This window comes from Bos javanicus, chromosome 1 (genome assembly GCF_032452875.1).
Source record: "Bos javanicus breed banteng chromosome 1, ARS-OSU_banteng_1.0, whole genome shotgun sequence".
Lineage (NCBI taxonomy): Eukaryota > Metazoa > Chordata > Mammalia > Artiodactyla > Bovidae > Bos > Bos javanicus.
The window spans coordinates 54,284,667-54,356,755 of record NC_083868.1 but is presented as its reverse complement, the minus strand read 5'-3'; the positions used below and the strand labels follow the sequence as shown (position 1 = coordinate 54,356,755).

The 72,089-nt window shown below is 39.5% G+C and overlaps 2 pseudogenes; both read right to left on the bottom strand.

The window, feature by feature from the left end:
- Positions 1-15,960: 15,960 nt before the first annotated feature.
- Positions 15,961-19,763, bottom strand: LOC133254666 (intraflagellar transport protein 20 homolog; annotated as a pseudogene).
- Positions 19,764-55,565: 35,802 nt separating this feature from the next.
- Positions 55,566-55,666, bottom strand: LOC133255111 (U6 spliceosomal RNA; annotated as a pseudogene).
- Between the last annotated feature and the right edge of the window lie 16,423 nt (positions 55,667-72,089).

Genomic DNA, 72,089 nt, shown 5'->3' with positions numbered 1-72,089 from the left:
AGAACTAACACTTTTAGAAACCAGAATTCAAATCAAGTTGGCCTATTTTCATTCCAATCCCAAAGAAAGGCAATGCCAAAGAGTGTTCAAACTACCGCACAATTGCACTCATCTCACACGCTACTAAAGTAATGCTCAAAATTCTTCAAGCCAGGCTTCAGCAATACATGAACCGCGAACTTCCAGATGTTCAAGCTGGTTTTAGAAAAGGCAGAAGAAACAGAGATCAAATTGCCAACATCCGCTGGATCATGGAAAAAGCAAGAGAGTTCCAGAAAAACATCTATTTCTGCTTTATTGACTATGCCAAAGCCTTTGACTGTGTGGATCACAATAAACTGGAAAATTCTGAAAGAAATGGGAATACCAGACCACCTGACCTGCCTCTTGAGAAACCTATATGCAGATTAGGAAGCAATAGTTAGAACTGGACATGGAACAACAGACTGGATCCAAATAGGAAAAGGAGTATGTCAAGGCTGTATATTGTCACCCTGCTTATTTAACTTATATGAAGAATACATCATGAGAAACACTGGGCTGGAAGAAGCGCAAGCTGGAAACAAGATTGCTGGGAGAATTATCAATAACCTCAGATATGCAGATGAGACCACCCTTATGGCAGAAAGTGAAGAGGAACTAAAGAGCTTCTTGATGAAAGAGGAGAGTGAAACAGTTGGCTTAAAGCTCAACATTCAGAAAACAAAGATCATGGCATCTGGTCCCATCACTTCATGGCAAACAGATGGGGAAACAGTGGCTGACTTTATTTTTCTGGGCTCCAAAATCACTGCAGATGGTGATTGCAGCCATGAAAATAAAAAGCTCTTACTTCTTGGAAGAAAAGTTATGACCAATATAGACAGCATATTAAAAAGCAGAGACATTACTTTGCCAACAAAGATCCATCTAGTCAACACTATGGTTTTTCCAGTAGTCATGTATGGATGTGAGAGTTGGACTGTAAAGAAAGCTGAGCACCGAAGAATTGATGCTTTTGAACTGTGGTGTTGGAGAAGAGTCTTGAGAGTCCCTTGGACAACAAGGAGGTCCAACCAGTCCATCCTAAAGGAGATCGATACAGGATGAGATGAGGACGATACAGGATGAGATGGTTGGATGGCATCAGTGACACAATGGACATGGGTTTGGGGAGACTCTGGGGGTTGGTGCTGGGCAGGGAGGCCTAGTGTGCTGCAATTCATGGGGTCACAAAGAGTCGGACACGACTGAGTGACTGAACTAAACTGAACTGACTCCAAAATCATAGCTGCTATATATGACTCAATAGTTCCACCGAGGGTGAACTTCTCAAGGGCAGAGGCTACATTTCTATCAGTTCAATTAGTTCAGTTCAGTTGCTCAGTAGTGTCCGACATTTTATGACCCCATGAATCGCAGCATGCCAGGCCTCCCTGTCCATCACCAACTACCGGAGTTCACCCAAACTCATGTCCATTGAGTCGGTGATGCCAACCAGCCATCTCATCCTCTGTCGTCCCTTTCTCCTCCTGCCCCCAATCCCTCCCAGCATCAGACACTTTTCCAATGAGTCAACTCTTCGCATGAGGTGTCCAAAGTACTGGAGTTTCAGCTTCAACATCAGTCCTTCCAAAGAACACCCAGGACTGATCTCCTTTAGAATGGACTGGTTGGATCTCCATGCAGTCCAAGGGACTCTCAAGAGTCTTCTCCAACACCACAATTGAAAAGCATCAATTCTTTGGTGCTCAGTTTTCTTCACCGTCCAACTTTCACATCCATATATGACCACTGAAAAAACCATAGCCTTGACTAGATGGACCTTTGTTGGGAAAGTAATGTCTCTGCTTTTGAATATGCTATCTAGGTTGGTCATAACTTTCCTTCCAAGGAGTAAGGGTCTTTTAATTTCATGGCTGCAATCACCATCTGCAGTGATTTTGGAGCCCGAAAAAACAAAGTCTGACACTGTTTCCACTGTTTCCCCATCTATTTGCCATGAAGTGATGGGACTGGATGCCATGATCTTCATTTTCTGAATGTTGAGCTTTAAGCCAACTTTTTCACTCTCCTCTTTCACTTTCATCAAGAAGCTCTTTAGTTCCTCTTCACTTTCTGCCATAAGGGTGGTGTCATCTGCATATCTGAGGTTACTGATATTTCTCCCGGCAATCTTGATTCCAGCTTGTGCTTCTTCCAGCTCAGCGTTTCTCATGATGTACTCAACATATAAGTTAAATAAGCAGGGTGACAATATACATCCTTGATGTACTCCTTTTCCCATTTGGAACTGGTCTGTTGTTCCATGTCCAGTTCTAACTGTTGCTTCCTGACCTGCAAATAGGTTTCTCAAGAGGCAGGTCAGGTGCTCTGGTATTCCCATCTCTTTCACAATTTTCCACAGTTTATTGTGATCCATGCAGTCAAAGGCTTTGGCATAGTCAATAAAGCAGAAATAGATGTTTTTCTGGAACTCTCTTCCTTTTTTGATGATCCAGCAGGTGTTGGCAATTTGATCTCTGGTTCCTCTGCCTTTTCTAAAACCAGCTGGAACATCCAGAAGCTAACACATAGTTGGCACTTAAATAAATTTGCTTGCAATACTGAGCTTTTATAGGAAAAAGAGTAAACCATTAAAGGCATTATAACATTCATTTTTAGAAGGAGAGAGAGGCTTGCTTTCACATCTTTGACAAACAATCTGGACAACTTGGGTTACCAAGGCAATAAAGGAGCGTGTTGGTGAAAGAGAATTAGGACTAAATATTAACATCATTAGGGTTATGTTTGGAAAGAATGTATTACATAAAGCAACCCTAAAGATAAACAGTGAGGAAAGATCAAAATAAAATTAATGATGATAAATTTTTGTCATGAACTGCTTCTTTTAAATGTGGATCTCTTTTTTATTGAAATATAGTTGATGTACAATATTTTATGTTACAGGTGTACAGTATGGTGATTCACAGTTTTTGAGGGTTATACTCCATTTATAGTAATTTATAAATATTGGCTGTATTCCTTATGTTGTACAATATACCATGGTAGTTTATTTTATACTTAGTAGTTTGTACCTCTTACCCCTCTACCCCTATATTGCCTCTTTCCACTTTCCTCTCCTGATAACCACTAACTTATTCTCTGTATTTATGAGTCTGCTTTTTTTTTGTTATATTCACTAGTTTGTGTTTTTTTTTAGGTTCCACACATGAGTGAGATCATACAGTATTTGTCTTTGTCTGTCTGACTTATTTCATTTTCGTAATTCTCTCCACGTCCATCCATGTTGCTTCAAATGGCAAAATCCCGTGAGTCTTTTTTATGATAAATTCCTTGAAATTGCTTGAAATGGAATTGCTAAGGGAAGAGATACTAATTGAAAATGTATTGCCAAATTGCCCTCCATAAAGAAGTGTATGCATATACTCACCTCATAATGTATAAAAACACCTATTTCTTTATACTTTCACCAAAGAAGTATAAAATAAAATTTTAAGCATTGCCAATCTAATAACTGAAAATGCCATATCTGTACAGAATGTTTTATTTTAAGATAAAATTTATTTTTTATTATAGTTTTAGAACTATAGAAAAATTGTGAAGATAGTTTTCATATACCCCCTGCCCAATTTTCCTTATTATTAATTAATATCTTACACTGGCACAGTACATTTATTACAATTAATGAAGTGGTGTTGATACATTATTATTAACTCAATTCCATACTTTATTCAGACATCTTTAGGTTTTTCTGAAGCCTTTTTCCTGTTCCTGGATTCCATCCAGGATACCACTTCACATTTAATTTTCATATCTCCTTAGACTTATCTTGACTATGACAGTTTTTCAGATTTCCCTTGTTTTTGATCATCTTGACTATTTTGAGGAATACTGGTTAGGTATTTTGTTTAAAAGTCCTTCTATTTGAATTTGTCTATTTTTCTCATGATTAGATTGGTGTTGAAAACCCATTGGGGAGGAAGAACACAGAGGTAAATTGCTGTTCTCATCACATCATATCAAGAGTGCATACTATCAACACACATACACCCACACATAAAGAGTACATACTGTCAGCACCATATTCCTGTTGACGTTGACCTTGGTCACCTGATTAAACTAGTGTTTGTAAGGTCTCTGCACTGTTAAGTTTAGGTTTCCCCTGTCTCCTTTCCAAATCGTACTGTTTGAGAGAAGTTACCATGTACAGTTACTATGTACAGCCCGTCCTTAAGGGATGGGGAATCCTGCTCCATCTCCTTAAGGAATGAGTATCAGAATACATTATTTGGAATTTTCTGCATGGAAAATTATCTGTTCAGTTTTAATTTTTTGATTACTGTTGAGACTGAGCATTTTTTCATAAACTAAAGAGTCATTTTTATTTCCTTTCTCCTTAAACTATTTGTTCAAATTTGTTGTCTGTTTTTCCCATGAGGTTATTTGGGCTTTTTGTTTTGTTTGCCATGCCAGACCATTTTGGTTTTGTGTATTTTAGTTTATCCATTTTTTTTTTCTGAATGATTTCTGGATTTCTTTTTACTTAGAAGAATGATTTTCCTCACTCTTAGATATTACATGTGTGCACATATAAATAGACCAATTTTTGAGATTTATTCTGATTACATTTAGAGATTTGTTTCAAATATTTAAGTTTTCATATCTACTTAGAATTATATATGATTTAAGGTGTGAGCTATGGAATCACCTTTTTCACTCTGAATTGAAATGCTACTTTTATATTTGTTGTTGAAAAGCAATAAATAAATGTATCTGTATATTTGAGTCTATATCTGGGCTTTGTATTTTGTTCTGTTGATTTGTAAGAATATTCGTAGGTTAGCATTTTTAAAAATAATAATTTATTTTTATTTTTGGTTGCATTGGGTCTTCATTGCTGTGCTTGGGCTTTCTCTAGTTGTGGTGAGCAGGGCCTGCTCTTCATTATGGCATCGTGGTGTATGGGCTTCTCATTGCAATGGCTTTTCTTACTGCAGAACACAGGCTGTAGGTGCGCCTGTCTCAGTAGCTGCAGTGTGCAGGCCCTAGGATGCACAGGCTTTGGTAGTTGTGGCACACGGGCTTAATTGCGCCACGGCATGTGGAATCTTCCTGGACCAGGGATTGAACCCAACTATACTTTATTTAGGTGGATTTCACATATGACTCTTTTTGAAGAGAATCTCTGCTACCTACCAGTTTGAAAAAACTAATCTAAACAAAATAAAATGCATGTATAAATATTTGGCTTTATTTTAATTAAATATAAAGTATAGAAGTGAAGCACCTAATTTTCTTCAAGATATGTTATTTAAATTTCATACAAATAAATATGTTATGGATCTTTTTAATGTAAAGCAAGAGTGAAATTAAAAAAATAAAATTTCTTTTCAATGTAGGTGATCAACCTATAAATTCTGTCTCAAAACTAATAAACTTCACATCCTCAGCTGAAGAAATAGTGACATGCAGATGAATCATCAGATATTGTCTTTCTTGCTTAACAAACAGGGAAACAAATTGATAACATTGGTGTGGGTGAATTTCTCAGGGAATAATACCTGTTTTAACTACTGTAGCTATCATAAGGCACAGTGGCTAGAATTTGGCTATTTGATGGCTATCCTGAGTCTTTTTAAGAATTTTTATTTATTTATTTGGCTGTGCTGGGTCTTAGTTGTAGCATGTGGAATCTTTAGTTGAGGCATGTGGAATCTAATTCCCTAACCAGGGATCAAACCTGGTCCCCCAGCACTGGGAGAGCCAAATCTTAGCCACTAGACCACTGGGTAAGTCCTGGAATTCTGAGCCTTTAAGTCATCTTGAATGTATGTATATTTCAGGGAAGATGGATAGTAACTTTGGGGTGAAATGTAGAATGAAAAGCGTAATGTTGAGATTTAAGAGGAAACAAATTTTAATATGTCAACTTATTAAATAGAAACTTTCCTGAGGAATGTGAGGACTATGTTGCTTGTGAATGTGATCTGAAAATTCAGACATAATTGATCCTACTGTAGAATTAGCAGTGAGTTAATCATTGTTAATGCCTCATTATTATCCTGGAAAGAATTTAATTTGGATTGTCATCATTTAAGGTGAATTTTATACAATATATATCAAGTAGTGAACGCTAAATCATGTTACCATGGAATATAATGGGGCTGTTAAAAATAATGATGTAATTTTACTTATATGAAAGCTATCTGACACATATTAAGTAAAAGAGAAACTTCTAAAATAGCTCCAAGATTTACTTCACTCTGTTTTCTAATTGAATCTTAATGTATATTGTAGGCTTTATCAGTTAGCTTTTGCACTTAAATAAACCATCCCCCAAAACAGACATTGAAAACTGTCAATGGGTAGTCTTTTGGAGCTGGACTGTTTAGCTTCAGGACACCTCACTTATGCTCTGGAGAGTATAGGCTACTTGGTTTAGGGAGACTCCTACTTATAAATGTGGAAGTCAGTTCCATGGCAGCTGGGCAGTGACCACAGAAGTTTCACCATCTCACAGACTGGCAGAAGCTCCTTCCCATAATAGAGGGTTCCCTGTAGGAAGTCTCAATACATAAGCTCTTTTTAACCCTTTGCCTAAGTCACATTTTCCATTTTCCAGCTGGCCAAAGCTAGTCACATAGTGAAGCATTATATGAGAGAGGGAGGGGTCTTCCCAAGGGAGGAATGTAGAGAGCTGTAAGCTAATCAGGGTCATTATCACTAATCCTACCACAGGAACTCATGTGCATTAATACAAAATTGAAAATACCCCAGTTTTTACTTTCATTGGTTAAAGTTTGAGAAAAAAAAATTTTTTTGAGAAACTGCATTGTTGTGAACTACAGTTCTTCTTTTGTATGATTAGACTCTTTGAATCTCTGCAAAGGAAACTTAGAGCCACTGTGGTCCCAAGTCAAAGTCCATTTGAGCAGAAGTCCAGTCTGGAAGTGAGAGTAGGTACAACAAATGTGATTCTTTAACCTTCATTTTAATTTTTTGAACAGAAAATTCATTCACATAGTTCAACATTCGAGATACCAGAGAGTGAAAAGCCTCAGTCTTCTATTCACTGGGTTCTTTTACCAGAGAGAATCAATGTTTGAGTCTCTTAAATGACCTTCTAGAGATGTCTTATTATATGTATGGGAACATTTGTATATCAGATCAGATCAGATCAGTCGCTCAGTTGTGTCCGACTCTTTGCGACCCCATGAATCGCAGCATATATTCCCTTTCAAATATGATTTAGAACCCTTAGTCTAGCTCCTAGTCAGACTCTCAGGAAACCAGGAGAAAGAAGGCAAAGTGCCATGTGTTCTGTCTTTTGTAAAGTGTTACAAGTGAATTAACAAGTAATTGACAATGAGTGTGGCTTTAGAGCTAACTCTCTTGCGACTACATGGACTGTAGCCTGCCAAACTCCTCTGCTAATGGGATCTCCAAGGCAAGAATACTGGAATCTGTTGCAGTTTCCTTCTCCAGGGAATCTTCCTGACTTAGGAATTGAACCCTCATCTCCTGTGTTGCCATGCGGATTCTTTACCACTGAGCCACCGGGGAAGTCCGTTATTAATCTATAATACTAAGCATTCACTAGTTAGGGAAAGAGATTAGCAACTTGGTGCAAATACACTTGACATTCTGCTATTTATCATCTACTGTATGAAGGCTTCCTGGTGGCTCAGAGGTTAAAGCGTCTGCCTGCAATGCAGGAGACCTGGGTTCGATCCCTGGGTTGGGAAGATCCCCTGGAGAAGGAAATGGCAACCCACTCCAGTATTCTTGCCTGGAGAATCCCATGGACAGAGGAGCCTGGTGGGCTACAGTCCACGGGGTTGCAAAGAGTTGGACACGACTGAGCGACTTCACTTTCACTTTCACTATGAAGGTATATTAGTGAATATATGACCAAAGTTAGAAATTATCTAGCATTAAAGTGACCTTAAATTTAAAGAAAGAGGAGGTTTTCTAAAAAGCCCGCACTTTCATGTTAGCAAAATGTACCATGCAGTAATTGTTCCATAGAGTTAAAGTTTATTCCTCTTTTTTAAAAGTGATCTTGTCCTTCAAGTTAGATGGTGGTGTATGAGGTAATGAAATGCTCAGTTGTCTGTTTGTTGTGTATAAATGTGTGATACTGAGACAGCTCAAGGATCTTTTCCACCTTTGCTATTGGATTATGATTCCCCATGCCTGATAGATAGCAGATATTAAATAATTATGTCTTTAATGTGTGAAGGAGTAGCTTATACATAAAAAAATCAAGTGATATTTAAGCAGACTAGTTTTCACAATCTTCACTTTTTCCCCACTAGATATGAGTAACAGCAAAAGAGGGAGGTATCATGAAGATGTTTAACTATGAAATGTAGTCATTCATAGAATTTCCACAGGTTGCTAATCTCAGAAAGACAAAGCATTTATCTGTAGTCTTCTTCAGCTTCCCTTAATTTTAAAGGCATAGTAAAAAGTCAGAACTCCTGGAGTGTGAAGTCAGGTGTCCCTTAGGAAGCATCACAACAAAAAAACCTAGTGGAAATGACAGAATCCCAGCTGGGCTACTTCAGATCCTAAAAGATGATGCTGTTAAAGTGCTACAGTCAGTATGTCAGTAAATTTGGAAAACTCAGCAGTGGCCACAGGATTGGAAAAGGTCAGTTTTCATTCCACTCCCAAAGAAGGGCAATGCCAAATAATGTTCAAACCACCATACAATTGCCCTCATTTCACGTGCTGGCAAGGTAATGCTCAAAATCTTTCAAGCTAGGCTTCAGCAGTGTATGAAACAAGAACTTCCAGATGTACAAGGTGGGTTTAAAAAAGACAGAGGAACCAGAGATCAAATTGCCAACAGTCACTGGACCAAGGAGAAAGCAGGGAATTCCAGAAAAACTTCTACTTCTGCTCCATTGATAACGTTAAAGCCTTCGTGTGGATCACTACAAACTATGGAAAATTCTTAAAGAGTTAGAAATACCAGACCACCTTTCCAGTCTTCTGAGAAACCTGAATGCATGTGAAGAAACAACAGTTAGAATTGGACATGGAACAACAGAGTGGCTCCAAACTGGGAAAGGAGTGTGATAAGGCTATACATTGTCACCCTGGTTATTTAACTTCTATGCAGAGTACATCATGGGAAATGCTGGGCTGGATGAATCACAAGCTGCAATCAAGATTGCCGGAAGAAATATCAAGAACCTCAGATATGCAGATGATACCACTCTAATGGCAGAAAGTAAAGAGGAACTAAAGAGCCTCTTGATGAGGGTGAAAGAGAAGAGTGAAAAAGCTGGCTTGAAACTCAACATTCAAAAAACGAAGAGTGTGGCATCTGGTTCCGTCTCTTCATGGCAAATAGAAGGGGAGAAAATGGAAACAATGACAGATTTTCTATTTTCTTGGGCTCCAAAATCACTGTGAATGGTGACTGCAGCCATGAAATTAAAAGATGCTTGCTCCTTGGAAGGAAAGCTATGATAAACCTAGACACTATATTAGAAAGCAGAGCCATCACCTTGCCGACAAAGGTCTGCATAGTGAAAGCTGTGGTTTTCCCAGTGTTCGGATGTGAGAGTTGGACCATAAAGAAGGCTGAGTGGGTAAGAATTGATGCTTTCAATTTGTGGTGCTGAAGAAGACTCTTGAGAGTCCCTTGGAAGCAAGGAGATCAAACCAGTCAAACCTGAAGAAAATAAACCCTGAATATAATTGGAAGGACTGATGCTGAAGCTGAAGCTTCAATACTTTGGCCACTTGATGTGAAGAGCCAGTCACTGGAAAAGACCCTGATGCTGGTAAAGATTGAAGGCAAAAGGAGAAGAGGGTGGCAGAGGATGAGTTGGTTAGATAGCATCACCAACTTAATGGACTTGAATTTGAGCGAGCTCCAGGAGATAGTGGAGGATAGAGGAGCCTGACTTGCTGTAGTCCATTAGGTTGCAAGGAGTCAGACAGGACTTAGTGACTAAACAACAGGAATAAAAGACTATTGATGTTGAAGTTAAACAGTGCAGTGATCAGATTCTGGTTTCACCACTTAACCGCTGTGAAGAAATGGCGTGCTCCTTACCCTTCCTCATCAGCAAAAGGACCCCTATGTTTCCTTTTTTTTTTTTTTAATTGGAGGATAATTACTATACAATATTGTATTGGCTTCTGCCACACGGCAGTGTGAATCAGTCACAAGTAGAACACTGATGTTTCTTACCAGGCTGGGTTTTGCTTTGTGAGAGAATGTCTGTAAAAAAATAGCTTGCAGAAAACAGATCCTAAATAGTAAATATTAGCTATTATTGTTATTTTTAGTAGACAGGTGAGAAGGTGTGTAAAAGGAAGGAGAGCAGGCACCAGTATCAGGCAGGAACCTTAGAAAATGATAAAGAATTTATAGCAGGAACTGAGATAGCTCTTTGTTACCTCCAGTAGCAGTTTTCTCCACAATGTCCTGACTGTCAAATAAGTAATTTTAAGCTTTTTCCCTTATTTTACTCTCCAGCTTGAAATCTCTTTATCTCCCTCTGCTAGTATCTTAATAGGAAGTTCAGTCTGTTCATAATCTTTTTTTTTTTTTTTTCAAATTTCCCAGGGTGAAGCCTCCACTGCTGCTGCCTGGCACTACAGATGGTCTTTTCTTTGGCCACTTCTCGGCTGGAGTCCCACCTTGTCCTGTCATCCCCACTCCTGTTTCCCAGTCCTCCCCCGCATCGAATAGCAGTGTCCTCCCACATTAAGAGTTGAGAGCTGCTTTTCATGTTTTCTGAAATTCTTTTCTGTAATTTAACTTTGCATTAGCAATATCACTTGTCTTTTCAATAAGAGTGTTTCCTCAAGGTAGTGATTGTTCTATTTCTTGGTGTCCAACTGAGATGCTAATATCTGTAATTTATGTTTCTTAGAGAATTCTGAAAAAGAAGTCTGCAGGTCCAATTACCCCTTTACTGATAATTTTGATAATGCATCTAAGGAATTAGGACTTTTTAAATCTAAAAACCACATGCGTCTGAGGTTCCCTCACCTATTACTGCCTTAAGTACTGTTTTCTCCAAGTGAATATTCCGCTGTCATATTCTATCAGTATTTCAGGAGCGCCCCCTACTGGGCAAATGGCTTCTGGATGACATCTGTTAACCTGAAATTTAGGGAGAGTCTAATTTCTCTGTACCAAAGTTTCAGTCTACAAGCAAAGACAGGATGCTTAAAGCAATGATGCAACCCCAGTGTAAATTAGTAGTGTTTTTTTTCCTTCCTAATCCCTCTGTCCCTTGGCTCTTGATGACTTTTAAAATGGAACAGTATTAAAATAATGTCTTTGAAGCACATGGATTCCTGTCCTTGTTTAATTGTCTTGGCTTCAAAAGTTTACTCAAGTAAATCCAGGGTTCCATTCTTACATTGCACTTTTAGCCCCCTAGGATTATGTAGGCAATTAAGCTATCCTTCCAAGAGTTCTAAATACTCATTAACATTATTAATCATTTTTAACATACCAAGTTCTGATATCCTCTGGGAAATGCTGTGTACTGCATTAGAGTGTTTTATGTCAGCTCTTCTACAAGGATAGGGCCATATACTTCAGCTGCTGCTGCTGCTGCTAAGTCGCTTCAGTCGTGTCTGACTGTGCGACCCCATAGATGGCAGCCCACCAGGCTCCCCCGTCCCTGGGATTCTCCAGGCAAGAACACTGGAGTGGGTTGCCATTTCCTTCTCCAATGCATGAAAGTGAAAAGTCAAAGTGAAGTCGCTCAGTCGTGTCCGACTCCCAGCAACCCCATGGACTTCAGCCTATCAGGCTCCTCTGTCCATGGGATTTTCCAGGCAACAGTGCTGGAGTGGGGTGCCATTGCCTTCTCCAATATACTTCAGCTCTGTTGTCAAATATGCCAAGGCTAAAACTTTGCTGTTGGTGGGATAATGACTTTAGGTTTTAGGTACACTTTCATGGCTTCATAAACTACTTAAGACCCACTCTGGATATGGTTCTCTTTTAAATGAAATTACTTTAAGCATAATTGAGCATAAAAATGTTCAGTGACTAGAATCAAATTAAATTGGAAAATTAGATTAAGTCATATACCACTGCTAATAGCAACAGATACTCACATGGTCCTTCACACCACAGCCCTCCTCCCCCTCATTTACTGATAAGAAGCTGAAGCTCAGAAAAGTTAAGTATAATAATTTATCCTAGAAAACAAAAGAAAAAAAAAACAAAAAGAAAAAAAAAACAAAACAAAAAAAAGATAAAAACAAAACAAAAACAAAAAAATAAAAAATAATAAAATAAAAATAATAATTTATCCTAGGTCACCCAACCATAAATGGTAGAACCACAATTCAAATCCCAGGAGGCTGTGAAACCAGTTATTTCTGTTAAAAAGTGTTCTAGAAGACAGCATATCTGTTTGTGTGATAAGTTACTGATATTAAGATACCTCTATAGTTTCAAATGTATTATACAAAGTTAGTAGGGAGGCTGTTGGTCACCTTATCTTTTAAGCAGAGACCGTGAGCAGTTATTCCTCTAATGAAATTAATTTAATTAAAAATCTCTTGTTCATGGGCTTGGTTATAAAATCTCTGCAAATAAACACATTTGGATGTGCTAGCTGACCATGCTAGGTGTTAAGTTTCTATTACATACACTTAACTAGAGGTGAGGTTGAACAGTTGTACAACTCTTCCACACTCAGTGTCACATTAGCACAGGTCTTCCTACTGCTTACTCTAATGCTGTAATTCAGATCTTAGGGCATGCAGAGTTTTATAGATAACTTGCTTTTTAAAACACCCAATTTCCATATTTCTTTATTTCGTTATTTTAGGAGATTATGAGAAGGCGATGGCACCCCATTCCAGTACTCTTGCCTGGAAAATCCCATGGATGGAGGAGCCTGCTAGGCTGCAGTTCATGGAGTCGTGAAGAGTCGGACACGACTGAGCGACTTCACTTTCACTTTTCACTTTCATGCATTGGAGAAGGAAATGGCAACCCACTCCAGTGTTCTTGCCTGGAGAATCCCAGGGATGGGGCGGGAGAGGCAGGGGGGCGCCTCCTGGGCTGCCGTCTCTGGGGTCTCACAGAGTCGGACACGACTGAAGCAACTTAGCAGCACAGGAACTATAGTAACATTTTGTCATTCATGTCTTGTGTAAGAGTGAGTGAAGTCGCTCAGTCGTGTCCGACTCTTTGCGACCTCATGGACTATAGCCTAACCAGGTTCCTCCATCCATGGGATTTTCCAGGTGGAAATACTGGAGTGGGTTGCCATTTCCTTCTCCAGGGGATCTTCCCGGCCCAGGGATTGAACCCAGGTCTCCCGCATTGTAGGCAGACGCTTTACTGTCTAAGCCACCAGGGAAGAGTGGTCTTGTGTAAAGAGAATAGTTAAAAAATTGTATTACCCTATTGTTTTGTAATATCACGCAGCCAGTAAAGACGATTGAACTGTACACACTACCTGCCACCAGCACTACCATCTCCACCTCCACGGCTACTGTTATTAGTAGCAAACATTTGCTTGGCATCTGGCTTGACTTAGGCAGTGTTCTGGCCTTCCTGGTGGCTCAGACGTTAAAGCGTCTGCCTGCAATGTGGGACACCTGGTGGGTTCAGTCCCTAGGTCAGAAAGACCCCCTGGAGAAGGAAATGGCAACCCACTCTGGTACTCTTGCCTGGAAAATTCCATGGACAGAGGAGCCTGGTAGGCTACAGTCCATGGGGTTGCAAAGAGTTGGACATGACTGAGAGACTTCACTTTTCACTTTAGGCAATGTTCTAAGCTCATCGTGTACGTGAACTCATTTAATCTATCTCTGAAAGGATATGCAGGAAACTGATCATTGTGGTTCCTCTGGAAAGGGAGTCAGAGCAACTAGAGTCTGACCTAGAGATTTAGTTTCCACTAAATCCCTTTTTATTGGTTTGAAATTAACATACACATTGAATTGAACATTTATTTTAATATAATGATAACTTCATTAGTATTAAAATAATATGAAAGTAAAAATTGAACATAAGTAGAAAAACAGCAAGTAGCTCATATTCACTATGGCTGCAAATTGTTGTTTTTAAGAAATATTTTATTGTTGTTGTTGTTCAGTTGCTCACTTGGGTCCAACTCTTTGTGACCGCATGGACTGCACACCAGGCTTCCCTGTCCTTTACTATCTCCTGGAGCTTGCTCAAACTCATGTCCACTGAATCAGTGATGCCATCCAACCATCTCATCCTCTGTCACTCCCTTCTCCTCCTGCCTTCAGTCTTTCCCAGCATCAGGGTCTTTTCCAGTGAGTCAGCTCTTTACATCAGGTGGCCAAAATATTGAAGCTTCAGCATCAGTCCTTCCAGTGAATACTCAGGGTTGATTTCCTTTAGAATGACTGGTTTGATCTCCTTGCTGTCCAAGGGACTTTCAAGAGTCTACTTCAGCACCACAGTTCGAAGGCATCATTTCTTCAGTGCTCAGCCTTTTTTATTGTCCAGCTCTCACATCCATACATGACTGCTGGAAAAACCATAGCTTTGACTATACGGACCTTTGTAGGCAAAGTAATAATCTCTGCTTTTTAATACACTGTCTAGGTTTGTCATAGCTTTCCTTCCAAGGAGCAAGCATCTTTTAATTTCAAGGCTGCAGTCACCATCCACAGTGATTTTGGAGCCCAAGAAAATAAAGTCTGTCCCTCTTTCCACTTTTTCCCCATCTAGATTTAGCTCTCCTCTTTCTTCCTATTTCCACTGTGCATAAGCACCTTCCACATCCTCCAGTGTTTTTAATAACACTGTATCATAATATCAGATCAATAGTTAATATTCCCATTATTATGAATATAAAAATGCCATTCACAGCACAACCACATAGAAAATTATAATTACTTTTCTTTATGCCATTTTCTGTTTTTTCCTGAAGTCAATTTTTCTTGTTTGTTTCTTTTTTAACTGGTGGCATTTCTGTACCCTTGGAAAACTAGTATGGAGTAAGAGTTACACAAAAGTCTCTGGAGTCCGATTGCCTGGGATTCAGCTGCAGTGCTCCTCCTTTCTAGCTGTGTTGACCTACCTAGTTAATTGGCTTTGCCTTCTTTTTCTTATCTGTAAAATAGGGGCAATACATACATCCATTGCATAAGGTTCAGACACAGTGTGCTTGGAAGAGTGTCTGCCCATAGAAAGCATTCCATAAATGTTATCTGTTATTAATTGCTAATTCAACCTCGACACTCTGGATTTGTATGTTTCTGAATATACAGGCTCACAGCAGTGAGTCTGTCAATTTCTTCTTTGGGGAAATGTCTCCCAGATTCTCCCAACCTGCCCCACAAATGAGTATTCACCCAATCTAGGACAGTGCAAATTCTTATTCAGGATTCCCTCTGATAAAATAAAATTCACATTGTATTGCAAGACAAGACAGATTTAACATAAAATTTTTCTTTTTTGGGGTGTCCTCCCTTCCAGACCTCCTTAGGAGATAACTTTCCTAAACTTCCTTTTTTATCTCATTAAGGATCCCACCTTCTGGGGAGATAAACCTTTCTTCTTAATCTTGTAAGGGGCCATGAGTGACCCACAAGCCACTCCTCACTTTCTACCTGTAGACCTGGATTGTATAAACTGTGCTTATGTACAGTGCTCTGTCTCAGAAATTTAGGTAACTGTGCTTTGACTTCTAATGAGCGGAAGAGTTCTCAGAGGTTTCTGAGAGGTTGCTCCCAGGTTATAACCCTCAGTTTGAATAGAATAAGATTTTCCATTTCTTTCTTAAATCAGCTGATTAAGTTTCTTGTCACCATCTTTTACCTTGATCTTTCTTTTTTATTTTGGAAATAATTTATTTCTTTTCCTCCCAAAACTATGAAAATTTACAAAAAAAAAAAAAAATCAAAGTTTACATGCTGCTCAGTTCAGACTGAGAGTGCAAGAGGTGAGAGCCTGGACCACAGTGGCCACTGAGTGTTCACCTGCAGGTAAACACTGACATCTGAAAAGAAGCTCCCCAGCTCTGTGCTCCTGCCTTCAGAGATGCTGCGGGTCTTCATGCCATCTCACACCACACTCCTGGGTCATTAGGTCACCAGGATGATACAGAGGTTTTTTGGGTTTGGGCATTATGGATTCTTTTCTTTTTCTTTCCTTTTTTTTTGCCCTCCTGCTAGAAAACGAAATTTTCAGTTCATTTCTAAGAAATAAATTGGTCAATAAATTCATTTTGTTCTGCTTCTCCTTTCCACAAAGCTTCATATTCAATGCGATACCCTTCAGGCTGCATTCTTTTCTGCTGTTAGTGCCTGGAGTTGTTGCTATTGGTCTTCTCTCTATCTTGCTATAGATCTCAGCAAGTTCTGAGCACCAGTGGCCTTCATCTTCTCATTTTCTGCTTCTTTTGCAAGTTGGTCAACAAGCTCAACTAAACCACCAGTTATTTTCTAAAATTGGCCCACTTTGTCCACAAAGTCCTTGCACTCTTCCTTGAGCTCTCTGGCCTGCTGGGTAACCTCTGGGTCCAATACCTGCTGCTTGTTCAGCTCATCCAAGTGCAGCCCTGCTTCACCCAGGATGTCCTTGGCTCGCTCTCCAGTCAGGCAGCCAGCGCCCCCCTGGCAGCCTCAGCCACTGCTGTGACTACAGGACCCGGCTACCTCCCTGATTTTTGGCTTTGGTCCCTTGTGTTCTGGACTCCATTTTTCCCTCTTTGTTAGCCTGACTGTTTTTTTAATGAAGCATATCTTACGGCTTCTTGAGAAGGAGTTTTGGGGGAGTAATTTTTTTTAAAGGAAATTGTATGTTAGAAAATGTCCATTTTCTATCCTAATGCTAAGTAATAGTTTTATTGGATATATAATTCTAAAAGAAAAGTAATTTCTCTTCAGATTTGTGAAGGCATTTTTTCATTGTCTTCTTGTCTCCAGGATTGCTCTTGAGAGGTCTAAAGCTATTCTAATTCCTATCCTTAAATATGACTCTACTCCTCCTTTTCTAGAATATAGGGTCTTCACTTTGACTCCAGTTTTCAAAAATTTTACAGTGTAATTTTTAAATTTTTTTCTGAAATATAGTTGCCTTACTACAGTGATGTATAATTAAGTTTTAAAAGAAATGTGTGGATTCTTCTTTTCCATAAAATATAACTCACTTTCTGTATCATTCTGCTCTGTGCTTTTTTTTCACTAAATGTATCCTCAAATCTCAGACTATCAGCTTTCCAGTCCATACTGGAAAGCCTGTCTTATAAAGGATGGCAATATACTCTTAGAGCAAGCTCCGGCCTCAGTGATGGTGGGGTTATATCAGTTAATTCAGTCGCTCAGTCGTGTCCAACTCTTTGCGACCCCATGGACTGCAGCATGCCAGGCTTCCCTGTCCATCACCAACTCCCAAAGCTTGCTCAAACTCATGTCCATCGAGTTGGTGATGCCATCTAACCATCTCATCCTCTGTCATCCCCTTTTCCTCCTGCCTTCAATCTTTCCAGACATCAGGGTCTTTTCTTCAAATTAGGTGGCCAAAGTCTTGGAGCTTCAACCTCAGCATCAGTCCTTCCAGTGAATATTTAGGACTGATCTCCTTTAGGATGGACTGGTTGGATCTCCCGGACTCTTAAGACTCTTTTCCAACACCACAGTTCCAAAGCATCAATTCTTCAGTGCTCAGCTTTCTTTATGGTCCAACTCTCACATCCATACATGACTACTGGAAAAATCATAGCTTTGACTAAGGGTTATATGCTATGCTAAGTCACTTCAGTCGTGTCCGACTCTATGTGACCCCATAGACAGCAGCCCACCAGGCTCCCCCGTCCCTGGGATTCTCCAGGCAAGAACACTGGAGTGGGTTGCCATTTCCTTCTCCAGTGCATGAAAGTGAAAAGTGAAAGCGAAGTCGCTCAGTCGTGTCCGACTCTTAGCGACCCCATGGACTTCAGCCTACCAGGCTCCTCCATCCATGGGATTCTCCAGGCAAGAGTACTGGAGTGGGGTGCCATTGCCTTCTCCGAGGGGTTATATGGGTACCTTTAAATAATTTTTAAATGTTTAATATATTTAGTGGAAAAAAGAATGAACAAATTGTACACAATAAATATGTGCAGTTATTTGTCTATCAATAATACCTCTATAAAGCTTTAAAAATAATGTAGGAATTTTGGGCTTACTTCAGATCAGACTTGATTTTATTGCCACTGCTTTTGCCTTGAATATGACTAAGAGCCTGCATAAGGATATAAATGCCTGTGGTGGTTTAGTTGCTAAGTAGTGTCCAACTCTTGCCACCCCATAGACTGTAGCCTGCCAGGTTCCTCTGTCCGTGGGATTCTTCAGGCAAGAATACTGGAGTAATGGAATCTGAGTCTCCTACATTGCAGGCAGACTTTTTACCGACTGAGCTATGAAGGAAGCCCCATAAAAATGCCTGTTCTGCCTTTTTTTTTTTTTTTTGACTTTTTCTTTTTTGCCATTGCTTTCCTTTTGTATCCCTTGAAGGAATCTTTTAAAATTGTTCATTTAATTACAGTTGCTTAAAGCCACACATAAACTGCAGAAAATTTCAGTAGGCTGAGAGTACTACTGCTGATCTCACAAGCTGTCTGTCATACTGAGCATAGGTAACAATGCCAACCTGAATATTGAGGTGCTAGTGGTAAATAGTGGTAAAGAATCTGCCTGCCAGTACAGGAGACATAAGAGACTCGGGTTCAATTCCTGAGTCGGGAAGATCCCCTAGAGAAGAGAATGGCAACCCACTGCAGTATTCTTGCCTGGAGAATCCCATGGATAGAGGAGCCTGGCAGGCTATGTTCCATAAGGTCGCAAAGAGCTGGACATGACTGAAGCAATTTAGCATGGACACATGGATAGCTCCTGTTAAAAATAAAAATTCTAAAATTTTATCCCTATACCCGATTGGATTGTTTTGCACACATCCAGAGGCAAACATCTTACTTTGAAGAAAGATCCTCTAGAATACCCTATTCTTCTGGCATATAATTATGGCAGGTTCCCCCCAAAATTATAATATTCCTGGTATATGCATGCTTTTTATCTTTCTATCTCAAACTGTTTTCACATATTTTCTCTCTCAGATCTTCACACCTGGTATTTTTAACAGGTTATGAAGCCTTTGTTTTTTGAGAGTAATTAACACATGTATTGAATCTTAACGTGTATAAGGCTAGTACTGTGGATAGTGCTGAGTTGCTTCACTCATGTCTGACTCTTTGCAACGCTATGGACTGTAGCCCACCAGGCTCCTCTGTCCATGGGATTCTCTCCATGAGCTCTTCCAGGGAACCTTCCCAACCCAGGGACTGAACCCGAGTTTCTTATGACTCCTCCCTTGAGAGGTGGATTCTTTACCACTAGCTCCACTTGGGAAGCCCTCTGCTAGTACCATAATGTTTCTTAAATTTTAATGTACATTGAAATAACCTGGATTTTTTTTTTTTTTAGTACTGATTCTGATTGAATATGTCTGGGATGAAGGCTATGGTTCTGCATTTCTAATAAGCTCCCAGGTGATGGCAATGATGTTGGTCTATGCAGCACACAGAGTTCTACAGTCAGAATGTAAAGAGGTGCATAATCTGATCTCCACTTTTAAAGGATTTATGATGTAGCCAGGGATGAGTATGGACATGAATAGAACACCCAAGATTTATGTAATTGTGATACAGCTCTTCTTTTTTAGTGTCTTTTTTGTCCTATTCTCCTCAAGTCACCTAATTTTACCTAACTTCTTGGATGGTAGCAGCATGTTCCATGTGTTCAAAACTCACCGGCATTCTCTTAATGTACCCTCTTTCAGATTTTCCCTTTGAGAATTAACATTAGTCTATTATTTAAAAATATGTTAGCATATATTAATGTCTAATCCCTCTCAGATATTATATGGAAATTTGTACCAGGTTGTCTGATGACATAAGCCAGAAGTTTATATGGTAGAAGATAGTATGAGAACTATGCACATGCTGGAAAATAGACTGTGAGATAGTCCTTGGAGCTGGGAAAAATCTGCCATGTAGTTCTGTGATTCAATATTCAGGATCTGTGGGCTTCCCTGGTGGCTCAGCTGGTTAAGAATCCGCCTGCAATGCAGGAGACCTGGGTTCAATCCCTGGGTTGGGAAGATCTCCTGGAGAAGGGAATGGCTACCCACTCCAGTATTCTAGCCTGGAGAATTCCATGGACTGTATAGTCCAAGAGTCGGACATGACTGAGTGCCTTTCATTTCAGTTATATACATAGCATGGTCCCAGAAAGTAAACATTCTCTGAATGAGTGGTACGGTGGGACTGATAGGGAACAAAAATGCAATAAAGGAGCTCTGTTAACCTCGAAATGGACTCATGAAAGGATTAATCATCAATGATAAATGTTCATGATCCCCAAAGAGCTGAATGTGTTGTGCTATTCTGAGCAAATTTCATCGATCACTGTTGAGCCATAACAGCTATCCATCTATTATGCTGACTGGTGAAGCTCTGCACCCGCCGAGGTCAGCTTTATGACTTGCTCAGCTCCAGATTGCCACAGTGGCTGTTGCACCATCACTATCTCCAAGCATCCTTCTCTTCATCGTAATTGTCAACATGAAAACAAATGCACTCGCTGCTTCTTCATGCAAAATGAAAAAGAGAAATACGGTGGCACGGTTCTTTCTCTCCAGGTTTGTCTGCCAAATTTAACTGAGCAATTGAATATAGGTTTTCAAGTCTAATCAATTACTGAATACTGATTGAGTACCAACTTTTTGAAAGCACTTTGTTGGGTCCCTGGGAAACATGAAGATTAGGCTTCCCACCTTCACATAGCTTACATTATAGTTGTTTTGATAATATATATAACTTTTTGAAAAATCTGTTGTGAGCAGTTGACCAAGTTATTTTTTCACCTTTGTGTTTCCCTACCTAGGAAAAAGCGTAAGTTAGTCTCACAGTCATGTCCAGCTCTTTGGGATCCCATGGACTGTAGCCTGCCCAACTCCTCTGTCCATGGTATTCTCCAGGCAATAACACTCGAGTGAGTAGCCATTTCCTTCTCCAGGGGATCTCCCCAAACCAGGGATCAAACCCAGGTCACCTGGATTATAATCAGATTCTTTACCAACTGAGCCACTAGGGAAGTCCAGGAAAAGTGACTGGTAAACAGAGATTGCAAAAATGTTACTGAAGAATGGTAATTAAATGATGAAATTAAGCAACAGTTTTGGGCAACAATGAAGTACTGTCACAGGACATGATACAACTAACTTTAAAATGAGCTTTGTGTACAGTGATATAGGAATCACATTTCTCAAAACTGGGTCCACAGCATTGCTTCAAGAATATTTTCTTTTCTGTAGATACATGAGAGATACACATGAGTAATTTATATTCAGTTCTCATGTTTGTATGTATTTGACAATATAATTAAGTGATTTAAAGTAATGTTAGGGGCCCTCAGAAATGTTACTCTTTTAATCAAATATTATTCAATGTCACGTATGGATCTTATTTGAATTCTCTTTCAAATAAGCTGTAAAGTATTCTAAAAATTATGGAAGTGTTAGTTGCTCAGTCATATCTAACTCTGTGTACCCCCGTTCAACTGTAACCCACCAGGCTCCTCTGTCCATGGAATTGTCCAGGCTAGAATACTGGAGTGGGTTGCCATTCCCTTCTCCAGGGGAATCTTCCCTTCTCCAGGGGATCTTCCCAACCCAGGTATTGAACCCGGGTCTCCTGCATTGCAGGTGGATTCTTTACTGGCTGAGCCACCAGGGAAGCCCAATTTAAATAATGACTGGATAGTTCATGATCCTAAGAAGTCGTTGTTATTATTTTTCAGGTGTGATTGTTTTCTTTTTTAAAAATGTTTACTTATTTGGCTGTGTCAGGTCTCTAGTTGCAGCATGCAGGTTCTTTCATTGCTGTGCAGATTCTCTAGTTGTGGAGCTTGGGCTTAGTTGCTGCTCAGCATGTGGGATCTTAGTTCCCCACCAGGGATCAAACCCATGTCCCCTGCATTGCAAGGTGAATTCTTAACCACTGGACTGCCAGAAAAGTCCAGATTGTTTCTTTTTAAAAAGGATTCTTATCTTTTAAAAATACATACTGAAATAGCTATGAATGAGATGGTGTAATATCTGGGATCTTCTCTGAAATAATCCAGGGGGTAAATTGATAGTGGGGCTTCCCTGGTGGCTCAGTGATAAAGAATTTGCCTGCCAAGCAGAGATTTTGATTTCCCATGGATCAGAAAGATCCCCTGGAGAAGGACATAGCAACTCACTCCAATATTCTTGCCTAGGAAGTCCCATTGACAGAGGAGCCTGACGGGTTACAATACAGGGCGTCCCAAAGATGATTTAGCGACTAAATAATGATGAAAAATTGATAGTATGTGGAGGTACAGATTGTGGTAGGTAAAATGATGGTTTCCCAAAGATGTCTGTGTCCTAATCCCCAGAAGTTAAGGTAGTAGATGGAATTAAGATTGCTAATCAGTTGACCTTAAGATTTTCCTGGATTAACCATTTGGACTCGGTGTAATCACAAGAGTTCTTAGACGTGGAAGAGAGAGGTAGAGTCAGAGTCAGACTGATGCAGTGTGATGAAGAATTGACTGGTCATTGCTAACTTGAAGATGGAAGTGAGCCATACATCAAGGAAGGTGAGCAGCCTCTAGAGTCTGGAGTGGGTGAGTGAGTAGATTCTCATACAGTGTCTTGAGGAAGGAACTCAGTCTGGTGACAGCACCATGATTTGAGCCCTGTGAGACTCATTTTGGGTTTCTGACTTCCAGAACTGTAAGATAATAAATTTGTCTTGTTTTAAGGCTGGCATAACCCTGATAGCAAAGTTAGAGTGTTTCCTTCTATCACCACTTTGCTTTGAATTTTTGTTTTTGCTTTTTAGTCCTAAATGGTTGCTGAATTTGGTCAATTTTTTTTTTTTTTCTGTATTTGTTGAGATGATAATTTTTATCTGTCTCTCTCTTTTTTTGATTTTCAACTGTTAAACCTTCCTTGTATTCTTAGAATAACTCCAATTAGATTATGATATAGAATTCTTTTTATATATTGCTGATTATAATTTGCTTTTCTTTTTTTTAATTTTCTTTTCTTTTATTAAGGATTTTTATATGTATTTTTGTGAAAGCACTATGCTGGTCTTATAAAATGACTTGGGACACATTCTATCTTTCTCTGTTATTCAGGAACAGTGTGTAATATTACTATGTATCTTACCATATAGTTGTTCAGTATGGTTTTGGGGAGGGTACAAGTGCTAGAAATTCCTATGTGTTGTTGTTTAGTCACTAAGTCCTGTCTGACTCTTTGTGACCCCATGAACTGCAGCACGCCAGGCACTGTCTCCAGGAATTTTCTCAAACTCATGTCCATTAAATCGGTGATGCCATCCAACCATCTCATCCTCTGTCACCTCCTTCTCCTCCTGCCCTCAATCTTTCCCAGCATCAGGAGAAAGATTCCAATTTCTCATTTTTCCAATGAGAAAAGGACTTTGGCTCTTGCCATCAGATGGCCAAAGTATTGGAGCTTCAGTTTCAGCATCAGTCCTTCCACTGAATATTCAGGATTGATTTCCTTCAGGATTGACTGGTTTGATCCCCTTGCTGTCCAAGGGACTCTCAGGAGTCTTCTCCAGAACCACAATTCAAAAGCATCAAATCTTCGGCACTCCGTCTTCTTTATGGTCCAACTCTAACGTCCACGCTGCTGCTGCTGCTAAGTCGCTTCAGTCATGTCCGACTCTGTGCGACCCCATAGATGGCAGCCCACCAGGCTCCTCTGTCCACAGGATTCTCTAGGCAAGAATACTGGAGTGGGTTGCCATTTGCTCCTCCATCTAACATCCATAGCTTTGACCATATGGACTTTTGTCGGCAAGTCATGTCTCAGCTTTTTAATATGCTGTCTAGGTTCCTGCCTGGAGAATCCCAGGGACAGTGGAGCCTGGTGGGCTGCCGTCTATGGGGTCGCACAGAGTCAGACACGACTGAAGCGACTTAGCAGCAGCAGCAGCAGGTATGTCATAGCTTTCTTTCCAAGGAGCAAGCATCTTTTAATTTCATGGGTGCAGTCACCAACTGCAGTGATTTTGGAGCCCAATCGAAATAAAATCTGTCACTATTTGCACTTTTCCCCCTTCTATTTGCCATGAAGTGATGGGAACAGATGCCATGATCTTTGCTTTTTTGATGCTGAATTTCAAGCCAGCTTTTTCAGTCCCTTCTTTCATTCTCATCAAGAGGCTTTTTAGTTCCTCTTCGCTTTCCGCCATAAGATTGGTATTGTTTGCATATCCAAGGTTGTTGATATTTCTCCTGGCAGTCTTGTTTCCAGCTTGTCATTTATCCAGTCCAGCATTTCACATGGTGTACTCTGCACATAAGCTAAGGAAAAGACTCTTGAGGGTCCCTTGGACAGCACGGAGATCAAACCAGTCAATCCTTAAGGAAATCAACCCTGAATATTATTCATTGAAAAGACTGATGCTGAAGCTGAAGCTTCAATACTTTGGCCATTTGATGCAAAGAGCTGACTCATTGGAAAAGAACCTGATGCTGGGAAAGACTGATGGCAAGAGGAGAAGGGGAGAAAGAGGATGAGATGGTTGGATGACATCACCAACTTAGCGGAGCCAACTCTGGGAGATAGTGAAGGACAGGGAAGCCTGGCATGCTGCGGTCCATGAAACTGCAAAGAGTCAGACTTGACTGAGCAACTGAACAGCAACAATAACAAAGCAGGATGACAATATACAGCCTGTCATACTCCTTTCCCAATTTGGGAGTCCATTGTTCCATGTCCGGTTCTAACTGTTGCTTCTTGACTTGCATACAGGTTTCTCAGGAGACAGGTAAGATGGTCTGATATTTCCATCTCTTTAGGAATTTTCCACAGTTTGTTGTGATCCATACAGTCAAAGGCTTTAGCATAATCAGTGAAACAGAAATAGATGTTTTCCTGGAATTCCCTTACTTTCTCTATGATCCAGTGCATGTTGTCAATTTGATCTTTGGTTCCTCTGCCTTTTCTAAATCCAGCTTGTACATCTGGAAGTTCTTGGCTTACATTCTGTTCCGGTCCTTGGCTCTTTGTGACCCCATGGACTGTAGCATGCCTGGCTCCTCTGTCCAAGGAATTTCCCAGGGAACAATACTGAAGTGGGTTGCTATTTCTTACTCCAGGGGATCTTCTTGACCCAAGGATTGAACCTGCGTCTCCTTTGTCTCCTGCTTTGGCAGGAGGATTCTTTATCAACTGTGCAACTTGGGAAGCCCAGAAATTCCTATAGTGCTGTATTTTCACTATTGGTTTTTTAAATACTTATTTATATTTTAGTAGTTAATTAGGGTTTACATTATGCATCTATAACTTGTCCCAGTTTACCTTGAATTAATATATAACTTAAGTTATGTGTAATGTCACAATCATATAACCGTATCATACTACTTACTTCACTTATTCTTTGTAGTGTTATTGTTACATATTTTAAAGCTATTTATGTTGTAATCCCCCAAATACAGTATTATAATATTTGTATTAAACTCTCCATCATCTTTTAAAAAATAGCATTTCCAGTACTCTTCATGTTTCTTCCTTAAGAACTAAGTTTCTATCTGGTGTCATTGCCCTTTTGTCTGAAAAAGTTTCATCAGCACTTACTGCATAACAGTTCTGTTTATGATGGATTCTCCTAGGTTTTTTTTTTTTTTTTTTTGGCTATTATTTATTCTCCAAGAATATACTGAGCTCAAAATATGAGGAAGGCACTAAGTAATTGTCTAATGTATTCTACATAAGAAAATTCATTTGTTTTGATACTATTTTCAGATTCTTTGTTCAAATACTTTGCTTTTGGTATAGACTGAAAAATAGCAAAAACAAGTCAAGATCAACTAAAACTAAAAGCCACTAAGAAAGTGAAATTCAAGTAGTTTCATGGAAAACAATGGTGATTCATTCAAAGAAATGTAATAGGAAAAAGCCTATTTAAGTTATTAACATTATCACTATCTTTGTACTTACACTTTATGATTTGGAATTATGGCAGTCTTTTGTTTGTTCATTTGTTTTGTGTTTTTGTTTTGTTTTGTTTGGGCTGCTCCTCATGGCTTGCAGGATCTTAGTTCCCTGACCTGGAATTGAACCTGTGCCCTTGGCAGTGAAAGTGCCATATCCTAACTACTGGATCATGAGGGAATTCCCATATAATAATTGTTTTAGCAAAGTTATTTACAAAGGGAAGCAGTAAGTAGCTACATGTTTAAGGCCAGACTGGCAATTAAAAGTTTTCTAAAATAGGTTCATGTAAATAAAGGATAAACTGAAATTTCAAATTGTGTGTATGTATATGTGTGCTTGTGTGTGTAAGGGAGAGAGAAAAGAGACTTCTCAAAAATGAGTGGGTCAGAAAATATTCCTATGGCACCTTATTTCTAGGTTAATAAAATTGTGCTGTTGTTTTTAGTAAATGGATTTTTGCAAATGTGTAGCTTTTGTCCCCACCTAATCACTGTAGACTTCCCTGGTGGCTCAGCTGGTTAAGAATCCACCTGCAATGCAGGAGACCTGGGTTCGATCCCTAGGTTGGGAAGATCCTCTGGAGAAGGGAAAGGTTACCCACTCCAGTATTCTGGCCTGGAGAATTCCATGGACTATGGGGTCGCAAAGAGTCAGACACAACTGAGCGACTTTCATTTTCACTTTCAGTCATTGTAGAAAATAAACAAGCATATAAGAATTATAGCAATTGCTATCAATCTTTTTGTCCTAATTAATTCTTTCTTAGGCATAAAGCTAAACCTGACACTATTTGTTATTTTATCTTGTCATATATATTCCAGTTTGATGTGAAATGCAAAGATTTATGATGCAAAAGTTTTAGAATACATCATCCCAAGAATGCTGGCTGCTTGCCATTACAGAAAATATTAGGGATGAGAAGAAGCTGGCCTAAAATTATGGCTAATGAAATTATAACCTAGATTTATCAGCATCCCAAAGTTATAGGCACATGTTTATTCATTTATTTATAGCAGAGTCTGTATTTTTAGAAGTATCTTTGAAATTTCTTTCTTCTCTACTTTTATGATTTATCCAAAATTATCCAGTATTATATTTAGGGTAAATATGTTAAAATACTAGTTTAATTTAAGTATAAAGACTGCTCCTAAGTATGCAGATGGAAGTGCCCTCTGACATGGGGATACATTATGCCACATAGTGACTAAAAATAGAACTAACCCAGAAAGTGATTTTGACATAAGACCTCATTGTTTTCCAAAGGTTATTTCAGTCCCAAACTTTGGGGATGAGTCAAAACAACTCAGAATGGGAGAAGTAAGGGAGCAATTTCATACTGAGTAAATTCTGCAGTATCCAGGCAGATCAGTTGTTAGAAAGAACTTCTGAAAAATCAGGTCATGTTTATCAATCAACAGAACTTAATGAGCGTGTCCTTTTTGCCTGACACTGTTATAAATATTTTGGGAAATATAAAAATATCTGAAGACAAATAGAAGATCTACAGTTATACTGGAGAAATAATGCAATTGTTAAGAAAAAGTAAATGCTAAATTTTATGTGCTCAGTTGCTTAGTTATGTCCGATTCTTTGTAACCCCGTGGACTGTAGCCAACCAGTCTCCTCTGTCCATGGGATTCTCCAGCCAGGAATACTGCCTGTATTCCTGTGGGTTGTCATGCCCTCCTCTAGGGGATCTTCCTGACTCAGGGATCAAACCCACATCGCTGTCATCTCCTGCATTGGCAAGTGGGTTCTTTACCACTACCACCACACTGGGAAGCTGCTGAATTTTATAGTAATATGCAAAAGTAGGTTCAATAAAAATTGAACAAAAATTCTCTCTGTATTGAACCTACTTTTGTACATTGCTAAATTTTATAGTAATATACAGAAGTAGGTTGTATAAAGAGAAAATTTTTGTGGATTTGAATAATTAATAAGGTTTTACCAAAAGAAATGGGGAATCAGCTGGATATTTATTCATCTTGTTTCTGTTCTGGGTGGAATGACTGTAAAGTGAAATAAATAAACCACCAATCACTCATATTTGTTGGAAGAAATGACTTACAGTGATCTAAGTAGGGTCAGTTTAAGCCTTCCAGGAATTGACAAAAAAAGTTACAAGATAAATTTCAGCAAGACTTGATTTCTAGCTCATTGAGATAAATAAGAAGAGGTGTTCAATAGATGAAATTCTGGGCTGTGCTAAGCTGTTATATTAATCTGTTGCTAAATAACAAATCACCAAAAATGTAGCAGCTTAAGATAGCAATTATGTATTACCTTACAGTTTCTCTGGGTCAAGAGAAACTATAAGCCCAGCTCAACTGGGTCCTTTGCTTAGAGCTTTGAAAGGTGGCAACAAAAGCGGCAAGCCATGTTGACCAGGCTGCATCTGGAGGTACAAGTGGGGAAAATGTGCTTCCATGCTCGCTTAGGTTGTTGGCAGAATTCTGATCCTTTGGCTGTGGGACTGAGGACCCCAGCTTTTTTCGGATGTTGGCTGGAGGCTGCCTTTCGTCCCTAGAGGACGTTCATAATTTCCTACCACATGAACCTTTCCACAAACAGTTACAGTGTGGCAGTCTGTTTTTACCAGACCAGCAGGTGACGGACATAATCTGCTAAGTCATGTATATATGATTTTAGTTGATATATTCATCTATCTAATCTATATCTATGCCACGGGTTTCCTAAAATATAGATAGAAAGAGTAACCTAATCATGAGAGTGACATCCTATAAGCTTTGGCATATTCATTTGGTTAAAACCAAGTCACAGGTTCTTCCTGCAAAGAGAGGAGATTAACTCATGAGGTGCCACCTTAGGATGTGTCCACCTGACTATCAAATATTAAATAATATATTTCTACCATATTTTATTGTACTAATCAGCATCTCAGCACTTTAGTGGGTGATTTTAAATAATCTCTTTCTTCTCACTAAATCTCAGTATTGGGATACAATTGTCTATGTGTCTTTCACATTTTTGCACATCTTCTGAGCAAGAGGCATTAACTTCTTTGTTACGTTTGAACAGATGTTTGTATAGACAATGTCTCCCTCCAGGGCAGATGACAGATTTGTTTCCAGATCATAGTGATGAAGATAGGTTTTCCTCCTTGGAAAACATTAGGCAGGTTTGCTGCTGCTGCTGCTGCTAAGTCGCATCAGTCATGTCCGACTCTGTGTGACCCCATAGACGGCAGCCCACCAGGCTCCTCCGTCCCTGGGATTCTCCAGGCAAGAACACTGGAGTGAGTTGCCATTTCCTTCTAGCATCCTCCTTCTAAAATTGAGGGTTTCCTTAACTCAAAATTCCTCAGCTGTGACACAGATACTCTGCATGTCCAGCATCCACCTGGATTCATATCTTCATCCCCCATGGAACTTGGGGAGCAATGGGAATTGACTTGAACATGAAGTTCACGTTGCCTGCTGTGCCTGGGCACTAATGTCCTTTGTCTCTGACTTGAGTCTCCTGTCTTCTGCCACATCTACGAAACTGTGAGCAGACTAAGCAGGGCAACATCTCAAGCCCTCCACAATTTGTTGACACTCAATTTTCCTCCATGTAATTTAAGAGATTAGAGTGAGATTATTTTTACATTCGTTTAATGTTTCATCATTGACATTCTGATACTCTAACTGGCTTTGTCATTTTCATCATTGGTATAGAAGAACTCAACCATTTTTTGTACTCTTCTTTAAAGGGTGTTTAAAGACTCCACAATAGTCTAGAAATAGTAAACATTATTTAAAACGACCTTTTGCAAATAAGGCAACTAAACATTTTAGTTTGCTTATTATGCTAATGTGAGGCATTTACCATTTGGAAAACATATCTATTAGGATACTGGTTTGACTGGAGGTCAGGTCCTCATCCCTTAGATCATGTTGTTGTGGTAGTTTTATGGTTTATGGCAACATTGTAAAAATCCCATTCTTTGAATTTCTTCCTGTTTAAATATCAGTCTGATATATTCTACATCCTGTGTTTTGTTCAAACTATTCCTTTCCCACATTTGCAAATATTAACTTGTCTGTGACTGTTAATTAGCATTTCTTAATTGATCTTTTTGTTTATTGTGAAAAAGTGAAGTGCTTTGGAAGGGGATAAAATTGCCTTGAACCAATGAATGGGGTTGGAGCCTGAGATGGAATCTTGAAACAAACTCATACAGGCAGGCAAAGAGCACAGATATAATAAGTAGGTTTTCCACAAAGTCAGTGAAGGACCCAGAACTGCAGGTGAGATTAGCCTGGTTTTTGCTATTTTGCTATTTTCTTCAGCTATGATTGAAAGTAATGAACTCACAATTTAATTTTTTACTGAATATGCAAAATTTATAGGGACTTCTCTAAAAATAGAAGTAGATAAAAATAGAAATAGCTAATATATATTTTTCATTATATTTAGCTTTTTGTTATTGTTTAGTTGCTTAGTCGTGTTCATCTCTTTTGCAACCCCATGGACTGTAGCCTGCCAGTCTCCTCTGTCCATAGGATTTCCCAGGCAGAAATACTGGAGTGAGTTGCCATTTTCTTCTCTGAGGGATCTTTCCAACCCAGGGATTGAACCTGTGTCTCTTGCACTGGCAGGCAGGTTCTTTACCACCGAGCCACCAGGGAAGTTCCTGTTTGGCTTAATACTTTAAAACAAAAACCTCAACATAAAAAAAGCTAACATTCTAACATCAGAGCTTGTACCACACATCAGCATCCTATGAGTGTGAGTGTGAGCGTGTATGTGCGTGCATGTATGGATTTGTGCTCATGTGGAGGTCAAACTAAAGTGACGGTGTATCCTTACCTCCACCTCCCTCTCTTTGGAACATCGTCCTTGATTGACTGGCCTCCTTTCTCACTCGTCTTTCTTTCTCAGTTTCTTTTCTTGGCCTCTCCTGCGTGAACAAACTTGATTTAAGTTCTCTTAAATGAATGTTTGAAATGAATGAATGAATGAAATGAAGATGTTCTGTTCCTCTTTGTGCCTGTCCCAGAACCTGGCTCATAAGAGCACTCAATCAGTATTTGCTGGATGTGTGAATGAAGAAGTGAATGGATAGATAAATCAATAAATTAATAGATGAAGTGTTATGGAAATGCATAGGTAGCAGAGCTTCATTTTACTGGAGTCAGTCAGAAAATTTTTTCTAAAGAAGGTGAAAATTGACCTGTCTTGAGATGTGTCAAGACTTATCTAGTGAACAAATAAAGTGTTCATTTCCAGAAATGAGTGTTGCTACAAAATTAACTTACAGTGTACCATTTCTTAGGAAGCTATGGGGAAATGTTTTGTTCCAAAAGGAGAAACTGAGCCAAGGAAGAGAAAAACATGAGATCTAGGAGAGCCAACACAAGTGAGAACAAAAGGAAATCTCTTGGAAGATGGATAAGGGGGATGCTATGATGACCAGGCAGTGGGCCCAGAGGTGAGCAGTCCAGAGTGGATGAGGAGGGCAGAGCACTGCAAGGAGATTAATCTGACGGCATGTACTTCTACCAAGGAAAATGAGTCTGATAGGTACACAGAAAGTGAAAGCGAAAATGTTAGTCACTCAGTGGTATCCAACTCTTGTGACTCCATGGACTGCAGGCCACCAGGCTCCTCTGTTCTTTGAATTCTCCAGGCAAGAATACTGATGAGGGTTTCCTTCTCCAGGGGATCTTCCCAATCCAGGAACTGAACCCTCATCTCCTGCATTGCAGGCAGATTCTTTACTGTCTGAGATACCAGGGAACCCTGCACATAGAAATCCAGGTTAATTAAAAAGGGATAGTTACTAAATATCGATAAAATTAAAAGTGATTTTAAAAAGAGCTTCATGGCTCAGCTATAGATGTTGTTTACGCAGTCATAATAATACAAATACTGCTTGTTTAATTAAAATTATGGTTAACTCTCCTGGAAGGATTAAAGAAAGGGAAAAGTTTGTGCTTTGGGAAGGGATAAGTATGAAAGGGAACTAAATTCTTATGTTCTACATAGGAGAGACATTAAAAAATGGCTGAAACTGAAAATATTATTAAGTGGTGTTATAAATATATTATTTAGAAATAAGAAGAAATGCTAAAAAAAAAAAAAAGCCAAAATAGTTGGGAATGGTTGCCTCTATGGATGATAATGGAGGGATCAAGTGATTACTTATTTTCGTAATAAACCATATAGAAGTATTTGGAATCAGAATGTACATTAAAAAAAAATTAGGCAGATGAGAGGTTAAACAATGTCAGTAAAATAAACAATTTAGTCCTCAACACTGGTTTCTCAGTGTTGATTCAAAAAACCCCTGCTTCAATGTGGGAAGACTTTAAAAAGAATTGGTGAAAAGTTTGAGAGTTTTGTATTTAATTAATCTCTATAAAAATAAGTGTCTGTCAGTTGACGTAGTCTCAGAGGGTGATGATGTGACTGTAGGCAGACATAACTGGAAGAATAGGTTACCTGGGCCGTAAGAAAATGCAGCTGGTAAATATTATAGCTTTCAGGGCTATTTGCAGGTGTGTCGTGGTTTTAAACTCAGAGACCAGTCAGTGACTGCATTCTTTTGTGTTTTTTTGGCAGCCCAACATGGCTTGTGGGATCTTAGCTTCCTGACCAGGGATTGAACCTGGTCCTGGCATAAAAGCACCCAGTCCTAACCACTGGACTGTCAGGGAATTCCCCAGAGATCAGATTATTAATATAATCTTCTTCCTAATAAATATGTATTGTGGGTTATAGTCAGGCTTGTTGTAGGAAAATGTATTCTCTTCTACGAAAAGCCTTTTGAGGAAAATAATTCTTTCTGTAAAGAACTCTGTAATTTCATAGCTTTTAAGTAAGGGAATTTAATTTTAATAAGGAAAAAAAAGTCACACATCAGAAGTGACCTATTAAATAAAGTTATAACATACCTGGAAAACTGTGTCTGGTGATATTACAGAAGTGTTGTCACAGGATGATAGTAACACAGATCCAAGACTATCAGCCCACAGACAGATTTAAAACCCCAAATTCAGGTTTGAGAACTTCAGTGTAAAAAATTCTTTCTGTTAAAAGATGAAAGAGTGACATCAGACAGTTTGCGTTTGGGCAGAGGATAATTTTCCTATAGCCCATTTATGTCTGTGGGGCTTAGCTGTGGAGGCTAAATAAATTTGGATAGAGAAGTTATTTTATGGAATAAAGAATCTTGCCTGGTTGAGTTTCTGCAGAAACGAGCCTGGAGGGGCTAGGACATTCTTTTCCGAAATGGTTCTATTTCTTTGTCACATCCTAGGAGCCTTCTAGTTTTTCCCTTAAGAGCCTTAAAACATGATTTTTTTTTAAAAAGTAATTTACACTTTTTATTTTGTATTGAGGTATAGTCAATTAACAATGTTGTGATAGTTTCAGGTGAACAGCAAAGGGACTCAGCTATACACATATATGTATCTGTATCCATTCCCCCCATCCCCAAACTCCGCTCCCATCCAGGTTACCACATAACATTGAGCAGAGTTCCATGTGCTATACAGTAGGCCCTTGTTGGTTATCTATTTTAAATATAGAAGGGTGTACATGTCCATCCCTAAGTGTCCCTTCCCCCTACAGCCATAAGTTCATTCTCTAAGTCTGTTAAAACATGATTTTTGAAGAAAAGCCCTTGCTTCCCAGCCAGTCTTATTAATTCTTTCTTGTGGGGAAAGAAGGCAACAAAAGTTGTGGTGGGTTGAATCATGTACCTCTGAAAGATAATGGCCACTTGGGACCTGTCAATGTGACCTTATTTGGGGGAAAAAAAAGGTCTTTGGAGATGTAACTTAGTTAAGGAACTTGAGACGAGATCATTTTGGATTTGAGTGGACCTTACATTTAGTGTCCTTAGAAGAGAAGAGAAGGGGTGGAGACACTCAGGGGAGGTCATGTGGAGACAGAGGCAGCAATGGGAGCAACGCACACACAAGCCAAGAAACCGAGATTGCCAACAACCACTGGAAGCTAGAGGAGAGTCATGGCGCGGGTCTCCCAAGTGCTTCCAGAAGGAATGAGCCCAGCTGAGACGTTGATTTCAGACTTCTGCTTTCCTGAACTGTGAAAAAAAAAATCTATTATTTTAAGAAACCCAGTCTTTGATAATTTCTTGCGGTAGTCGAAGAAAAGGATACACAGCTGTTCCAATATGTCTTTTCAGCAGAGCCCTCACCCAGCTGGGTCTGCCCTCTTGTGCACCCTATCAAGTTCTCTTCAGGAGGGAGTTTGTGTAGTCAGTCAAGTGGTAACATTTTTCTAAATATATTTGCTACAAAAATACTTTATTTTTTTATTATTTTTTTAAATTTTATTTTATTTAACTTTACAATATTGTATTGGTTTTGCCATATATCAAAATGAATCTGCCACAGGTATACATATGTTCCCCATCCTGAACCCTCCTCCCTCCTCCCTCCCCATACCATCCCTCTGGTCGTCCCAGTGCACCAGCCCCAAGCATCCAGTATCGTGCATCAAACCTGGACTAGCGACTCATTTCATATATGATATTATACATGTTTCAATGCCATTCTCCCAAATCTTCCCACCCTCTCCCTCTCCCACAGAGTCCAAAAGACTGTTCTATACATCAGTGTCTCTTTTGCTGTCTCGTATACAGGGTTATTGTTACCATCTTTCTAAATTCCATATATATGCATTAGTATACTGTATTGGTGTTTTTCTTTCTGGCTTACTTCACTCTGTATAATAGGCTCCAGTTTCATCCACCTCACTAGAACTGATTCAAATGTATTCTTTTTAATGGCTGAGTAATTACTCCATTGTGTATATGTACCACAGCTTTCTTATCCATTCATCTGCTGATGGACATCTAGGTTGCTTCCATGTCCTGGCTATTATAAACAGTGCTGCGATGAACATTGGGGTACACATGTCTCTTTCAATTCTGGTTTCCTCAGTGTGTATGCCCAGCAGTGGGATTGCTGGATCATAAGGCAGTTCTATTTCCAGTTTTTTAAGGAATCTCCACACTGTTCTCCATAGTGGCTGTTCTAGTTTGCATTCCCACCAACAGTGTAAGAGGGTTCCCTTTTCTCCACACCCTGTCCAACATTTATTGCTTGTAGACTTTTGGATCGTAGCCATTCTGACTGGCGTGAAATGGTACCTCATAGTGGTTTTGATTTGCATTTCTCTGATAATGAGTGATGTTGAGCATCTTTTCATGTGTTTGTTAGCCATCTGTATGTCTTCTTTGGAGAAATGTCTATTTAGTTCTTTGGCCCATTTTTTGATTGGGTCATTTATTTTTCTGGAATTGAGCTGTAGGAGTTGCTTGTATATTTTTGAGATTAGTTGTTTGTCGGTTGCTTCATTTGCTATTATTTTCTCCCATTCTGAAGGCTGTCTTTTCACCTTGCTAATAGTTTCCTTTGTTGTGCAGAAGCTTTTAAGGTTAACTAGGTCCCATTTGTTTATTTTTGCTTTTATTTCCAATATTCTGGGAGGTGGGTCATAGAGGATCCTGCTGTGATGTATGTCAGAGAGTGTTTTGCCTATGTTCTCCTCTAGGAGTTTTATAGTTTCTGGCCTTACGTTTAGATCTTTAATCCATTTTGAGTTTATTTTTGTGTATGGTGTTAGTGCTCTAGTTTCATTCTTTTACAAGTGGTTGACCAATTTTCCCAGCACCACTTGTTAAATAGATTGTCTTTAATCCATTGTATATTCTTGCCTCCTTTGTCAAAGATAAGGTGTCCATATGTGGGTGGATTTATCTCTGGGCTTTCTATTTTGTTCCATTGATCTATATTTCTGTCTTTGTGCCAGTACCATACTGTCTTGATGACTGTGGCTTTGTAGTAGAGCCTGAAGTCAGGCAGGTTGATTCCTCCAGTTCCATTCTTCTTTCTCAAGATCGCTTTGGCTATTCGAGGTTTTTTGTATTTCCATACAAATTGTGAAATTATTTGTTCTAGCTCTGTGAAGAATACCGTTGGTAGCTTGATAGGGATTGCATTGAATCTATAAATTGCTTTGAGTAGTATACTCATTTTCACTATATTGATTCTTCCAATCCATGAACATGGTATATTTCTCCATCTATTAGTGTCCTCTTTGATTTCTTTCACCAGTGTTTTATACTTTTCTATATATAGGTCTTTAGTTTCTTTAGGTAGATATATTCATAAGTATTTTATTCTTTTCATTGAAATGGTGAATGGAATTGTTTCCTTAATTTCTCTATTTTCTCATTGTTAGTGTATAGGAATCCAAGGGATTTTTGTGTGTTGATTTTATATCCTGCAACTTTACTATATTCATTGATTAGTTCTAGTAATTTTCTGGTGGTGTCTTTAGGGTTTTCTATGTAGAGGATCATGTCATTCACAAACAGTGAGTTTTACTTCTTTTCCAATTTGGATTCCTTTTATTTCTTTTTCTGCTCTGATTGCTGTGGCCAAAACTTCCAAAACTATGTTGAATAGTAATGGTGAAAGTGGGCACCTTTGTCTTATTCCTGACTTTAGAGGGAATGCTTTCAATTTTTCACCATTGAGGATAATGTTTGCTGTGGGTTTGTCACATATAGCTTTTATTATGTTGAGGTATGTTCCTTCTATTCTTGCTTTCTGGAGAGTTTTTATCATAAATGGGTGTTAAATTTTGTCAAAGGCTTTCTCTGCATCTATTGAGATAATCATATGGTTTTTATTTTTCAATTTGTTAATGTGGTGTATTACATTGATTGATTTGCGGATATTGAAGAATCCTTGCATCCCTGGGATAAAGCCCACTTGATCATGGTGTATGATCTTTTTAATGTGTTGTTGGATTCTGATTGCTAGAATTTTGTTAAGGATTTTTGCATCTATGTTCATCAGTGATATTGGCCTGTAGTTTTCTTTTTTTGTGGCATCTTTGTCCGGTTTTGGTATTAGGGTGATGGTGGCCTCATAGAATGAGTTTGGAAGTTTACCTTCTTCTGCAATTTTCTGGAAGAGTTTGAGCAGGATAGGTGTTAACTCTTCTCTAAATTTTTGGTAGAATTCAGCTGTGAAGCCATCTGGACCTGGGCTTTTGTTTGCTGGAAGATTTCTGATTACAGTTTCAATCTCCATGCTTGTGATGGGTCTGTTAAGATTTTCTGTTTCTTCCTGGTCCAGTTTTGGAAAGTTGTACTTTTCTAAGAATTTGTCCATTTCTTCCACGTTGTCCATTTTATTGGCATATAATTGCTGATAGTAGTCTCTTATGATCCTTTGTATTTCTGTGTTGTCTGTTGTGATCTCTCCATTTTCATTTCTAATTTTATTGATTTGATTTTTCTCCCTTCGTTTCTTGATGAGTCTGGCTAATGGTTTGTCAATTTTATTTATCCTTTCAAAGAACCAACTTTTGGCTTTGTTGATTTTTGCTATGGTCTCTTTTGTTTCTTTTGCATTTATTTCTGCCCTAATTTTTAAGATTTCTTTCCTTCTACTAACCCTGGGGTTCTTCATTTCTTCCTTTTCTAGTTGCTTTAGGTGTAGAGTTAGGTTATTTATTTTACTTTTTTCTTGTTTCTTGATGTATGCCTGTATTGCTATGAACTTTCCCCTTAGGACTGCTTTTACAGTGTCCCACAGGTTTTGGGTTGTTGTGTTTTCATTTTCATTCGTTTCTATGCAAATTTTGATTTCTTTTTTGATTTCTTCTGTGATTTGTTGGTTATTCAGCAGCGTGTTGTTCAGCCTCCATATGTTGGAATTTTTAATAGTTTTTCTCCTGTAATTGAGATCTGATCTTACTGCATTGTGGTCAGAAAGGATGCTTGGAATGATTTCAATTTTTCTGAATTTACCAAGGCTAGATTTATGGCCCAGGATGTGATCTATCCTGGAGAAGGTTCCGTGTGCACTTGAGAAAAAGGTGAAATTCATTGTTTTGGGATGAAATGTCCTATAGATAACAATTAGGTCTAACTGGTCTATTGTATCATTTAAAGTTTGTGTTTCCTTGTAATTTTCTGTTTAGTTGATCTATCCATAGGTGTGAGTGGGGTATTAAATTCTCCCACTATTATTGTGTTATTGTTAATTTCTCCTTTCATACTTGTTAGTATTTGTCTTATATATTGTGGTGTTCCTATGTTGGGTGCATATATATTTATAATTGTTATATCTTCTTCTTGGATTGATCCTTTGATCATTATGTAGTGACCTTCTTTGTCTCTTTTCATAGCCTTTGTTTTAAAGTCTATTTTATCTGATATGAGTATTGCTACTCCTGCTTTCTTTTGGTCCCTATTTGCATGGAAAATCTTTTTCCAGCCTTTCACTTTCAGTCTGTATGTGTCCCCTGTTCTGAGGTGGGTCTCTTGTAGACAACATATGTAGGGGTCTTGTTTTTGTATCCATTCAGCCAGTCTTTGTCTTTTGGTTGGGGCATTCAACCCATTTATGTTTAAGGTAATTATTGATAAGTATGATCCTGTTGCCATTTACTTTATTGTTTTGGGTTCGAGTTTATACACCCTTTTTGTGTTTCCTGTCTAGAGAATAGCCTTTAGTATTTGTTGGAGAGCTGGTTTGGTGGTGCTGAATTCTCTCAGCTTTTGCTTGTCTGTAAAGCTTTTGATTTCTCCTTCATATTTGAATGAGATCCTTGCTGGGTACAATAATCTGGGCTGTAGGCTATTTTCTTTCATCACTTTAAGTATGTCTTGCCACTCCCTCCTGGCTTGAAGAGTTTCTATTGAAAGATCAGCTGTTATCCTAATGGGAATTCCCTTGTGTGTTATTTGTTGGTTTTCCTTTGCTGCTTTTAATATTTGTTCTTTGTGTTTGATCTTTGTTAATTTGATTAATATGTGTCTTGGGGTGTTTCGCCTTGGGTTTATCCTGTTTGGGACTCTCTGGGTTTCTTGGACTTTGGTGATTATTTCCTTCCCCATTTTAGAGAAAATTTCAACTATTATCTCCTCAAGTATTTCCTCATGGTCTTTCTTTTTGTCTTCTTCTTATGGGACCCTGTGATTCGAATGTTGTAGCGTTCAATATTGTCCTGGAGGTCTCTGAGATTGTCCTCATTTCTTTTAATTCGTTTTTCTTTTTTCCTGTCTGATTCATTTATTTCTACCATTCTATCTTCTAATTCACTAATCCTATCTTCTGCCTTTGTTATTCTACTATTTGTTGCCTCCAGAGTGTTTTTGATCTCATTTATTGCATTATTCATTATATATTGACTCTTTTTTATTTCTTCTAGGTCCTTGTTAAACCTTTCTTGCATCTTTTCAGTCCTTGTCTCCAGGCTATTTATCTGTGATTCCATTTCGATTTCAAGATTTTAGATCAATTTCACTATCATTATTCAGAATTCTTTATCAGGTAGATTCCCTATCTCTTCCTCTTTTGTTTGGTTTGGTGGGCATTTATCCTGTTCCTTTACCTGCTGGCTATTCCTCTGTCTCTTCATCTTGTTTAAATTGCTGAGTTTGGGGTGTCCTTTCTGTATTCTGGCAGTTTGTGGAGTTCTCTTTATTGTGGCATTTCCTCACTGTGTGTGGGTTTGTACAGGTGGCTTGTCAAGGTTTCTTGGTTAGGGAAGCTTGTGTTGGTGTTCTGGTGAGTGGAGCTGTATTTCTTCTCTCTGGAGTGCAATGAAGTGTCCAGTAATGAGTTATGAGATGTCTATGGTTTTGGGGTGACTTTGGGCAGCCTGTATATTGGAGCTCAGGGCTGTGTTCCTGTGTTGCTGGAGAATTTGCTTGGTATGTCTTGCCCTGGAACTTTTTGGCCCTTGTGTGGTGCTTGGTTTCAGTGTAGGTATGGAGGCATTTGATGAGCTCCTGTCAATTAATGTTCCCTGGAGTCAGGGTTTGAACTTAAGCCTCCTGCTTCCAGTTATCGGTCTTATTTTTACAGTAGTCTCAAAACTTCTCCTTCTATACAGCACCACTGATAAAACATCTAGGTTAAATATGAAAAGTTTCTCTACTGTGAGGGTCACCTAGAGAGGTTCACAGCGTTACATGGAGAAGAGAAGAGGGAGGAGGGAGTTAGAGGTGACCCGAATGAGATGAGGTGGAATCAATAGAGGAGAGAGCGGGCTAACCAGTAATCACTTCCTTATGTGCACGCCACAACTGGACCGCTCAGAGATGTTCATGGAGTTATACAGAGAAGAGTGAGGAAGGAGACAGAGGTGGCCAGGAGGATAAAAGGAGGGAATGAAAAGGAGAGAGACAGATCCAGCCAATAATCAGTTCCCTAAGGGTACTCCACGGTCTGGAACACACAGAAATTCACAGAATTGGGTAGAGTAGAGAAGGGTTAGGGAGGAGACACAGGCGACCTGGTGGAAAAAAAGGAGAGTCCGAAGAGGGAGAGAGCAGTCAAGCCAGTAATCTCGCTCCCTAGTAAAAAATGGGTACTGAAGATTGGGTTCTTAGAGGTACAAAGTTGGTAACAAATACCTAAAAGAAAAAATTAAAAATCTAGAGTTTGGAATTTCAAAAATACAATGTTAAAGAAAAGAAGAAGGAAAAGAAAGAGAGAAAAAGAAAAAGAAAAAAAAAAGTCACAAAAATTATAAAGAAAATATAGGTACAAAATTGATAACAAATACCAAAAAGCTAAAATTAAAAATCTAGAGCAGAGTTTGGAATTTTAAAAATACAATGTTGAGGAAAAGAAAAAAAAAAAAAACAAGGTCACAAAAGTTATAAAAAATATATATATATGAAGTTTGCTTTTTTAAAGAAAAAAGGGTCTTTTTTTTTTTTTTGCAAAGTAATAGTAGGTTATAAAAGTGAAAATTAAAGGAGTAATGATGGACTTAAAAATTTTTTTAAAAATTAAAAAAAAAAGAAAGAAAGAATGATCATAAAAATAGTAAAAATATATATAGGACTTTCTCTGATGTTGTTGTGGGTATTGTGGGTTCAGTTCATTTTTGGCTAGTTCCTTGTTCCGGCTTATATTTCTCAAGATCTATAGGCCCCTTCCTATGTAGTTGGTACTAACCACAGAGTTTTAATCTATTGCCTGTCGCTTCCAAGGCGGTTCCCTCTGTTACAGCTTCTTCTGTTTGCTGGTCTCTTCAGTGTGTGATTTCCGCCCTGATACAAAGGGGGCAGTGGTGGACATCTTTTTTTTTTTTTTTTTAAGGCTCACTTGTTTCAGTTGTGCTGTGGGGAGGGAGGGATGCTGCAAATAAATAAGACTGGCGCGTGCTTGAAGTGCCTCAGCCACACTGGGCCTGCCCCTGCTCACGGCGCGTGTAGCCTCCCTGCCCACACTGCTCAGGCTCTAGATTGCTCCGCCAGGAACCATCTGCGGCCGGTCCTGGACTGCTTGCACCTCCCAGATCTAAGATGCTCAGGTTCGGGAACTCGGGTAGTCTTCAGAGGCACAGACTCGGATCTGTGCCTTCCCAGACCCTTCCCAGACCCTTCCCAGATCCGAGCAGCTCAGACAAGAAAGACATATACTTGTCTTTCAATGATGAGGTGTTTGGCGAGCAGGGTTGCTGCGACTTATCACCTCCCTGCTGCTTGGTTATCTGGGTGTACAACCGGCACACCTTCTCAGGCGGATATTGACTGTCCAGAACCCCAAGAAGTTTTAGTTAGCGAAGAAGCCTGCTTTCAGTTTTGTAGATAATGTCTCTCTGGGGCTGCGATTGCCCCTTTGCCGCTCTGGCTGCCTGTCACTGGAGGGGGACGGTCTGCAGCCGGCTATCTCTGTACAGTCCTTTGTTCCGTGCGCGGGCCTGGCGGTGTCTTAGGTTAGGGTTGGCTTTTTGCGTGGTAGATATCCCACAGTCTGCTTTGCTAGCCCAAATTATTTCGCTCAGGTAGCGCTCGGGGTATTCAGGCCAGATCCTTACTCTAAGCGATGCAGCCCGCGCCGTGCCTCCCTGCCCAGCCCCCGCTTGCTAATGGCGGATGCAGGCGTCTGCGCTGCTTCTCTGCTGGGGGAGTTACCGCAGGGCTCGTAATTTGTGGGCTTTAATTGTTTATTTATTTTTCCTCCCTGTTATGTTGCCCTCTGTGCTTCCAAGGCTCGGCACAGACTCGGCAGTGACAATGTTTCCTGGTGTTTGGAAACTTCTCTCTTTTTAAGACTCCCTTCCCGGGACGGAGCTCCATCCCTTCCTCTTTTGTCTCTTTGTCTTTTATATTTTTTCCTACCTCCTTTTGAAGACAATGGGTTGCTTTTCTGGGTGTTTGATGTCCTCTGCCGGCATTCAGAAGTTGTTTTGTGGAATTTACTCTGCATTTAAATGTTCTTTTGATGAATTTGTGGGGGAGAAAGTGTTCTCCCCATCCTATTCCTCCACCATCTTAGCTCCTCCCACAAAAATACTTTATATTTTCTTAACCTTTTCTCCCAATTTAACAGGTTTATTAATTTAACAGATGTCTGTTAGATGACTTCAACCAAGGAAAAAGCCAAATCTCAAGGAAGTTGCAGCAAGACACTGGAAGTCTAAAGTCATAGGAAGATCAGTGTCATTCAACTAATATTTACCTTGGATCTAAGATGAACCAGACACTATGGAAGATCAAGAGGTAGAGTCAGATGTTAGTCCTTGCCTTTGGGGATATTAAATCCTATAAAGGATAAAAGACGCAATCTTAAACGACCTGTAGGGAAGAAAGGAATTGATGTTATCAAAGCCGAATAAGGTCCCATGCTCCCTCTAGCAAGGTGCCAATTTCTGCCTTAGGATGGGCTCAGGGCTCACTAGAATGGGGTTTTCCATGCAGTTCTCTAAAGGTAAATTTAGAGAAATATACATGGGAAGCAGGAAATAGGAGTCAGTTAATGAGTTAGTTGAAGTCCAAGATTGAATGAGGTCAAGCACATGAATCTTGACTTCAAAGTTGGAGACAAGATTTAGGCACCTATATCATTTAAGAGTGTTTTCACTTAAAAGTATCAGAACACAGAGTGGCTTAGCCAGTTATCATCTTTTGTAATCAGCAATCTACAATCTTACGTAATCAGCAATCTGCAGGTAAGTAGTTTCCAGTGAGGAGAAAGCAGCAGGTAAGGAACCATCTGGAAATTAACACCAGAAATCAGATTGGCCCACAAAACTGCGAGGAAAATAATTTTGTTTGTTTGTTTGTTTAAGCCACCTAGACTATGGGTTTTGTTATGGTAGCCCAAGCTATTCCAGGAAGAAAATTTTTCTTAGAAACCTCCTTGTGAATTTTGCTTTAAATTTAGTTGCTGGTAAAAAGTCACATGGCCACCTCTAGCTTCATGAGAACTTGGGAAAGTATATGAAAAAAATGCATTGAGACCAGCACTGTTGGCTTCCATCAGTCACAGCTGACCATGTGTGACTGGATGCATCATCAACCCTAACAAGACAGATGTTCTGTTAACGGGAGGAGGGCAAAGGCTTCAGATGGGCAAATGACCTTTCTGCCATAGAGCCTGGGACAGTTAGAGAACTGTGCTCAGGAATTATATCCAAGTAGACATTACTCCCAATTCTATCAGTTGAATGTCTGCTGCTGCTGCTGCTAAGTCATTTCAGTCGTGTCTGACTCTGTGCGACCCCATAGATGGCAGCCCACCAGGCTCCCCCATCCCTGGGATTCTCCAGGCAAGAGTACTGGAGTGGGGTGCCATTGCCTTCTCCAAGTTGAATGTCTACTTGGTTATAATTCCATTGCCCTCCTTCTCTGTCAATAGAATGTCTATTTTGTTAGGGATGACTTCAATACAGTTTCCGTGCTATAGCCAGTACATAACATGGAGCTGATCATTCCTACTTACCATCTTTTCCCATCATTTCTGAATAAGGCCCATTGCTCCTAATGTTCTAATTCAGTCTGTTTTCCTTGTCTCATATCCTATTCCATCACTCTGTCTAGCCATGCGAATGTGCTGACAGTTGCCTCAGTATATCCAGTATTCTCACATTGTATCCTTAGCTCAAGCAGTTCTCTCTCCACACTGAATGCAGTCATCCAGTTTCTTTAGTTGGTAGACATAGAAAAGCAAAATACAAACTATTTTCTCCAGGCATAGCAAGGCTTATCCTAGACAAACAGTGGTTTTCCTGTCTTTGCTTTGAGGTTTTAAATCAGTCTTATTTAATCCACACAACCTGCGCTGTAAGAATTATTGCAGACAAATTCCATTTAGCAGAGAGCTATTCCATTTCATGGAAAGGATAACTGAATCTGGACTATATGAGGGCTGTACAGCAAAAGGCCATAGGAATGTTTTTCCTTATCTCATCTACTGGCAATCACCATTTGCTTCTTTTCAAATCAGAAATTGTAACATATACTCACTCATACTTTCTGCAAACTACTATACAAACAACTGTTGGTCACTTCCCCCTAAGCTATTTAAATTGACCTTCATGTGTCACAGGGCCTCCATCAATCCCTGATTGACTTCTGGGTTCTACCATTACTTAGTTACTTCCATCAGTTTTTTTGACAGTGCTCATTTATCATAAAATGTGCATTTTCACATCTGTTGTGAACTCTGCCATAGCATCTTGCAACATCTACAACACTATCCATTTATTTGCTAGTCATTAGCCATTAAGAGGTCACACTGATCAACAAAACATGAAATAATGGAAGAAAAAAGATCACATCAGAGTAAACAAATTGACTGGGAGCGTATGATATTGCTTACTCTATATGTTGATTGATGGGTCACAAAAAAAATATACATTTTAACTGCTCAGTAGGGTAATAAAAAATCCATTCTTCTCTTAAAAAATATAAAACTATTTCTGAGACAGTCTAGAACAAGCTAGTACCATGTAGGTCAGAACTAAATGAGGAATGTTATGCTTACAGGAGATGTAAGTGAGGCAGCGATGGAGAAATGGCTCAAGGCCACTTTCCTAAGATTAGAGCCAAGACTGGAACTCAAGTCTGGTGGCTCAGATGGTAAAGAATCTGCTTGCAATGTGGGAGACCCAGAGTTTGATTCCTGGGTCAGGAAGATCCTCTAGAGAAGGGAATGACAATCCATTCCAGTATTCTTGCCTGGAGAATCTCATGGATAGAAGAGCCTGGTAGGCTACAGTCCATGGGGTTGCAAAGAGTCAGACATGACCAACTGACTAATTCTTTCACTTTCACTGCCTTGCTCTGTGGCAGATGTTCTTTTCACCATACCACTCTCTCTTTCTATAGCTCTTGACACATGCTGTTGTAATCATTCTTTTTTTTTTTTCTTCTAAATTGTCTCCCTCTTTAAAGTGGATTGAGGAAGAGAATGTTATGGCTGGTTTGATCTTCCATGCAGACCACTAACATTTTCTCTGTATCAGCAATAAGGCTGTTTCTCTTACCATTCATGTATTCTTACCTGAGTACCAGTTTTTACCTTTTATGTGAGAAGGTTTGGAAATGTGTATATACACAGATTTTATTCCAAATTCTGGAGGCTGGCTTGTTTCACACCTGTTTTTGTGTATCATGTCACTTGTCTTAAAGTCTCAACAGAAAATTTTAGCTTAACATTCTCTTATATGTTCAAAGCTTGGGTTGAATAAAATTATATCTTCATTTTTCAGTTCTATACATTGAAGTAACAAAATTTGAAGATTGATAAATTTTACATTCCCTTAAATTTTACCTTCTTCAGTTTATGGTGTGAATTTTATGAGTTGGAAAGAAAATACCCAGCATACATTAGAGTCCCTCTTAGATGGTTTTACACTTGATTTTGCTCATCAGGCAAACTTTTCTTCTTTAATTGAGCTCAGAGCCTGGTTGCAGTTTGCCCAGAGGCATGGGAAATTCAATTGCTCAGTCATTCCACACATTGAGTTTCTGCTCTCAGTTTGATAGTTTTCTATTTGGGTGAGAAGGGACCCTCACATTACATCTTCTTCCAACCAAATATAAATATTTTATTTGAATAAGATTATGATTACTTTGTACAAACGTAGCTCATGAATGCGTTGGTGACTATGAATTTTAGATATTTGTGAGGCCTCCCTGTTGACAGGCTAAGTCACTGGTTGTTTTACCTTCTTGTACTCTAGAGTTTACAGTTTCCACAGTTTATCATCACAAGTTCTTATTAGCAATGATAGAAGCTTTCTTTTCCATTCATAGAGACACTCTAATATTTGCATTTTCTGTAATGAGAATTAGTGTTGCTTGGAAGAATTTTTGCCTTTGAGGAAAAGCTTTTAAGAGATTACCCATAGGCTAGAACTAACTGCAGAGAAAAAGAACTAGACCAAGACTCCAGAGACCTGGATTGAAGTTCAAGAATGCTTGAGAGAAACTCATAGTTTCCTAACTATGTTATTATCCTAATTTTTAATGTTATTTTTAATGGTTTTAAAATCTTTTTTTTTTTTCTGCGTAAGTATATGCTCTTTTAGAGTGCCTCAAAATAACGTCTAATATTATTTATTATATAAATAGATAGTACCATAATTTGTTTAAGCTTTTACAGTTTTCAAGGAAGTTTAATATAACCTAGAAATATCAATTTTTTGCAAGATATGGTGTTTATAAATCACATCAATTTAGTCAAACACACTTTTTATTTAGAAAAAATTATCCAGCATTACAAAATGATAACATAAAAGATAGAAATTATCTGTAGGCATTGTATTAACCACTGTTTATAGTTTATTTTTTTATTTTTTTCCTTTATTTTATTTTTTAACTTTACAATATTGTATTGGTTTTGCCTGTTTATAGTTTAGTATACATTTCTCTGATACTTATTTTTCTAAACATTTACTTGTGATTTTTTTCTTTTTAAACAAGGATAGAACATCATCATCCATGCAGTTTTTTCATATATCGATAGCTCTTGAATAACCTCTTGTGTTTACATTATGTCAAATCTATTTCACCTTTTAAATTGCTACACAGTGTTCTAGAGTTCATTCAGCCAGTCAATTATTGATAGACATTTAGACTGCTCCCAATGTTTCTTTAATATGGTCAAAACTGCGTAGATTTTTTTCACTTATGTTTGGAATTTCTGCAAGTACATCTGAAGGATAAATTTCTGTTTAGAATATCTGTGTTTTAGAATAAGAGCATTTGCAAATTTAAAAGGCATTCCCAAACTGTCTTCCAAAAAAGGTTATATCAGTTTCCACTCCCATCAACAGTGCATAATCAGAGTTTGACAAACTACTTATTTTCTTATCCTTTTTTCAACATGTGTAAAATGAGTTGGCTGGAGCAAATGCATTTATATTCTTGCCTGATTGTCTTTCACCATGGTTGGCAAACTCCTAAGGTCAGCCAGTATGGCTTGCTCAACTTTAATTACTTAGTGTATAGCACATTGCCTGGCACATAGTACATCAGTGATTAGAATGTGTAAGATAACAAAATACATACATATATATATATGTGTGTGTGTGTGTGTGTGTGTATGCTCTTTGCCGTCTGTTCTAATGAGGTAACTCTTGGTAGGCTCCTGGATGGGTGCTGGTCACCAGAAAGATGAAGCCATGATTAGAAACTTGGAACTTTCAACCCTACTCCCCATTCTCCAGAGAAAGGAGAGGAGCTGGAAATGAAGTTAATGATCCATCATGCCTTGGTGATGATGCTTCCATACAGATCCCTCAAGTGAGTCTGAAGAGCTTCTGGGTTGGTGATTGCTTAGAGGAGCTAGGACTGTAGTGCTCTGGGAGAAAGCATGGAAGAAGCTCTATGTCACTTCCCTACATGTCTCGTTCATCTGAATGTTCATCTGTGTCTTTTATCATATCCTTTTACAGTAAACCAGTAATCAGCAAGTATTCTGCTTTCCTTAGTTCTGTGAGCTGCTCTATCAAATTAATTGAACCCAAGGTGAGGGTTTTGGGAATCTCTGATTTATAGCTAATGGCTCAGAAACACTGGTGACAAACTGGACTTACTATTGAAATTAGAGTGGGAGCAGTCTTGTGGGACTGAGCACTACTTAAGCTATGTATCTAAAGATACCTCAAGGTAGATAGTGTGAGAGTTGAGTTAAATTGGAGGACACCCAGCTGGTATCACAGAATTGCTTGGTATGGGAACAATTCCCACACATTTAGTGACCGGAAGTCTCAGAAGAGAAGTGTTCTGTGTGAGTGGTAAAGGGGATACTCACAAGCAAATGAGTTTTCCCTACTCAGGAAGGCTCTTGCATTCCTACAGCTCTTACGTAGTGTCTTTCAATTGGTGATGATAGTAGGTTGAAAATAAAACTGTCCCCTTTTATAAAGGTAGGCAAAAGATCAAGAAAATTTTAGTGTATCCCATCATGAGGAGAGCTAAATCAACTCCTAATTCTAGATGGTCTTAAAACTACTGCCTCCCTCTGATTAAATCTGAGACTATTGGATCAATTAAAGGAAATGTTTTCAGATGTATATTATAAAGTCTTAATAGGGCTTCCATTTTTCCCAGTGACAGTTTTAGATTTTTATATCTACTATTCTCTGTGTTAATGGTAATATTTTGGGTTTTCATGAGAATTTCTAACAGTATATGGCAGAAATACAAGCCTGCAATTACTATATATATATTCTTTTAGTTCAGCATAATGCGAATTAGGAAGCATAGGGCTTCCCTCATAGCTCAGTCAGTACAGAATCTGCCTGCAATACAGGAGACCGGGGTTCGATTCCTGGGTTGGGAAGATCCCCTGGAGAAGGAAATGGCACCCCACTCCAGTATTCTTGCCCGGAGAATCCCATGGACAGAGGAGCCTCGCAGGCTACAGTCCACGGGGTCGTTAAGAGTCGGACATGACTTAGAAACTAAAGAGACAGAAAGAGAGAATGTGAATGCAAGAAGAGAATGTTATGTTGGAATTCCTAAATGGGATAAGCAATGGTGAAAAAAACGTATAACTTGGAGAGATATACAGAGTATTTTTCTTTGCCCTCAAAGGCAATGGAAAATGTGTGATACTGGGATCAGGTAGACTTGGTCCTACCAGGTATTATCTCTGAGTCAGAATACGTCTGTTTCCTCATCTATAAAATGGGGATAATTTATTACCTACATATGAGGATTATTAGAGATTATTCTGAAAATCAACCAATATTCATCTTTGAGGTGCCAGTCCTCCTCTGAAAAGTATTCTTGCCTTTCTTCTCCCATAAGATAAGGTAAAATTACCTTGTCTCTGGGCATCCCCCCACCCCCACTCTACACCTGGACCCTCTACTATCATTGCATTTCTTATTGTATTGAAATTGAATCTACATATACCTGTCACTTGCCACTAGACTGTGATATCCTTATAACCTTTATGTCTTCAGCACTTAAATACAGAACCTACTCATCAAAGAGCATGAGCTCAGTAGATATTAAATGAATAAATGACATATTTCAGGTGCTTGCTTGGCACTTAAAATATTTTGTTCTCGACTTCTTTTGTAAATTTGCGTCTCCAACATTTTTTATCAAGGAAAAGATTTATCTTTTGTTTATGATGCTTTAACTATTAAAATGCAAGATTAGTACTGTTTTTGGATCCATTCTAGGTAATTAGATACACTGTGAGACATGTGATTCATGGGAGGTTAAGATTTATCAAACTACATGAATAACAGGGTGACCTTTAATCATAGCCTATGCACATACATCCAGAAAAAATTAATTATTTGACCTCTTTGTCCATATTTTTTGTAAATATATAACTTGACAGTGCCAATTTATATCCTCAAAGCAATGTTTTGGAGACCTTTTTCCATTTGTCTCAACTGCCTTATTTCACTGTATTACAAATGCAGTGAAATGATGTTAATTCTGTGCTTAATCATACTTAGCATAATATATATGCAGCCCAGTGTTTATCAGTTGGATATAACAAAAATGCTGTTGTTTCTTCCCACTCTCTTTCTGCTTATCATTTTTGATTTTTGAAAACATCTGGGGTTGTTCCATGTGAGTGGAAACAATTTCAAGGCCATGCAATATATGCTTCTCTCTCAACACCATCTTATATCAACTGTGATCTTTGCTTTTTAAAGTTTTCATGCAAACTTTTAACCCAATTTTTGCTATCCTTTCAGATCAGAAGAAATCTATTAAATTAAAAAATGTTCACATTTGAATTTTTCAAAGGCTTACATATTTCATCCATTGAAACAAGAACTTCCATATCTCAAAATTGACTATTAAAGTCTGTCTGGCATGTGTTGATTCATGTTGACGTAAAAGATCATCTTAATATGATGACTGGGTTTTTATGGCTTCAGTTCAGTTCAGTAACTCAGTCATGTCCGACTCTTTGTGACCCCATGAACTGCAGCATGCCAGGCCTCTCTGTCCATCTCCAACTCCCGGAGTCCACCCAAACCCATGTCCATTGTGTTGGTGATGCCATCCAACCATTTCATCCTCTGTCATCCCCTTCTCCTCCTGCCCTCAATCTTTCCCAGCATCAGGGTCTTTCCAAATGAGCCAGCTCTCTGCACCAGGTGGCCAAATTATTGCAGTTTCAGCTTCAACATCAGTCCCTCCAAAGAACACCCAGGACTGATCTCCTTTAGGATGGACTGGTTGGATCTCCTTGCAGTCCAAGGGACTCTCAAGAGTCTTCTCCAACACCACAGTTCAAAAGCATCAATTCTTCGGCGCTCAGCTTTCTTTATAGTCCAACTATCACATCCGTACATGACTACTGGAAAAACCACAGCTTTTGACTAGATAGATCTTTGTTGGCAAAGTAATGTCTCTGCTTTTTAATATGCTGACTAAGTTGGTCATAACTTTCCTTCCAAGGAGTAAGGGTCTTTTAATTTCATGGCTGCAATCACCATCTGCAGTGCTTTTAGAGCCCAGAAAAATAAAGTCAGCCACTGTTTCCACTGTTTCCCCATCTCTTTGCCATGAAGTAATGGGACCAGATGCCATGATCTTAGTTTTCTGAATGTTGAGCTTTAAGCCAACTTTTTCACTCTCCTCTTTCACTTTCATCAAGAGGCTCTTTAGTTCTTCTTCACTTTATGCCATAAGGGTGGTGTCATCTGCATATCTGAGGTTATTGATATTTTTCCCAGTAATCTTGATTCCAGTTTGTGCTTCTTCCAGTCCAGCGTTTCTCATGATGTACTCTGCATATAAGTTAAATAAGCAGGATGACAATATACAGCCTTGACGTACTCCTTTTCCTATTTGGAACCAGTCTGTTGTTCCGTGTCCAGTTCTAACTGTTGCTTCTTGACCTGTATATAGGTTTCTCAAGAGGTGGGTCAGGTGGTCTGGTATTCCCATCTCTTTCAGAATTTTCCAAAGTTTATTGTGATCCACACAGTCAAAGGCTTTGGCATAGTCAATAAAGCAGAAATAGATGTTCTTCTGGAATTCTATTGCTTTTTCGATGATCCAGTGGATGTTGGCAATTTGATCTTTGGTTCCTCTGCCTTTTCTAAAACCAGATTGAATATCTGGAAGTTCACAGTTCATGTATTGCTGAAGCCTGGGTTGGAGAATTTTGAGCATTACTTTACTAGCATGTGAGATGAGTGCAATTGTGTGGTGGTTTGAGCATTCTTTGGCATTGCCTTTCTTTGGGATTGGAATGAAAACTGACCTTTTCCAGTCCTGTGGCCACTGCTGAGTTTTCCAAATTTGCTGACATATTGAGTGCAGCACTTTCACAGCATCATCTTTGAGGATTTGAAATAGCTCAACTGGAATTCCATCACCTCCACAGCTTTGTTCATAGTGATGCTTCCTAAGGCCCACCTGATCACATTCCAGGATTCTCATGTTTCTAACTGTTATTAATATATGTAACTTAGGAGTTGGATAGTGAGTAGCTTTTGGATAGTATTTATTTTAAAAGGATCCTTTCAGGTAGTTTGTCCATTAGAGATGAGTTTACTTAAAAAAAAAAAAAAAAGGAAAGTTCCTTTGAATTTTTTTCAGTGCAAGGTCAAAACTTCAATTAGAACATCAGTGTAATTATTGAAAATCATTGTAGTTGATGTGGTTTTTCCTGAACATTCTAAGATTAAAATTCATGAAAAATATTCTTGGTGGCAGTCAATATTTGTTAAAGATTAGCATATATTTTTATTTTTGGGCCCACCATGTGGCATGTGGTATCCTCATTCCCCGATCAGGGATTGAACCTGTGCTCCCTGCAGGGGAAAGAGTGGAGTCTTAACCACTGGATTTCCAAGGAATTCCCAAATTAACATCATATTTGAGAGTAGTTTTATAAGTAAAACTTAGGTCATTAGAAAACATATGAGACATGCTTTAATAATAATAGCCATACTTATTGAACAACTGTTCTGTGTCAAGTGTTTTTCATAAATTATATATTATTATCTCATTTATTCCTCAGAGCAATCCCTTTCAAGGATGAGAACCAGAAAGTTAAGGATTTTGTTCAGATTTGGTAAGTGGAAGATGCAGGATCAGAAGCCCTGCTTGCATGTGCTGAATTGTTGCTCTGTATGTTGATATTGTTCATTTTCCCTCACTCATCCTGCCACCAGGGGGACCCAGGTGATAGAGAGCCAAATGAAAGCTCCAGCCAAGGGCCTACTCTATTCTGAACATTGTGTGTGTGTACTCAGTCAATCCAACTCTTTGAGACCCCAAAGTGCAGCCCACCAGGCTCCTCTGTCCATGAACTTTTTCCAAACAAGAATATTGGAGTGAGTTGCTGTTTCCTATTCCAGGGGGTCTTTCTGACCCAGAAATTGAACCCTGCATCTCCTGCATTGGCAGGCAGATTCTTTACCACTGAGCCAACTGGGAAGCTATTGCTGATACCCTAAATATTTTCTATCTTTCCTTCTCAGTAAACTTAACACATCCAGAAAGGAATTTTTAGGCTCACTTTTCTTCTTCCTTATAAGTCTTTTTTTTTGTTCTAGCAAATTCTAAATGCTAGAGAGCCTCTTCCTTTAGTATAGGTTGCTCAAGGTGGTAACATCAACTAGTGCCATGATTTCTTCCTTTTCTTTCTTTCCTTCTGATCCTCTGTCTTTGTCAACACTAACTGGCATGTAATAAGTGCTTAATAAATGGCAGCCATTGTGCATTGGTAAAGATTCCTTCTGCCAATGCAGGACATGCAGGAGACTTGGGTTTGATCCCTGGATTGGGAAGATCCCCTAGAGTAGGAAATGACAACCCACTGCAGTATTCCTGCCCGGAAAATCCCATGGACAGAGAAACCTGGTGGGCTACAGTCAATGAAGTCACAGAATCAGACACGACTGAGCTACTGAGCATCTTGCTACTTTCCAGGTTCTGGGGCTCCGCCCTGAAGGGATTTTTGGTACTAACAATAATCACAGCCAATATTTACTACACACTATGTACTAGAATCTCTTTCAAGCACTTTAAATGCATATGCTGTTATTATGTCTGTCTTTATCAAGCAAGGAAAAGGTGAAGCTCAGCGAGTACATTACCTAAGATAACACTGATAACTAGTTGGCAGCGATAGTTCTGGAGCTCAAGTTTTCTGACTTCCTGTCCTCTACTGACTCACATGATGGTTGTAGAAATGTGTTGCTCAAATTTCCTTCAAGAGAATCTGCTGTGAGAACCATAGTTGATGACAGACTCCAGCTTCCAAACCCTATAAAACCCCCATGGTATTCATACCAAACCATGCTTCCTTCCCCTGGACTGCACTCAGACACTGATTGAGTAGGGATCATAATACTGGCTTATTCCAAAAATGGAAAAATAATTCAACATCAGCAACTCTGTTAATATAATTCACCTAGAGGAAAACAAATAAAAGAAATCACATAATCATACCAATCAAGGGTTGGGAAAAAAAACTCAATAAACTATGAACTATATGGTAACATTTTAAACTAATAATTACCATCTAAATGTTAGTATCATGTGTTAATGAAAACACAATGAGAAGATCCCCATAATGTCAAGAATAAAACCAGAGCATCACTACTTTTTACTTGAAAAACTTGCTCCACGTTTTTTATTTCAAGCAAGGACACTTGCTCCTTGGAAGAAAAGCTATGACAAACCTAGACAGTGTATTAAAAAGCTGAGACATTACTTTGCCAATAGGTCCATATAGTCACAGCTATGGTTTTTCCAGTAGTCCTATGTGGATGTGAGAGTTCGGCCATAAAGAAAGCTGAGCGCTGAAGAATTGATGCTTTTAAACTGTGGTATAAGAAAAGACTCTTGAGAGTCCCTTGGACTGCAAGGAGATCAAACCCGTCAATCCTAAAGGAAATAAATCCTGAATATTCATTGGAGGAACTAATGCTGAGGCTGAAACTCCAGTACTTTGGCCACCTGATGTGAAGAGCCAACTCACTGGAAAAGACCCTGATGCTGGGAAAGATTGAAGGCAGGAGGATAAGGGAGTGACAGAGGATGAGATGGTTGGATGGACTCACTGACTCAATGGACACGAGTTTGAGAAAGCTCTGGGAAATGGTGAAGGACAGGGAATCCTGGTGTGCTGCAATCCATGGGGTCACAAAGAGTTGGACACGACTGAGTGACTAAACAACAACAATTGAAATATAGTTGATAGAGAGTAATATTTTAGTTTCAGGTGTACTACATTGTGATTTGACATTTGCATATGTTATGAAATGATCATGATGACAAATCTAGTAACCATCTGATCCTATACAAAATAATTAAGATATTATTGACCAATTCTTTATGATATATATTACATCCTCATGGGTTATTTATTTTATAAATGGGGGTTTGTGCCTATTAATCTCTTTTACTTATTTTGTCTCCCACCTTCTAGCAACCACGAGTTTGTTCTGAGTCTGTTTTTATTTTCTCTTATTTGTGTTTTTTTGTGTTTTAGCTTCCACATTTAAGTCAAGTCATCCAGTGTCTGTCTTTTTCTATCTGACTTATTTCACTTAACATAATATTCTTTAGATCCATTCATGTTGTCACAAATGGCAAATTTCATTGTTTTTTTATGAGAGAGTAATATTCCATTTTGTGTGTGTGTGTGTGTGTATGTATGCATGCCACATTTTCTTTATTCATTCAGCTATTGATGGGCATTTAGTTTCCATGTCTTGTCTATTTAATGCTATGGTGAACAATAGGGTGACTATATCTTTTTAAATTAGTGATTTTGTTTTCTTTGGGTAAATATCCAGATGTGAAGTTGATGGATTATATGGGAGTTCTATTTTTAATTTTTTGATGAGATTCCATACTGTTTTCCACCAATTTATGATCCCGCAAACAAGGGTTCCCTCTTTGCCACATCCTCACCAACACTTGTTTCTTCTTTTTTTGATCATTGCCATTTTTATAGGTGTGATGTGGTAGCTCACTGTAGTTTTGACTTGCATTTCCCTGATGATTAGTGATGTTAAGTATTTTTTCAGATGTCTGTAGGCCATCTGTACAAAAATCTCTGTTCAGTGCCTCTGCCCATTTTTTAATTGAGTTTGTTTTTTTGATATTGAGTTGCATGAGTTCTTTATATATTTTAGATATCAACCTCATTGCATATATCTGATATTACAAATATCTTCTCTCATTCAGTAGGCTGACTTTTGTTTTCTTGATAGTTTCCTTTGCTGTGCAAAGCTGTTTAGTTGATATAGTCCCATTTTTTATTTTTGCTTTTGTGTCCTGTGGCTGAGGAGATAAAATACAGAATGTATCACAAATTTCTGTGCCATCCTTACTCAGAGGCCACGCTAACCCTCTTGGTATTGCTCCAGTTTTAGCATATGTGTTGCCCACACAAGCCCTCACTACTGATTTTTTTAACATGGTTCTGAAGGTACATGCAAGTACAATTAGAGAGGAGATTATGAGGTGTATATTATATATACATATATGAAAAAGGTTGTAATATTTGCAAATTTTAAACTTGCTTACATGAATACACAAAAGAATTTTTAGATGGCTGAGTATAATAATAGTAAAGAGCAAACAACTTTTATAAGTACAGACAATAACCAATTGGAAATTATAATGAAACAAAATACCACATTTACAATAGAAAAAAAAATAAATTTAACAAGAAATATGCAAAATCAGTACAAATTAGGAAAACATACATTTTCTTTAATATGAAAATTCAATATTATAAAGATGTCAGCTCTTCCTAATGTAAGTAATAAACTTAATTCTATATCAATAACCAGGGTAGAGTGTTACTTATTTGTTCATTTTCTTGAACTGGAAAAACTAATTCACATGGAAAATAGGGAAAATGTTCAAGAAAATTCTGGTCTAAGGAGAGTAACAAGTTACAGTCTCTCCCATATTTTAAAATATCGAGTTGCCTGGACTCGGCATTGAAGACCAAGCAAATAGAGTTACAGTCATGAACTGTGGTGTTGGAGAAGACTCTTGAGAGTCCCTTGGACTGCAAGGAGATCCAACCAGTCCATCCTAAAGGAGATCAGTCCTGGGTGTTCTTTGGAAGGACTGATGCTAAAGCTGAAACTCCAGTACTTTGGCCACCTCATGAGAAGAGTTGACTCATTGGAAAAGACTCTGATGCTGGGAGGAATTGGGGGCAGGAGGAGAAGGGGACGACAGAGGATGAGATGGCTGGATGGCATCACTGACTCGATGGACGTGAGTTTGGGTGAACTCCAGGAGTTGGTGATGGACAGGGAGGCCTGGCGTGCTGCAATTCATGAGGTCGCAAAGAGTCGGACACGACTGAGCGACTGAACTGAACTGAATGTAATAATAATGTATGACTAGACATGCAGATAAATAGACATGCAGATAACAGACAAGAAAGTCTGTTAAGTAGATATGTGTTGAATATTAGTGTGTGGCAAGAATGGCATAACAAACCAGTAGGTGAGTGATGAATTATTTAAGAAGCAACAGTTAGAACACTGTATGGAACAACTGATTGTTTCAGGATTGAGAAAGGATTACAATGGGGCTGTCTACTGTCACTGTTTAATCTATACACTGAGCACATCATGAGAAATGCTGGACTGGCTGAGTTACAAGTTGCAATCAAGATAGCAGAAACATCAACAACCTCAGATATGTGGATGATACCACCCTAATGGCAGAAAGCGAAGAGGAGCTCCCTATCCATCACCAACTCCCGGAGTTCACCCAAACTCATGTCCATCGAGTCAGTGATGCCATCCTGCCATCTCATCCTCTGTCGTCCCCTTCTCCTCCTGCCCCCAATTCCTCCCAGCATCAGAGTCTTTTCCAATGAGTCAACTCTTCACATCCTCTTCATGAGGATGAAGGAGGAGAGTGAAAGAGCCAGCTTAAAACTAAATATTGAGAAAACTAAGATCATGGCATCTGGCTCCATTACTTTATGGCAATTAGAGGGAGAAAGGTGGAAGTAGTGACAGATTTCTGCTTCTTGGGCTCTAAAATCACTGCAGATGGTGGCTGCAGCCATGTAATCAGAAGATGTTTGCTTCTTGGCAGGAAAGCTACGACAAACCTAGATAGTGTGTTAAAAAGCAGAGACATTACTGCCAACAAAGATCCATATACTCAAGGCAATGGTCTTCCCAGTGGTCACGTAAGGCTGTGTGGGCTGGACCATAAAGAAGGCAGAACATGGAAGAATTGATGACTTTGAACTGTGGTGCTGGAGAAGGCTCCTGAGAGTTGCTTGGACAGCAAGGAGATCAAACCAATCAAAATTAAGGGAAATCAACTCTGAAAACTTGTTGGAAGGACTGATGCTAATACTGAAACTCCAGTATTTTGGTCATCTGATGCGAACAGCTGACTCATTGCAAAAGTCCCTGATGCTGGGAAAGATTGAGGCCAGAAGGAGAAGAGCATGTCAGAGGATGAGATGGCTGGATGACATTACCAATGCAATGGACATGAACTTGGGCAAACTTCAAGAGATGGTGAGGGACAGAGAGGTCTGGTGTGCTGCAGTCCATGGGGTCACAAAGAGTCAGACACTACTGGGTGACTGAACAACAACAACATTGGAACAACTGGATAGTAATCTGGAAAATAAAAATATTTGGGGGCTCTTACCTCATTTCTTATCCCCAGATTCCAAATATTTAAAATATTTAAATAGAAAAATATAAGTATACTATGGAAATACTTTGTATGTATACACACAGGTGTGTGTGTGTATGTATGTAAAATGTTTCAAGGTTCAGAAGACATTCCTAGGGTTAATCCAAAACTAAGAAATATTAAGTTAAAAGATAGAATAAATTGACCATATAAAACTAAAATAAAATTATCTTGTCATTAAAATCCATTTAAAAATGCAAATGACAAGCCAGGGGAAAATATTTTCTCTGCAATTGATGACATAGACCAAAGGCTATGTTTCTTAGCATATATAAATAAATATATAAGAAAAAGGCCAATAATCCTACAAGAAATGGACAAAGGATAAAATGGTTGGTATCAAAGGAAATGTAAATGGGTCTTAAAATATGAAAAGTTATTCATTTAATACATAACAGGAAAAAACATTAATTTAAAAATTAAAACTACAATGAAATGCCATTTTCCTTTGTTATTTTGGCGAGGATAAAAGAATTTTTATAGCATACTATATTGAAAAGGGTGTGAGAAAATTGGTATTTAATACACTACTATTAGGTATGTAATTTGGTATAAACTCTATAAAAAACTATTTAACAATATCAAGATTGCAAATCCATATGGTCTTTGATCCTGCAATACTGCTCTGAGAATTTATCCACAGATATGCTTGCCACATCTTAAATGACAAACATACAAGGATATTCCTTATAGGGTTGTTTGAAATAACAAAAAGATTGGAAGCAGAGTAAATATCTATGTTAGGACACAGTTTAAGTAAATTATGTGCCTGTATGGCATGGGATTCTATGAAACCTTTTTAAAAATGGAGCTATTTATTTGTATTTATTTTGGACAATTTCCAGTATATAATATATATATGTTAAAAGATTAAAGTGAAGAATACAGTATACATTTTTGTTGTTTTATACTTGTATGTTCTCATATGCATTGTATACCTGTAAAGTGATCAATTTACCTCCAGGGAATGAAACTGGGAAACTAAGGGGCAGGAAAGATGAAATATGGTAAATTTTTAATCTACAAATTTTCATTTTTTGCTGTGTGAGGTATTACATACATGTAATAGTGATAACACTAAGCACACTCTTCAATTCACTTGATATTTTCTAGGTACCAAGACTTTCTGGATAGAGAATGAAATGTTCAGTTTACATATGGAACAAGCCTCTTGTCAAAGACTGAGTTTGCTGACTGGCTACTGCTCTAGTTTGTTTTTGAAGCAAGGAATTCATGCCTGTACTTACAGGGCTTTGGTGCCTTGACCTATGTTTTGAGCCAGAGATGAAAACCCAGAGAGAGAAATAGACCGGTGAGACTAGGAATTACAGTGAGCGGGGTGGACAGACTTTGGGATAAGGAAGTAAAATTTGCCAGCAACTTTCACCCCTTTTATTAAGGTATTTATCTTAGATGGATATCTGCTTTGTACTCTGCGAAAGTAGAAAATCATGCCATGAAGTTAACCAGAGCCTGGAATTCTTTCTAGGGTAGCAAAATGGCTAAGAAAGCACAGCAGTAATTTAATGTTTATAAAGAATGGTCTGAAAGAACTACAGTATATCAAAAGCAAATAACTGCAGAGGAAATTGGCATATTTTAATTCGGTTCAGACTATATTTTACATGTTCTGGCTGTACTGTAATGTACTAGTTTGCATGTAGAGCTTAAATGTATAATTAATACAGCTTTGAAGCTAGTTCTATCCACATAATTAAAATTTATCATGGAATTAGCTTTCATATAGAGACTTTTTAACATGTTATAGTCAATGCTATAAATTAGATCTTCTCTGATGAGCTCTAAGTAAAGAACTATAATTTATCTCAATGGTATTTTATTAGAGACGTCTTAATTGCTGTGGCAGGTGAAAAGCACCATCCAGTATCTTGGCTAAACATTCAGTTAATGAAATCATTTTTCCTCTTAGCACTATTGGTTTAAAGAATATTCTGTTTTATTGAAGATGAACTAAAAGTCTTTTATTTTATATGCATGATTCAGCCTCACAATGAATGCCAGGCAAATCTACTCTATGGGACATTTACTCAATAAAAGAAAAAAGGAATCCTTTAACATTAGTGAAGGAAATGATAGACTATCCATTGTGAGATGTTAAAAGGAAGAAATCTCAAATTTCCCCTCCAGTGATCTAAAAGTAAAAATCTGGGAAATGGTTGCTGATGAATGGATTATGCGTGTGGCATTTTTTATTACTTTTCAATTATTTGTATTATTTCCCTGTATATTTTTTTAATCAAAATTACAGAAATAAACACTTTAAATTTTTCTAATAATTCTTTCTATAAGAGATAGCTACTATTACTAGTTTGGCATACATTCTTCCAGAAATTTTCCACACAAAGTATTTTTTTCCTCCTTAAAACTCTGGCTCTGTTGCCAAAAATGTCTGAATTCTTCCGGCTCGGCCTGCTTCATTTGAGCAAATTTGCCCACCCCATGCAGCTTCAATCACTTTGTTGGAATGACGTATTATATAACTATAGCCAACGTTCCCAGTTTCTGGGCCTAAGGACAGATTTTGTGCCAGTGCATCTGTGCCTAAGAGCAGATTTTAGATTGTGTGCCTGTGCCCAAGTAAGGACTAGGTGCCAACTTGTTCAAAGCTTAGTGGACTACAGATCCTCACATGTAGTGAGGGTGCCGCTGGTGGCTCCATTTCTTTAACCCCAGACACGTGCGTCTGGTGGAGCACAGTGCTGGAGGACAGTGTCTTTGTCATGCTTCCTCACGTTTTGTGCTGTGGATTAAGCAAGGTCTCTTATTGCAATTTCGCCCTTGTCAAAATGATTACCAAGTTTATTCCATCTTGGGTTGTATGTTTCCTAGCTTCTAATGGATGATTTTTATGGTTTAATGTTTGAGCACTAATACAGTAAACACTAGTGAGAATCTTTTAAAAAAGCCTTAGAAAACAATTTTGTTCAATATGATAGGTTATTTGAAATAATATCCACTATTTAAAGAGGCACTGAAATTAACAGTCTCAGTGCCATGCTGCATTTAGTGTGTGATTGAATTTTAATGTGTCAAATATATTTACTAAAGCCTAATACAAAATTCCATGGATGCTAGAATATTAATTCTCAGAAACCGTGGGTCAGAATGCATCACAAGCTGTTAAATGTCTTATTGAATTTTGTCAACTTGCCTACCCTCCTTAATATGCCACTTTCAGAGTAGCAAAACAGAAAGTGTACATACTTAGGAAGGCCAAATCTGTGCTTTCAAGTTATTTCTTAAAGCTGTCGTGAGGTTTCTTCTTCAGACAGAATTGGGTCAGAAGATTTAAAATAGCAGATTTTCCTATTTTAATGTTGGAAATATCTCCTGTGTCTTAGACCATGTGAATTTTGTGTATATGTCAATATGTTTAAGGAGAAGGCAATGGCAACCCACTCCAGTACTCTTGCCTGGAAAATCCCATGGATAGAGGAGCCTGGTAGGCTGCAGTCCATGGGGTCACTAAGAGTCGGACACGACTGAGCGACTTCACTTTCACTTTTCACTTTCATGTATTGGAGAAGGAAATGGCAACCCACTCCAGTGTTCTTGCCTGGAGAATCCCAGGGACGGGGGAGCCTGGTGGGCTGCCGTCTATGGGGTCGCACAGTGTTGGACACGACTGAAGCAACTTAGCAGCAGCAGCAGCAATATGTTTAGAAAATTTATATATACTGTCACTTATTGAAAACTTAGTTTGTAATAAGTATTCATGTGGATCATAGTATGACCTATAAATACCTTTCAGTCTTACCAGTGTATATAAAGTACTGATGAATTTCATATTGAGATCAAGCACCTCCATTTTCTTATAAAGTAGACAATGAAATATTACTCAGTTTTTCCAAACAGAATGAAGACAGGAAGATGACATTGTACTGAATGCCTGATAATCCCTCAATAGCACTTTAAAGACTAAACTTGATAGGAAACTTCCAGAAGCAGTGTTCAGACTTATAACTAGTTTGTCTGATGAGACTTTCAAGGGTCTTGAAATTTAGAGCTTGAAGGAACTTAAATATTATTGTCCTCATTTTATCTTTTGGGAAGCAAAAGACCAGATTCACTGCACATTCATCCATTCCATTATCATTCACTAAAAACAGTCTACAGGCTTGACTATTAGATCCCATGATCAAAAGTGAATAAGTTGTGGCTCAGTGAAGTGTCCAGAATTTCAGAGTTGTTTCTTTCAGTGGGAGAGAGAGTGAAAGAAGCACTGGGTCTATTGTCACTGAATTAGGCTGACCGTTCATTCCACTTAAGGGTGGAATCCATAATTCCATTAATTTTTTAATTTTTTGATCCTTTTTTGACCATTAATTTTTGGATCCTTCTACTATTTTTCATGGAGAAGGCAATGGCAACCCACTCCAGTACTCTTGCCTGGAAAATCCCTGGACGGGGGAGCCTGGTAGGCTGCAGTCCATGGGGTCGCTAAGAGTCGGACATGACTAAGTGACTTCACTTTCGCTCAGACATAGGAGAAGCCAGAGTAAAGAAAACAGGCTTCTGTTCTCACTCAGTTTACAGTCTAACTAAGATAGTCAAAAAGGATGCAAACAAACATACAAATAAAAAAATTACAAATTGTGATAACAAACAGGGCAAAGTGATAGAAAACCAGAGAGAAGAGTCTAATTACAGGATTTCTTTGAGAGGATGCTGCTGAAGACTGCTGAGACCAGCTGATGGAAAGGATCAAGCCACAGCTGGATTGTGATCTGATGTCAAGGTGTGGTTACAAAATATATAGTGACCAGAGCAGGCAGGGCCCAAAAACCTATGACATGGAATTGAAATTATATTTGAAGAGCAATGGGAAACTATCGAGGGAGTAACATTTTGTGTTTTTTAAAGGACATTCTGCCTGTTGAGTGGAGAATGTGTTAGAAGGGAGTAAGCATAGTGTGAAACATACAGTAAGGAGTTTTCTCAGAATAGTTGGGCTGACATGACTAAAGTGGATAATACTGGCAGTGGTAAAGAACAGAGCAAGGATTGAATTATTTGGGGAGTTCAATCCAGGACTTCAATCCAGGACTTGTTTCTGGCTTAAGTATGGGAAATGAGGGAAGTTTTCAAGGATGAAATCCAGCTTTCTGACTTTGAAACCAAATGAATGACAATGGCAATGCATTTACTGATATGTGGAAAACTGGGCATGGATGGGGGCAGATAAGGATCTTTAGAGGTCTCATATTTTAAAAAATAATGAAATCCTTCTTTAAGCATAATACAAAACAAAAACAACACTAAGTTATTGCATAAATGAAAGATGCCTAATTAAGCCTCAACCCTGATGACTACCTGTATGGTTTTATTTTAATATATTAAATATTGATTTTGTTCCTTAAAAAAATGGGGAGTTTCCCATATTTTGTTGGTGCTTTGTTTGCAAGCTTAGTTTCTCATTCAATTACCAAGCCCTGGGAAAAGTCATGAGTTTTATTTTGGTATATTGAAATGCACGTAAAATTGCTAAGAGATGTCAAGCAGGTAGTTGGATGTACAACTGTGGGGGTCAGAGTGTGAAACAGATACAGAAATTTGGGAGTTGTCAGCATCAGTTCAGTTCAGTTCAGTCACTCAGTCATGTCTGACTCTTTGCGACCCATGAATCACAGCAGGCCAGGCCTCCCTGTCCATCACCAACTCCCAGAGTTCACTCAGACTCAGGTCCATCGAGTCAGTGATGCCATCCAGCCATCTCATCCTCTGTCGTCCCCTTCTCCTCCTGCCCCCAATCCCTCCCAGCAGATGGTTTTAAAAGCTATGGAAATAAATGAGATCACCCAAAGAAAATGCATAGGGAGAAAAATGATACAGGTGAATTTGTAACATTTAGATGAGGAGCAGGCAAAAGAGACTGAAGTAACGTAGCCAGACTAAAAGATGATGTCAGGGAAGCTAAGAGGAGAGTAGTTCAAGAATGAGACAGTATACAATGGTGTCAGTGCTTCTGCGTGGTCAAGTAAGATGATATCAGAGGACTGGATGTTTTTGGCAACCTTAGCGTGAAGAATTTTTAGGTTATTATTGAGAGTGAAGTAGATTGAGAAGGTAATGGAAGGTGAAGAAGCAGAAATGATGTGTGTAGAGAGTTTCTTTAATGTTTTACTGTAAGGGAGAAAAAAGAATTGTTACAGTAACTGGAGGGAATTGTAAGGTCAAGAATGTTTTATTTAGTTTTGCCTTTTTAACCAACCCTCCTGAGTAGATCCTCAGCAAGGGTCCTTTTGCCCATTTAAGTCAACAGAATAAGATTGAGTTGCTCAGAAGCAAAAGGAAAGCTTTGCTCTTGGATCAGAGGATGGAGAGATATGATCTAGTGCTCTTCCCAACAGGCTGTGGGTGGGGCTGCCTCAAGGCAGAGAGCGGTTCACAGGAGTAGTCAAAGGAGTCCACTACCCCAGGTTGTCTCTAGGAGGTTTGGGCTCTATAGCCTCCTCCACTCGAGTGTGGTATACTCATGGGGTGATCCCTGCAACTTCAGGGCAGAATGGGTGGTTAGGATCACCAAGTGGCATCTTTCCACTTAGGATTGAGTTGGTTTTGTTGGCTACCAGCTTTCCATGTCTTTAGGTTCATCCAGTCTCCTGGCTGGAAGAGGTACAGGGCTAGATCAGTGAGTACAGGCAGCACCCTGTTACCACATTCCATGGGTGCTATCATGGTCTCTCCTACCTGGAGGGCAAACTTGAGTTGTTCTTTTTCAGGGGGGTTAAAGTGTCCCTTTTCTTTGGTTTGGAAATGTGTCTACTGTATATGAGTTCAATGCACTTAACTTTAACTTACCCCTAGAGCTAACCACATGTAGAGCAGGGCAATCAGAAGCAACTTAATCCAATTTTTTTTGAGTTTCCTGACATCCGTTGGCTAAGGCCCTTTTCCAAGTCTGATTGAACTTCTCTACTTTCCTCAATGATGGAGTCTCTGGGCTGAGTGCAAGATCCATTTTATGTCCAAGGCTCATGTAATCCCCTTCTTCATTAGCGACAAAATGCTGGACCATTATTGCTTTGTAGGAATCCTGGGAGGCCAAATCTGAGGATTATTTCTTTAATAATGCCCTAGTCACTTCAACTAAGTGAGGAATGATAGAAAGGGACTTGCCCCAAAACTGGGACTAGTGGGGAATGCTTCTATCTGACCAGAAAATATCTACTAGTACAAAGAGATACCTGAAATTGCCAGGTACTCTGGCCCTGACAGTGAAATCAGTCTACCAGTCTTCTCCAGGATACGTCCCCCTGGTCTGAATGAGACTTATCTGGGGGACTTTGGGAATATGGTGCTGGAGTTGCTCATTGTCTAGGTGGGACATGTCTTAAATATTCCACTGATTATACTTTTCATGCCAGGAATTACCATGACCTCAACTAATTATATAAGGCTTCTATGCCATAGTAAGTCCTTGATATGCCTCTCTGGTGGCTTGACAAGCTACAGTTGGGGGAAAGAAGTGTTGTTGATGAAAAGTGGCTAATTTTCATTAATTAGCCACTTATGGCCTCCTAGATCTCTACTGAAGCCCTGTTTTGGGGATTTGTCTAATTTTTCCTTTTTGTAGATTGGGAGATAATTGTATGGTTCTGGGCTTCGAGGTATGAGGAGTAGTTGCCAATTGCCTGGTTCTAGGGCCGCCTTTTTGGCAGTTGCATCTGCCTTGTTTTCCTTTTTTACCTCTGTAGTCCCCTTCTGGTGACACCTACAAGGAATCACTGACACCTCTTTTGGAAGCTGTACTGCTTCTAAGAGCTTCAATGTGCTTAATCTATGTTTCACTTGTTTATTGTCTGCAGTAAGCATACCCCTTTCCTTCCAAATATCCCATGTACATGTAAGATGGCATATGCATACCAGGAACTTGTATAAACATTTAAGATCCTCTCTGTCCCAGGCTCTAAGGCTCAGGTGAGGGCTGTCAGTTTTACCTTTGGGACAGAAGTTCATGGAGATAGGTTTTGTGCTTCTTTGACTTGAGTCTGGGAGGTTACTGAATACCCTGCTAGCCTTTCCCCCTCTGTCATAAAACTGTTCCCATCTGTGGTTCATTCCTCTTTGACATTTGGGGAAGGATCATTTAAACAGGTTGGGGCAACTGGAATTCGTTGTGTCTATGGTCTCTATGAGCTTCCCTGGTAGCTTAGCTGGTGAAGAATCCTCCTTCAATGGAGGAGACCCTGGTTCAATTCCTGGGTCAGGAAAATCCCCTGGAGAAGGGCATGGCAACCCACTCCACTATTCTTGGGCTTCCCCATTGGCTCAGACAGTAAAGAATCTGCCCACAATGCAGGAGACCTGGGTTCAGTTCCTGAGTTGGGAAGATCCCCTGGAGGAGAGCATGGCAACCCACTCCATTATTCTTGCCTGGAGAATCCCCATGGGCAGAGGAGCCAGGCGAGCTACAGTCATGGGATCGCAAGGAGTCAGACACAACTGAGTGACTAAGCACATTCATACGGTTTCTATAGAGTCATGCTCCAGGGGCTCTGTTTCTGTGGGTAGCAAGGTGGTAGGGTCTAGAGTGTGATGGGTTTTTATGGTAGCCACTGTGTTATGTAAAAGCATAGGTTGAATTTGAATTGATCTTCCAGGGTATAGCCATTCTGTTCCTTTAGAGCTTACTAAAGCCTGAAAGTGGTGTGGAGTCCATATAGTGACTGGCTGACCAAACGTTAACTTTCAGCCTCCTTTAGCAGGGTTGAAGTAGCTGTTATTGCCCGTAGGCAGGACCATCCCTTAGCTGTTTGATCTAATTGGTTAGAGAAATAAGCAACCACTGGAATAAGGGCTCCTAGTTTTTGAGCTCGGAAAAGGCAATGGCACCCCACTGTAGTACTCTTGCCTGGAAAATCCCATGGATGGAGGAGCCTGGTAGGCTGCAGTCCATGGGGTCACAAAGAGTCAGACATGACTGAGCGACTTCACTTTCACTTTCCACTTTCATGCATTGGAGAAGGAAATGGCAACCCACTCCAGTGTTCTTGCCTGGAGAATCCCAGGGACAGGGGAGCCTGGTGGGCTGCCGTTTATGGGGTCACTCAGAGTCGGACACGACTGAAGTGACTTAGCAGCAGCAGCAGCAGCAGTTTTTGAGCTAATATCCCAAGGGTGGTTCCCTTTCTCTCATAAACATAAAGGTCAAAGTGAAAAGTGTTAGTTGCTGAGTCATGTCTGACACTTTGCAACCCCAAAGACTGTAGCCCACCTGGCTCCTCTGTCTATGGAATTCTCCAGGCAAGAATACTGGGGTGGCTAGACTTCCCTCAGATGGTAAAGCGTCTGCCTACAATTCGGGAGACCTGGGTTCAATCCCTGGGTCAAGAAGATCTCCTGGAGAAGGAAATGGCAACCCACTCCAGTATTCTTGCCTGGAAAATCCCATGGACGGAGGAGCCTGGTGGGCTACAGTCCATGGGGTCGCAAAGAGTGAGACACAACTGAACAAAGAACCTGGGTCTCCCTCACTGCAGGCAGATGCTTTACTGTCTGAGCCAAATTTTAAAGGTCAAACGGTTTAGCTAAATCTGGGAGGGCCAGGGCAGGGGCCTGAAGTAATTGCTTTTGCAATTCTTTTTTTTTTTTTTTAACTTTTTGTTTTGTATTGGGTATAGCTGATAAGGGGCTTCCTAGGTGGCGCTAGTGGTAACGAACCTGCCTGCCAATGCAGGAGATGTAAGAGACATGGGTTTGATTCCCTGGGTTCTTTGATATCTGGGTTGAGAAGATCCCCTGGAGAAGGGCATGGCAACCCACTCCAGTATTCTTGCCTGGAGAATCCCATGGACAGAGGGGAGCCTGGTGGACTGTAGTCCATGGGGTCACAAAGAGTTGGACATGACTGAAGCGACTCAGCATGCACATAGAACCGACGAACAATGCTGTGATCGTTTCAGGTGAACAGCAAAGGGACTCAGCCATACAGCTAATCTTCAGCATGTACCCATTCTCCCTCAGTTGCTTTGTACTTCTTGAAGACACCTTTTCATATTCTAAATTCCATTCAAAAGGATCATTATCCTTTCCTTTCAGCTTTTTGTACAGAAGTCTAGCTATTAGACTATAGTTAAGGATCCAGGTGAGCAAAGCCTGGCCACCCTCAGGTTTTAGAAGGGATGAGGCAGCAAGTGGCTTTTTTCCTCTCCTAGGATAGGCTTCTCTGGCCTTCCAGAAGAATGAAGCCTAGTTAAGTCACCCTAGTTTATAATATTTGAGCCTTTTCCTTGAACAGCTTATATCCTTTATGGACTAGGTATTTCAGAGTGGTTGCAGTATATTTGTCAGAGGCTTCCATAGTTGGGCTGGTAATCATAATGTCATTTATATTCTGATTCCATCTTGCTCCCTCCTTTAGATGCAGATCTTTTGGGTCAAAGTTTCCTCAAAGATGGTGGGGAAATTTCTGACCCCTTGGGGAAGGAGTGCCCAGCAGTGTTTTGCTTTGTTTTGTTGCATGTTTGGGTCCTGTCATTCAAAAGCAAACATTTCTTGGGACTCTGGGGCTAATGGAATATAGAATAAGGCATTTTTTAAATCTAACACAGAATACCAAGTCCTGGTGGCTGGTAGGATGACCAACAGGATTAGGGATGACTGGATGTATACCCCAGACGGTTTCGCTGAGTGCCCTGAGGTCCTGTACCATCTGGCATTCCTCATTGGGAATTCTCCTCTTTACAGGGAGAAAGGGTACTACAGGCTGATTGGCAACATCTAGTAGAGTCTGGTCAATTAGGCTCTGTAAAATGGCAGCAATGCCCCCAAAAGGCCTCCCTGTGGAGAGGATACTGTTTTCTGTTGGGTCATGTATGTCCAGACTTCAGATGAACTTATCACAGGATGGCCTCTACAGCTCATCCCACCTGTTCCTGATTTACTAGATATTTACTCCAGGGAGATCAACTTGCTCTGCCTAGGGAGGTTTTTCCTTAGCCATTAACATTATCATCTTGTGTCCTTGTCTAAGGGGACACCAGTCTCCAGTTTGTCTCCCATCAGGTGGATAGTAGCCTCCACTTTATGTAAGATATCTATTCCTAGCAGAAATATAGAGTATTCAGGGACATACAGGAAGGAATGGATGAGCATGTGTTCCTCTCATTTATGTTCTAATGACTCTATAAATGCCTGTTCTTAGCCTCCTCTTGTACCCCCATAATTTTACACCTCTTATAACTGAGTTTACTTGATCTGGTATTCAGAACTAAGTGGCACTGGTATCAACTAAGAATTTGACAGTCTATTCCCTGTGCCTAGTGTCAACCGGGGCTCCTTGGGGGATCAATTGGAGTGCTGGCTTAGTCCTCTGGTCCCATCATTCTTCATCTGTTTGGACCATCTGCCTTGGAGGGTCGTGGCCAGAATCTGCCACTTGCATTCCTCTTGTGGTTGGTGAGGACATTGTCCTTTTCGGTGTTTTTCTTGTTTGCAAATAGTGCGTTGATTAGGTCCTAGTTTCTTTGGTTGGAGAAGGCAATGGCACCCCACTCCAGTACTCTTGCCTGGAAAATCCCATGGACGGAGGAGCCTGGTAGGCTTTAGTCCATGGGGTCGCTAAGAGTCGGACATGACTGAGCGCCTTCCCTTTCACTTTTCACTTTCATGCATTGGAGAAGGAAATGGCAACCCACTCCAGTGTTCTTGCCTGGAGAATCCCAAGGACGGGGGAGCCTGGTGGGCTTCCGTCTCTGCGGTCACACAGAGTTGGACACAACTTAAGTGACTTAGCAGCAGCAGCAACAGTTTCTTTGGCTTGCTATCACTCAATGGGGCTGGGTGCCACCTCATTGGAGTTGAGTGTCTCCAAGGGCAGTTAGTTCAGATTCCCTTGCCCACCAATTGACATTGGAGGCCAACAACTTGCCTCTGGGCCTATTTGTCCTCTGTTTTTTCCCTATATCTCAATTATTAAACACCCTCAACCTTTAGTAGGCAACTTTGACCAGGTAACAGGTAGTGGTATTTTGTCTGTTTCCATTTTCTGAAGCTTATGCCTAGTGTCAAGGCAATTTGGGAAATAAAATATGACCTCAGGATTGCATTCCCTTCCAATGACTCAGGGTCAGTGGTAGTAGATTTGAAGGCATTCCCTGAGGTACTCTGCAAATCTTGGAGGGTTTTCTGTAGGCTCCTGATCGATTTCCTTTATCTTACATCAATGGATAGGCTTCTGTCTGGCTCCTTGGATTCCTTTTAGGATCGTATTTTTTTTAATGGGCCAGCCTCTGTATTCCATCCCCTTCTCCATTGTCTTGAAGGACCTAGTGGGCTTGGTATCTGAGACTACTTGTTCCCTAGTGTGAAAATGGCACGATTTACCCTGTTTCTTTGTCTGGTCTTTTATTCCCTCATTGGGAGTACTTTGAGGAGGTTCTTGGTGTCAGCTCAGGTGGGGTCATGAGTCTGAAAGGTTCCCCTAATCGTATTCAGGAAACCCCTCTGGGTTTTCCCTCAACCCTTTACTCGGACATTTCCAGTTATGTAGATCAGAAGTGGTAAATGGAATGTGTACCTGGATGTGCCCTTCTTCTCCATTGTGACCTGCTTCAAAAGGAGTACTTTTCCTGTGTTGTTTAGACCCTGGCTGATAATTAGTCATGCAAATACAAGATTTGACCCAAATAAGATTTCCAGTTCAGGAAATTTGGAACCAGCCCTGAACTGTTAATGGATTCCTCAAAAGACCAAAATAGAAGGCATCCAAATGATGTGGACTCTGATATAACTGGTGGTCCCCTTTGAATCTGTAGTTAGTCCCTCCTCAGTCAGAATGTCCCACAGGAGTTTAGATGGGACTGCCTCTGGGCAAGAGCAGCTTAGCTATGTTAGTTTCCGAACAGTTTGGTCCATTAGGGAGTGGCGCAGTTGTCTGAGGCGACGGCATTTTCTTTCTTCCTTTCTGCAGAAAAGGAGGAGTTTGCAGACTTCCTGCTGGATGAGAGCTAAAAGTACGTGGGATTCCCACCGGATCCTCACCAGATTGCTGAAGTAACTGGAATTTTGTGCTGATACTGGGAGGAGAGCCTACAGCACCTCATTTGGTAAAGAATAACCCAAGATTCATCTCACAGCAGAGAGGAGAGGAGAGATGGACAGGGGGTATTTCCTGTTCTTGCCAGCAGCTCATGTTGTTGCTCTTCAGTTGCTAAGTCATGTTCAACTCTTTTGTGACCCCATGGACTGTAGCCCACCAGGCTCCTCTGTCCATGGGATTTCCCAGGCAAGAATACTGGAGTGAGTTACCATTTCGTCCTCCAGGAGATTTTCCTGACCTAAGGATCAAACCCAAATCTCCTGCATTGGGAGGTGAATTGTTTATCACTGAGCCACCAGGGAAGCCCCAGCAGCTCATAGGACTTCTCAATAATGGGGTTCCTGGTCTTTTGAGGGCTCCCCTGCCCACTTAAGAAAAACTAGCACTGACTGAAAGAGGTTAAGCCACTGTCTTGTACCAACCTTGACATTCAGGCATCCTCAATGCGTTTTCTTGAACGCAGATTAAACATCATTGTTCTGATTTGTCTGGCGGTCCTAAATAACTGGGCTGTTTCCTGGTCTCGCCTCTTGGCTCACAGGGCTGGCAGCTTTTCTTTACCAAAATCAAAACTTTACTATGGAGAATGCTACTGCTGACCCTATAGGTTGGAGATCCTAGTGGATAGATGTAGCCAAAAAGGCCATGGTCTGTCCCTTTGTGGTCACCAAAATTTTGTTATTGAACCTTCTACAGTTACCCAGCAAGTCTGCTTCTGCCTGGTATCATTCAAACCAATAGAACAATACCAAATCAGTTCAGAGGCAAAGGAAAGCTTCATTCTTTGATCAAAGAATTGAGTGTTGTAGGCTCACACTCTGAAGTATGTGTTCTCCCTGAAAGGCCATGGGGAGCATGGCTGCTTTATAGTGTTTTTGTCTGCAGGGAGGGGAGGGAGGCGGAGTTCTACAGATGGGGCCCAGCTCTGCTGCTCCCTACACTCCAGATTGAAGTGCCAGATATACCATCTCTGCACACGACCTGATGAGGTGAAGTGTCAGTTGCACCACTTTGCATCAGGAATGCTGGTCTAAATTGCTGGGTGCAAGGCCTCCCCA